The sequence below is a fragment of the Gouania willdenowi genome, chromosome 4 (genome assembly GCF_900634775.1).
Source record: "Gouania willdenowi chromosome 4, fGouWil2.1, whole genome shotgun sequence".
Classification (NCBI taxonomy): Eukaryota; Metazoa; Chordata; class Actinopteri; order Blenniiformes; family Gobiesocidae; genus Gouania; species Gouania willdenowi.
In genome coordinates this window covers 33863063-33933083 of record NC_041047.1, presented here as the reverse complement: position 1 = coordinate 33933083, position 70021 = coordinate 33863063, and the positions used below count along the sequence as shown (strand labels likewise).

The 70021-nt window shown below is 40.5% G+C and overlaps 1 protein-coding gene across 1 annotated transcript; it reads right to left on the bottom strand.

Moving 5' to 3' along the window:
* Nucleotides 1-24042: 24042 nt before the first annotated feature.
* Nucleotides 24043-47265, bottom strand: LOC114462528 (mediator of RNA polymerase II transcription subunit 8-like). Its single transcript, XM_028445432.1, is given in 7 exon segments — nt 24043-24227; nt 31934-32173; nt 32246-32333; nt 44181-44321; nt 44408-44552; nt 47006-47127; nt 47214-47265. Coding segments are annotated over 7 exon segments (807 nt in total). The 5' UTR covers nt 47220-47265; the 3' UTR covers nt 24043-24162.
* Between the last annotated feature and the right edge of the window lie 22756 nt (nt 47266-70021).

The following is a 70021-nucleotide window of genomic DNA, read 5'->3' as shown; positions in this document are numbered from 1 at the left end:
TGTTAGCTTTTTTAAAACGAGGACTTATTATGTATAAAATGTATCAAATCATCTTTTCTGTACTCATAGATCTAGGCTTTGAATCTCCACAATAAACCATTTCTGTTGTCTTTTTGACTTCTGCTTTTGTTTTGTGTTTTTATTATGATTTATTAAGTAAAACTCACTACAGAACATTACCACTAACCTCACATTTATAAACGTCATTCATTAAAGGTGCAGTTCGTAACTTTCAGAACCCTCCCTCTCTGCTGCTCTCTTGCCCTGCCTCCAAACTTTCCAAAGTCCCTCTCTCAGAGGAGCTAACAAGCTAACGTTAGCCAGACAGCAACATCACAGTAATATAAAATGCTCTGTTAAAAGCATATTACTGCAACACTTCTCTCTCTCTATGTGCACACACCTCAGTAGCAGCAGCAACAACGCAATGTTACTTACAACAGCCCACACAGAAGCTGCTGTGCACACATGGACAAACACATGCACCACAGAGTTCTAATGTAACAATTACAAATCAATCATTATGTAAATCAAACAGCAGTAATTATATTTCAAGCAGAAAAGTCAATAATTCCATCTTCTAATCTTCCAGACCATAAACTATAGACTGGACTCAATGAGCCGGTTTTTTTCACATAAACTATTAATTTAATGTTAAGCAAATAGAAAATATGACAAAAAGTCAATTTTATAAGAGTTACGGACTGCACCTTTAAGAAGTTGCTACAAAGTGTGATTTTTAATGATAAAGACCTTATTATGACGTCACATCATTTATACTTAAAGAAGATGACATTCAGGATATGTAGAAATAAAACGTATCTATTAATCCACTGTAGCAAAACAAACTGTACCATAAACTGGAAATGAATTCATATTAATATCCTACAATGGAAAAACGTATTATCAGACTAATAAACTAATAGACATTAATAGACTAATAAACACCACTCATAGACTTATATTTATAATTATATTATTTATATTTAGTTTTATTTATTTATGGTTTTTATCATTGTTTCCATGTATTTCTCTTTGTTTTTGTAATTATTATTGTTATTACTATTATTATTATTATTACTATAACCTCCCATCATCATCATCATCATCATCATCATCTAAACATGAAGTATATCATTTATTTTACTGACTTACCTTTTATTCCTGTCTCCTCCTCCTTTGATATTTAATTGTATCCTGATGGATGGATGGATGGATGGATGGATGGATGGATGGATGGATGGATGATCTATCCATCCATCCATCCATTTTCAGACCTGCTTAGTCAGCACACAAACATAAACGTCACAAACATTTCCACTCATTGTGTTTATGGGTCATTTTGAATCATTATTAATGACATTTCTGGGGTTTGTTTGAGGATTTCCTTTGAAAAATGCAGTTTTCTGTCCAATAGGCGTCCGAACGTTTTGCCTGCGTAACGTTGTTGTTGAGAAATAGAATGTGTGAAAGTGGAACGACCAAATTAAAATGCAACCAAGTCCACCAGAATCTGTGTCTTTCATTATGTAACAAAACGTGAAAAACTAAAAAAAAACATTCATTATTTGATATTTGTTTTTAAAACCAAAATGAAAAAAAACAGAAAACGCCTTGTTTTTCAAATTCAAGCTCTTTTGCTTCAGAACAGAAAACGAACACGTTTATTGGTTTTCTCGTCACTGATTGGATAAAGTATGTGACCTGGAAGTGAATGCTCATCTGATGCTAACGTTAAAGTTACTCCAGTTCAACCTGTAAATGTCATTAAAATAATATGTTAATAAAAATAATCATGACCTGGTCAGTGAATCTCATTAATTAATCTTTTCAAACGTCAGCAAAACAAAATTCATCAGCTTTGGAAATAAAAAAATAACAGAAAACATTAGACTGAAACTAGACATGGATATAATAGAACAAGTAAAAGAATATAGAGCACTAGGAGTGTGGATAGATGAGAAACTGACCTGGAAAAAACACATACAAGTAGTTAAAAACAAAGTTGCTAAAAGCAGCTTCATCCTATGGAAATGACAACAAATACTACAAACCACATCACTGAAGACAATCTATTCTTCCCTTGTTGGGTCACATTTAAATTACTGCTCAGAAATCTGGGGAAACACCTACAAAACGTATCTTAAACCTTTATTTAAACTTAAAAAAAAAGCAATTAGGATTTTATATAAAGCACCACACAACACACACACAAATGAACTATTTGAAAAGGCCAAAATACTTAAAACTGCAAGAAATAATACACTATAACACACACATTCTAGCATTTAGGGCCTCTCTTAAAACACTCCCATATCAAATACAAAAACGTTTCACATACAAACAAACTGCTTATGAACTAAGACATAATAATGTGTTTATACAAGAAAGGGTTAAATCTAACATTGGAAAACACAACACTGTAAATAGAGCTATTACCAGCTGGAATAACCTTGATGTAGAGACAAAACAAGCTGCAAACTTGACTAGATATAAAGAAAAAACTCGGAACACATTCTTACACGAATACGAGATCAACACATCAATGAGATGGAATTTATCAACTGGTCAATGAACACAATCGACTTAATCTTCACGAACAGAAGATCACAACAAGATGAACCAGCGTGTCCAAAAGAGACATTCCCGAGTGGTTACGTCATGGATGGAAAGGGAAAAACCCAAATGCTGTGCCTCTCAATCCTCTCAGTGGAAGATGAGGAGGACCTCTACCTGTTAGGGGTCATGATCAATGACCTGCTAATGATGGGGTATGTGACTTTCTAATCCTTCATATGCTAAGAAAACTTCCTGAAGATAACAAAGAAGTTCAAAAGAAGAATGAATCCTACATAAAAAAGGACAAAAAAAAAAAACGAAATGAAATTGTGCTCAGAACAACCTAAGAATGTTTGACCAGAGAGACAAGCTTTGATGTAAATATTCTGTGTTCAAAACAGGGGGCGGGACTTAGATAAGCAAACTGCTTCTCTCGTCTCCTTTTTCGACATGTACAAAAAAAAAAAAGGAAAAAAAATGACAAAACTTCTGTGAATGCAGCCATGTTGGAAATAAACTGAATAAATAAATAAAATAAATAAAGTCAGAACTCATATTGTCCTTTTCACACAGAAATATCACTAATAATACATTTCATTCATAAACGCTTTTCAAAAACACTTTACAGTTGTTAAAACAACTACACAAGTCAGAAAAAGAAAGAAACAACAATAAAGTAAATACATAATCTAAAGTTAAAAGCTTGTGTGTAAACAAAGTAGCTTTAATAAAGTGATCAGATATATTATTAATCCTTGGGTAGAATCCTAATCCTCCCTCTGCAGGGGACACCTGTGTGGAAGTGAGAAGACTGCCTTGCTTCACTGCTGCTTCACTGCTCCCATTGGTTTTTAAAAGTGCTGAGATGAGCCTGGCCCCTCCCCCAGTCTGAATATGTGTAATATTAATAATATAAACTATTAAAACAATAACCATCTCTGGAATAACTTTATATCAACAGAGTGAATGAGATATAATTATTAATAAGATCACTGCTTCTAACTGTGTGTGTGTGTGTGTGTGTGTGTGTGTGTGTGTGTGTGTGTGTGTGTGTGTGTGTGTGTTTAAAAAACACTGAGTAATGTCACATATTCAGACACACACACACACCTGTAAATACAGTAGCTACAGAATAACCTTAGATACTGTAAAACATTATGAGAACTTTGTAGAAAGAAGACGAAGAAGATGATTTTTGATTTTTACAAACACACTTTATTTACAATTACATCATTTTCATATATTCACGTTTACTGACCTCGACAAAGGAATAAATAAATATTGAAAAAATAAAGTAGAAAAATAAATAAAACTAAAACTACATTAGTGAGACATTTAGTGTAACAGAACATTAGAAAACTTCAGTTTGTCTCTGATTACAGTGCAGAGTATATCATCATAGCACCAAATGTTCTAAAAATCATCAAAACTGTTTGTAAACTTATAAAAAGTGAATTCTAGTCTCAGTCAGCACCTGATATTACAGTAGAGTACCATGACTGCTTCCTGAGCTGGTTCACCTTCCACTTTGTTTTTACGTGTTACATAAACCGCTAGTTTAGATTCACCAGAAACAAAGTTTAACAGCTTCCCTTTTTCATGATGACTTTTCCTATAAACGACACCATAAATGAAACTCTTTTCACTAAAAGTTTCTCCAAACAAACCAAAAATCTCTGTTAAGAGGGTGAAGAACACTGTAAGTCTCTTACACTCACTGAACACATGGACAGAAGAGACACAGGTTGGACACAGCAGGGTTAAGAACAGAAACAAAAGCACCAGTAGTAATTGAACCATGTAGAATTCTCCACTGAAGGTCGGCTGTTCTCTTCCTGAGGGGGAGTTTGTAGAACACCCTCCACTGTGGACCCTGTCCATCTCCTCCAAGTTTATCAGTCCATACAGTGAGTGCTCTGTCACACAGCCATTTTTTATTTATGGCCTTTACACAGAGAAAAGTCTTACCAGCAGTGTGTAGGTCAGTGTGTTTTAAAAGTCTTTTAAAAGGGGTTCGGTCAGCTCACCGAGACATGGACTGATTTCAGGGAAAGGATCTCTCAACCTTTGGATGAACTGTAATCTAAAGGTAGCTGTTCTACTGGCCAAGTGGACGAGGCCCTGTCCCCCCTCCTCTTTAGGTAAAAACAACACACCCTGCGGCACCCAATGTAAACCATCCCAGAAAAAATGTACGCGTTTCGTCTGGAGTTGAGCTAAAAGACCTGATGGAGGGTCCATACGGCCAAACGATGCCAGAGAAGTGAGGCTGCTAAAGTGTTCACAACTAAGGTTCTGCCTCTGTATGACATGTATGACAGCAACCGTTTCCATTTCAGAAGCTTCCCTACCACTTTTTCAGTGACGCCCTCCCAGTTCCTCCTCGTCATCGTCCCGTTACCAAGGAAGACACCAAGATACATGAGGCCATCAGTCCTCCACGATAGGCTCCCAGGAAGCACTAGGAGACCGCCACGCCATCTACCGACAGCACGGGCTTCACTTTTATCCCAATTCACACGTGCTGAAGACAGAGTGTTAAATAAATTAGTTAAGCTCAATAAAATGTTCACTTCTTTTTGATTTTTTATAAATACAATGACATCATCTGCATAAGGTGATAAAACAATGTTCCTCCTGGAGCCAAGTAAAACCAAACCGTCGATGTTCATACAAATTTGACAGAGGAGGGGTTTTATGGAGAGTGCATAGAGCATCCCAGACAGAACACAGCCCTGCCTAATACCCCTATGCATCCTGAAAGGTGCACAGACTGCCATTAAACTTCAGTATACTCTCAATGCCACAGTACAACGCCCTGATCTTGGCAATGAAAGCTGCGTTCAACACAGTCAAACGCCTTTTCCTGATCCAATGAAACAAGACCAGTATCTATACCAGATGAGCTGGACACCTCCAAAACATCTCGAATTAGGTAGACATTGTCCACCATGTACCTGCCGGGAACACAGTAGGACTGGTCCCTGTGGATGACCTGCTCCATAGCTTTCCTCAACCGGTTTGCCAATGCCTTGGACAAGATTTTATAATCCGCGCATAGGAGGGACACAGGGCGCCAGTTCTTTATTTCTTGGAGATGACCTTTTTTTGGCAGAAGGGTAACTACAGCTCTGCGACTGGAAAGTGGTAGTGAGCCTGAGGCCAGACTCTCATTAAACACAGCCAACATGTCGGGAGCTAATAAGACCCAGAAGGCCTTAAAAAACTCAACCGTCAGGCCGTCGATGCCAGGGGCCCCCCGTCCCTGCATACTCTGCAGTGCATCAGCGAGCTCCTCATTTGTAGAGGTCGGCTCAGCAGCGAGTTAGTCTCTGCAGAGACTTGAGGTAGCACACCACAGAACTCCTCAACTACTGGGTCACTCTCATTGCACTCACTGGTGTAAAGTGACGAGTAAAACTCCACAGCTCGCTTTCGTATGTGGGCAGGTTCTACCAGCTCCTCCCCTGTGTCTGAGAGCAAAGAATGAATTACTTTTCTCTGCCCATGCTTTTCTCCAAGCTAAAGAAGAAGCTAGAGGGAGCATCCATCTCAGTGATGTTCTGAACCCTGGACTGAACCAGTGCACCATGTGTCCTATTATCCAGCAGGTTGGCTAAAGCCATTTTTTTTTACATTTGAGGGTTTCAATGCCCTCTGATTTCCAGAGGAAGAACTAGTTTCTAACTCCACAATCTCAGTCTCCAGGTCCTTTATAGACCTACAGGGGTCACGTGTGGCATTGAGTGTTTGCTGCTGGCACAAGAGTTTAATCTGCGTTTTGCCATAGTCCCACCACTGCCTAAGACATTTAAACTCAGCTTTCCTACGTCTAAAGGTGTTCCAGAAAAAACTAAAAATCTCACTAAAACCTATATCAAAAGTCAAATGAGTTAAAATGCCAGTACACACTCCATGGTAGAATGTTTTTTATAGCAACGTGACACAAAACCAACCAATGATCAGTAAAACCAGCTGGCACTATGTCACAGCGCTTAAAAACATTAAAATGGTGTTTAAAACAGTAAAAACGATCAAGCCTGGCTGATGATATCCTGTTTTCTGTCAGGTGGGACCAAGTATATTGTCTACAGTCTGCGTGTACCCTCCTCCACACATCCACGAGGCCATGTGTGCTGATCAGCTGTCTCAGAACGCGCTGGGAAGCCGTGTGTGGCTCTGCATGATTACGATCTAAAAACTCAAATTCAGTACAGTTAAAATCCACCCAAGAATAAAAACTCCTCCAGGCCACAGCGATCCAACCTCGCTTTAACTATTTCTAAAAAGCTCTTCCTCTCTGAACCGTTTGTTGGAGCATAAATATTAACAAAGACCAGTGTGTGTGTGTGTGTGTCACATTGGGCTTTAACCAATAGACACCTGCCCTTTACCACATGTTCAACCTCTACATTTGTGGGAATAAAAGTCCTGGAGAAAATGAAACCTTGTGGGTCAGGATCACCTCCTCTTCCCTTTCTTTAACCCAGTCTCTCTCTTTACAGTCATCACTATGTGTTTCCTGCATAAACAATACATCAATGTTTTCCTCCATGTTGTGTCGAACACTAGTGCCCTTTTTTCTCCTGTCTCACCCTATTTATGTTTAATGACCCCACCCTAAAATAATTCATAAGAAAAGAGGAGGATAAAAGAATAAAACCTGAACCAAATAAAAAGGAGAGAAAAACAACAAAAATCCTCATCATAAACTATAAATTAAGCTGTTTTCTATTTTTAATCATCTGCTTTTTGAGTCTAAAAATGTCTTGTTCAGTCAGATCTGACGTAGCTCTACCTTTAATAATACATTTGGCTGAATTATAAAAACTTAGTTTGTCGGGAAAATGTTGTTCCAAAGTAAGTCCTTTCATGCCTTTGGTCTGATGCAGGAATACTTTAAACATTTTTTCAGAATAAAAAGCTGATGACGCACACGTTTGTAGAATCGTAGAAGGTCAGATGAACCATGTGCTGTGTCTGCAATGACCAAATAAAGATGACTATGTTAATTAAAGAAAGAGTTTATCTTGTATTCAAGACATTATGCATTAGAGATTAAACTATTCCAACCTGTGATGGTGGCAGTTACACATACAGTAGTTTCTGTCGTACATGTACCTGTAGTTTCAGCTGAACATGAATCACTTCACCTTAGACAATCAAGTGCTGCAGCTGGAATGAGAAAAATCATTTGAAGATGTTTCAATATTTATAACTTTAGGTTATGTACAGTATATAACCCTGGTTCTATGAGTAATATGAGTGAAAAGTCTCACTATGGGATGCAACCTCTGTCTGCATTCCTCAGAAGCATTTATCCGCTAGGGGGAGACCCACCTCCTATAAAAGGAGGACGCGGACAGGTGTGAACCATTCAAAATAAGCACCTCTTCTCCTCGTTTGAGCAAGAACGGTAGTCTGGAGAGACACCTCACTCATATTACTTATAGAACCAGGGTGATATACATAACCTAAAGTTTTATTTCATTATATTTTGTGAGACGTCTCACTATGGGATATGGAATCCCGTAGTGCAGACATGCTTATAAAGCGGTACCAGCCTCCAGGGCAGAAGTCTGATCAGGATGGTAAAACCGCCTGTGCCATGCACGGGGTGGAAACGTCCAGCATGTAAAAGCAGACAAACGTGAGGGGCGAGGTCTAACTCACCGCCGCACAGATGTCTTGGACAGACACTCCCCTGAACAAAGCCCAGGATGTGGCAAGACCCCGAGTTGAGTGTGCACGCAGACCAGTAGGCATCTGCAGACCCTGACACGAGTAAGTCAAAACAATAGCCTCCACCACCCTGTGTGACAGGCGTTGCTTAGTAACAGGCTTCCCCTTGAGGGAATTGGTCCAGAAAACAAACAGCTGATTGCTCAACCTGAGGCCCCTCATCATATCCATGCCGATCGCACAAACTGGACAAAACACATTTGGCCGCTGCTCACCCTGTGAGGCAGAAAAGGCCAAAAGGTCAATGGGAGAACACGAGCCCACAACCTTCGGCACAAAAGCCCGGTTGGGTTTGAGGTTGATCTACGCATCACCTGGGAAAAGCTGAGCGCACGACAGATGAACAGAGAGCGTATGGATGTCACTGACCCTCTTGGCCGAAGCCAGAGCTAGTAACAAGGCAGCCTTAAGAGAGGTGAACTTCAGACCCGCCTCCTCCAGTGGTTCGAAAGGAGGACGTTTAAGTCCCTCCAAAACCACCGCCAGATCCCACGGTGGCACCAGTGGTCTGGACATGGGGAGGAGTCTATGTGCTCTCTTCATAAACCGGCAGATCAGCGGGTGCTGACTGGCCGACTTATCCCCAAAGCCAACGTGACAGGCGGCGATCGCCGCCAAATACACTTTCACAATGCGTCTATGCCGAGGGGAGCCTCCGTGCTGCACAGGGAGAAGAACACTGCACTGCGCATTTTTTTCCCCTGCAAACAGGTCCACCTTGGCCCGACCGTAATAGGCCCACAGCTGCCGCACCATCTCTGGGTGCAGCATCCATTCAAAGCGGCGCGCCCCTGGATAACAGGTGAGTGCCCACGTTCATCATACCCGGGACGCGTGTCGCTCTCAGCGAGAGCAGACGCCCAACACTCCACAGGATCAGTCTGTTTGCCAGTGATAGTAACCAACGCCTGCCCTGACGGTTGATGTACGCCACCGCCGTGGTATTGTCCGCCCACACCAGGACATGAATTTATGTGAGTGCGCTGGAGGACCGCATTCCAGCGACCCCTCACAGCCTTGTAAGTCCCACCTTAGCCTGTCAGGCTGGCGTCCGTGGAAACCACCTTCCTGGATGTACCAATACCCATAGGCACCCCGTCCGTCAGGAAGCCCGGGGCACGCCAGTGGCGCAGAGCTGCGCAGCACTCTGGTGTAACCAAAACCCTCCGTGCGCCATGACGCACAGGATTGAGCCCATGTGAGGACACCCACAGTTGGAAATCTCTCATGTGAAGGCGATGAATGCAGATCACGAGGATTGCTGAAGCCATCAACCCGAGTAAACGAAGACACAGTCCGAACTGAACAGATGTGCTTGTCCAAAACAATCTGAGACATGCCTCAAACGTCTTCACTAGCTCCAGTGAAAGACGCGCGGTGAACAGTACTGAGCGCAGGCACAGACCAGGAAAATGATTTCCTGTGTAGGGGACAACACACTCTTTTCCGCATTCACCACAAATCTCAGATTTGACTGGCGAGCCAGTCTGAGGCACTTGTTCGGGGCCCGTAGGTCCAGGATGGGATGGATCCCGGACTCTTCTCGTTTGGGGACCAGAAAGTACCTGGAGTAAAACCCCTCCCAAGACCGAGTGGGAGGAACCACTGAGATCACTCCCCTGCGCAAGAGGGATGTAATCTCCTCCTGTAACACACGGGCCGACTCTCCGTGGGCCTGAGAGTGATTCACACCGGCAAAACGGGGAGGGACAGATGCAAACTGCAGCCTATAGCCCTTTGATATCGTCAGTAACGCCCAAGGCGGAGCCGCGAGCGCTCTCCATCTCTCTAACCTCAGGGAGAGAGATGGAGACCACTCTGGTGTACCTACTGAGAGAAGAACCATACATTCCCATCTCCATGTTTAATACATATTTACTCTGTTTTTCTTTATCAAAGCTGATCAGGAAACAATTACTCTGCTCATTGTTTCTATCCTTTTTTAAATCATATTTCAGCTCAACCAGAGGGAACTGTATATTTTATTTGTTTATTCTGTTTGGGACAAACTCAATAAGTCCAATGTAGCCATTTTGAACTCGTACAAATAGTAATAAACTCTGTTCTATTCTTTTATGGTGAAATCAGAAAACCAAAATATACTACGGGTCAAGAGTTTTAGAAAACTACACTTTTTCCAGTTTTTTACTGAAAATGATTCAGTTATTGTGTAATTTCTATGAAAGCATAGAACAAATAAGTAATTATAGTGTAAAAAGAAATAAACTGTTCAGCTGGTGCTCATGAGGGTCTGGGTTAGAACACCTGTAAGAATGAGTGTGTGTGTGTGTGTGTGGTGTGTGTGTGTGTGTGGGTGGGGGGGGTGTGTGTGTGTGTGGAGTGTGTGTGTGTGTGTGTGTGTGTGTGTGTCTGTGTGTGTGTGTGTGTGTGTATGTGTGTGTGTGTGTGTGTGGTGTGTGTGTGTGTGTGTGTGTGTGTGTGTGTGTGTGACTGAGTGAAGGTTTGGCTGCTGGTGTCAGACATGCACCTCCACCATACACCCCCCCATGGCTAATGTGCACCCCCTCAGAGCGTAACCATCCATACTTATCTCATATAGTCCACACTTATCTCTGTGCTGCAGATAAAACCAACGTCACGCTGCGTCCCAAGGCATTGGGGGGGGGTGTGTGTGTGTGTGTGTGTGGGGGGGGGGGGGGGGTGTTAGGCGTTAACTAGTGGATTAGTAGAACAGGTTCCCTGAAGCATGAGGGAATCAAAGCTATTCTGACACACACTGTGGAAGTGACATATATAAATATATAAACAGCATCATGTGTGATTACATGGAGGAGCCTCCCTGTTCCTGTAGCACTACACACACTATACACACTATACACACACTATACACACTATACACACACTATACACACACTATACACAATATACACACACTATACACACACTATACACACACTATACACACACTATACACACACTATACACACACTATACACAATATACACACACTATACACACACTATACACAATATACACACACTATACACAATATACACACACTATACACACACTACACACACACTATACACACACTATACACATATACACACACTATACACACACTATACACACACTATACACACACTATACACACACTACACACTACACACACACACTATACACACTATACACACACTATACACACACTATACACAATATACACACACTATACACACACTATACACACACTATACACACACTACACACACACTATACACACACTATACACACTATACACACTATACACACACTATACACACACTATACACACACTATACACACTATACACACACTATACACACAATATACACACACTATACACAATATGCACACACTATACACACACTATACACAATATGCACACACTATACACACTATACACACACTATACACACACTACACACACACTATACACACACTATACACACTATACACACACTATACACACACTATACACAATATACACACACTATACACACACTATACACACACTACACACACACTATACACACACTATACACACTATACACACTATACACACACTATACACACACTATACACACACTATACACACTATACACACACTATACACACACTATACACACAATATACACACACTATACACACACTATACACAATATGCACACACTATACACACACTATACACAATATGCACACACTATACACACTATACACACACTATACACACACTACACACACACTATACACACACTATACACACTATACACACACTATACACACACTATACACAATATACACACACTATACACACACTATACACACACTATACACACACTACACACACACTATACACACACTATACACACACTATACACACACTATACACATATACACACCATACACACCTATACAACACAATACACACACTATACACACACTATACACAATATGCACACACTATACACACACTATAACACACTATACACACACTATACACACACAACACACTATACACACCTATACACACAATATACACACACTATACACACACTATACACAATATGCACACACTATACACACACTATACACAATATGCACACACTATACACACTATACACACACTATACACACACTATACACACACTATACACACACTATACACACACTATACACACAATATACACACACTATACACAATATGCACACACTATACACACACTATACACAATGTTTAGGGCTAGTTTATTTACATCTAACCAAGTTTGAATTTTTAATAGTTCCTCATTTGTTGACTCTATTAGAGTTTTAATGTCTTTACCTGATCATAGGATGTTGTATCGTCTGCAAACAACGTTAGTTTGAGACAATTTGTAACTTTGAAAATGTCGTTTATGTATAGAATGAACAGTTTTGGCCCTAAAATTGAACCCTGAGGAACACCACATTGTATAGTTTGGCATTTTGATGTGTGTTCTTCAAAGTCAACATATTATCTCCTATTTGTCATATAGCTTTTAATCCATTTTAAGGCGTTGTACTTTATTCCGTAATTTTGAAGTTTTTCTTGTAGAATATCATGATTAATTGTGTCAAAGGCTTTTTTTAGGTCCAGAAAAATTCCAAATACAAATAGTTTTTTTCTAATGCTTCTCTTATATTCTCCGTGATGTCAATTATAGCCATTGCTGTTGAACGTCCTTTTCTAAATCCATATTGTCCTTCATGTAGTATATTATTGTCTTCTATAAATTTGTCAAGTCTGGTCATAAACAGTTTTTCCAGAATTTTTGATAATTGTGGTAATATTGATATAGGTCGATAATTAGTGAAGTTACATTTTTCTCCACCCTTGTAAATCGGTCTGATTTTTGCAATTTTCATCTTTTCTGAGAAAACCCCATTCTTAAATGATATATTACTTATATGTGTTAATGGCGGGGTTATTTCAGCTCATTGTCATAATGGTTCCATTTAAGTGTTGGGTGTTTATTTATCCCTTTCTCTGTGTCTTTTCCAGTATTTATGAAAAAACTGTTGAGTTCTTGTGCTATTATGTTTTTATTGTATTCTTTTACATTGTTTATTATAAAATGGTCTGCATTTTTTTCTTTGCATTTGCGCATGGTTATATTGTTTATAATTTCTTATTTTCCACTTTGAAGTCATTCTCTGTGTAGTAATGGCTGTTCGTGTATTGTTTCCAGTGTGAAAAGTTGTTTGGGTCCACTTCGTCTACTTGATTAATCTCCAGTTGTTGATGTTGATGATGTTGTGGATGATTTTTAGTGATTCTGTCCATATCCATGATTTTTATCAGTGTTCTTGATTTTTAGGCACCTCATTCGTATTTTTCCAGGTCTTCCATCCTTTGGACTAGAACGGGTTTTCCATTTTCTCCTCCTGGAGGTGTGATGTAGATCCTGCAGCCTCTGGTCCAAGTTTTCACAATTTTCCTCCTTTCTTCAGTTGTCGTTTCTTTCAGTTTCCATGCGATACTTGCTTCGTCAGGTTCTCGTTCATAAACACCATCGTTCCCACAAGTTTTTTTCCCTATACACACTACACACACTACACACACACTATACACACACTATACACACACTATACACACACACACACTACACACACACTATACACACTACACACACACTATACACACACACACACTATACACACGCACTACACACGCACTACACACGCACTACACACACACTACACACACACTACACACACACTACACACACACTACACACACTATACACACACTACACACACACTACACACACTACACACACACTACACACACACTACACACACACTATACACACACTACACACACTATACACACACTATACACACACTACGCACACACTACACACACACTATACACACACTACACACACACTATACACACACTATACACACTACACACTACACACACTATGCACACACTACACACACACTATGCACACACTACACACACACTATGCACACACCATACACACACTATACACACACTACACACACACTACACACACACTATACACACTACACACACTACACACACACTACACACACACTACACACACACTATACACACACTATACACACACTATATACACACTACATACACACACTACACACACTACACACACTACACACACAATATACACACTACACACTATACACACACACTATACACACACTACACACACTATATACACACTACACACTATACACACACTACACACTACACACACACTATATACACACTACACACACACTATACACACACTATACACACACTACACACTACACACACTACACACACTACACACACACTATACACACACTATATACACACTATACACACACCATATATACACTATACACACTACACACTACCCACTACACACTATACACACACTACACACTACACACACACTATACACACTACACACTACCCACTATACACACACTACACACTACACACACTATATACACACACTATATACACACTACACACACACTATACACACACTACACACACTATACACACACTACACACTACACACACTACACACACTACACACACACTATACACACACTACACACACACTATACACACACTATACACACACTACACACACACTATACACACTACACACACTACACACTACCCACTATACACACACTACACACTACACACTACACACACACACTATATGTTTGTGTTTCCTTCAACAAACCAAAGCTTTTGTCACATTTATTCACGTATTAAAAGCTGAAAAGGTTTAAATCCCATTGGCGCTAAAAGCTCAGCTTTCTTTACAAAGTCTGAGTCTAAAACCAATAATTTATTTAATCACAGCGTCACAAATTTTATTTAGATTTAAACTCATCATCACATTTACAACGTGAAAAAATGCAAATTAAACATTCCAGATCTTTAACTACTGTTTAATTTTTTCTAGTAGATTATTATTAATGAATGTTTACATTATGATTATTATACAGTTCACCAAAATCCAATTCCTCGTTTGTATAACATACATTACATGATCAATAAAGTTGATTCTGATTGATCTCTAGTGTTCCACAGATCTTATGTTGGGAAAATGAGTAATTTCAACATTATTGTTCCTATTCTACATTTCTATGTTTACATAAAATATTAAATATTTAAGAAACCAACAATATTCAATAAGTGACAGATTTCAGTCCCAACATGATGTTTGATTAATGAAAATATGATTTTTTCAGCCTTGAGTTGATATAAACCATACAAACAAACTCAAAAACACACATTATGTAATATTTCGAGGAAAGTTTGATCTCTTAAGCCCCACCCGCTTTTCACCAAAAATCCCAGATCCATAACAAACAAGGTTTTTCTAAGCTTTAACATAACCTACATGAAGTAGGAAGTAGTGGTGTCAGAAAAATGTAAATGTCTGATACTGAGTGACAATAAATCATGTTTTAAACACAGAAATGTGTATAGTCTGTGTGTGAACGTAGATCAACAGTAGGCTAGGGAGCTGAGCGTCGTGCTCCTTTTATTACAGAAGACGAGTGAAACTGAAGTTACAAATAAGATATACATTAGCATCTTGCTAGTGTAAATAAATGCAAAGAAAAAAGGCTTAGCTTCTGTTTCCAGGCAGTATTTGCGCAGCATTGACTTTAACGTCTGATGCCACCTTTCCAGAGCCTCTTTCTGGATGGTACGCACTTGAGGTAGCATGTTGAATTTTGCATCTCAAGACATGGAGGATTCATTACCTCTAGTGAGGGCATCACCTTTCCACCTGCAATATCGTTACCCATCAGGAAATCAACGCCATCCATGGGTAACTCAGGACACACAGCTACTGGAAAGACTGAGTAGCCTGAGAGAACCTGTACATTATGAACTGGCCTTTGCACATAACCCATCTTCACTCCCTGTAGGGCAACATTATACCCGGCGGCCGATTTCTCTGAAAAGGACAATGTGGACTCTTGTATTACCGATTGGGAGCAGGCAGTATCTCGTAGGATGCAAACTGGGCGTTTATCAGCAGTTCCACCTGGAATTGACACAAGACCATTAAAGGTAAACATTTGTCAACCGTCTTCATAACCTCTACCACGGAATGACGGTGAATTAACCCAACACCTTTAGTTTGTGAGGCCCCTCGAGGGACCTGTAGTTGCTCTTTATGCTTTAACTTTACACAATTTGCAATGAGGTTTCCTGGTTTGTGACAATAAAAACATTGTCTTTCTTCACCTTTGGGGGTGGTAACACAATTTTTACTACTGTGAAAATTCATACTACTCCGTGGTCTCTCACCAGCACCCGAACGGAAGGTTGACTTGTGCGTGAGCACATACTCATCTGCGAGCACAGCAGCCATTGCCAGAGATGGAACTTTTTGTTTGTTTATATGTACTACAATAGACTCATTTTTAAATTCTTCCAACAAAATTAACTCACGAAGGGACTCAAAGTTTGTAACCTTACAGGCATTGCTCCATTTATCAAACAATACGGTCTTTTCTCTGGCAAATTCAGAATGAGTTTGAACTGCCGCCTTCCGGTGATTTCTAAATCTTTGTCTGTACGCTTCAGGCACGAGTTCGTAAGTACGAAGGATAGCCGACTTAACTAAATCATATTGTAAACTGTCCTCTAATGACATAGCATCAATGGCCTCTTGGGTCTTACCAGAAACTTTGCATTGTAGTAATAATGGCCAAATATCACGAGGCCATTGTAAGGCTAAGGCAATACGCTCAAATGCAGAGAAGTAACAATCTACTTCAGCCTCATGAAATGTTGGAACTAATGCTATGTGCTTACTAACATCAAAGGTGTGGGGTGGAGTACCCAAGGGTACTAAGGGTGTACCTCTAGTTGCGGTGCCGGGCCCAAGGGACTCCAGTTCCAACTGACGAAGTCTGACCACCTTATCAGCCTCGATTTTCAGTTTCTCTTCTTCCAACTGATTACGTCAAACCTGGGCCTTTTCCTCGGCCTCCATCTGAAGTCGTGCTATTCGCACCTTCACTCGGCCATCACGGGAGCCACTTGTAGATGCAAGAGGATCCAAACGGGGGAGAGGGAACGGCATTTTAGGCTGCTCACCTCCGTCCTCCCCCGATCCCTCCTCTGGATGGAGTTCTGACCCACTCCTGGCCTCCACATGTGCGCCATCAGACTCAGGCTGCCCTGGTAACACCAGCAACTCAAACTCCACCATGTTACCCACAATCAGCTCTCTAAGTTCCCTTTTCAGAATTTGTTTGGGGTGTGTGATGCTGAAGGAGCTTGCAATCTCTTTTAGTTCATATTTATGACAATTTTCCATCTGACCCAGAGACGGGTTTGCCACAAATTGATTTCAATTAAAGTCAGACATTTCGTCCTATCAAAACGATTCAAATACACAAAAAATTTTATTCTAAATTGTCTGTTTTTTTTTTTTCCCCAGAACTTCCCTTAAGAGAAAGATCCCGGACAAGCCCCCACTTACGTTACGTCCTCTTTTGTCTAGGAAGGAAGAAGTAACATAACGCAGATATAAAAAGGTAAACCAAGACAATTTATTATAAAGTTTTAACAAAGGGAGCAATGACAAACTTAAAGAGTCACCTGCAAAGAGGGAGTGTAACAAAGGGAGCGATCTCAAAATGTACAGAAAACAATCAAAACAGAACCTAATTCACAACACAGATGAATCCTACTGAGCCTTCTAATCTAGTCTAATAATTGTCGAAAGAGGCAAGTCACCTGAACACTTGAAGTGGGGCAATCTGCTAGTCAGATTCCCCCTGAGCAAATGTTCCAGAGATCCTTTTAACTGTGGAGGCTGATGAGGAATGATTGTTGATTGGCTCCAAGTGCAGGTGGAGGAAGAAAAAGACCAATCCTGAAGAAGGAGCAGCACAGGAGAATTTGCATAGTAGAAGAGGAAGCCACCAATTGCAGACGAGTGCTGTCACAGTCCTTTATGCATTTCCTCCCAACACAGGGGCGGGGCCAACAGCAGGGTTGTAACACTGTAATATGTCAGTCAGACTGATCGTTAGTCTATTGTTTGACCACTAGGTGGTCCATGCTTTTACCTCCAGCAGACTGGACTATTGTAATGGTCTTCATCAAACATCTACAGCTGGTTCAGAACGCTGCAGCTCAGGTCTGAACCAGAACAAAGAGGTCAGAACACATTACACTGGCTCCCAGTCAGCCTCAGAGGAGACTGTAAAGTTCTGCTGCTGGTTATAAATGTGTGAATGGGTTTGGTCCAGAATACATCAGTGAGATGTTAGTCAGGTATGAACCCAGCAGGTCTCTGAGATCTATGGACACAGGTCAGATAGTGGAGCCCAGAGCTCACAGTAACCATGGTGATGCTGTGTTTAGTTGTTATGCTGCAAAGAAGTGGAACAAACTGCAGCAGAGCTGAAGTCAGCATCACATGTGAACATTTTTAAATCAAAGTTAAAGGAACTATTTTTATCTACTGCATATGATTGAGAGAGATTTATGGTCATGTTGATGATGTCATGTGTTTGTTGATGATTTTAATTGATTTTACTTTGTTGCCTACTTTAATGTTGTCACGGCAAATTTGCGGTTGACCTCATTTGGAGACATGATGATCTCTGGTTGAATGATGAAGTCCAGTCAAAGCATGATGATTTTATAAAAAAGAATTTATTATAAACTAAATGAAAAAGAGTACAAAAAAGCTTCCATTCTAGGGAGGAAAGGTGGCCAGCAACTCACTGGGAAAGTTCCACAGCTTAAGCTTTATACAGATAGAGAAGAAAGTTCCTGATGAGAGGAATAGGAGGGGGTCAGATGCTCCCAACAGTAGAGATTTTGGAGAATGATGAAGAGGTGGATGTATTGAGGAAGGCTGGCGCCACTGATACCTGTCTTGATAGTGTGTGTGCGTGTGTATCTGCATGTGAGTTTGAGTTTGGCCTTGAAGGTTCATTTGTAGCTTATCTGTGTGTGTATGTGAAAGAATGTGAGTTTTTGGTATGAGGCCTTCAGCAGAGACTGTTTGTTGCTGGCACTGTGGATACAATACAATCTGTCTGTACTGCTATTCTAACATGACTCAGCAAAGAAGGGTTGTTCAAAAGCACAACAATATAATGCAGTCATTGTGTATTAATATATGACAAATTGTACACATAAACTCACATTTGATGATACGATGATGAATATAATAATTGTCATAACAATGTTCTTATAGATTTTAAGCAGTTGAATATTTTCTGTTGCACATTTTGATCATGTAAAGCAGAGTGAGTTGCCTGATGTATGAAATGTGCTATACAAATACTTTTGCTTTGCCTTGTGTAGATGTTGCATATTTGCTTTTAATAAACACACATCCATTTTTATTCAGGTTTCTGCTGTGTCAAGTGTAATGTTATTTTTGGTTCCACTCTTTGATGCTGTTACAAATGTGTCTAGTTCAGCAATTCTTTGACCAATCAGAATGATTGACACATTGTTGTAAAGCTCAGAGCCTGTAGAAATTGGTGATATTAAACACTATGGGAGTGGCTTTAGCCCTGGCCAATCAGAGCTGGGTAAATGAGGGATCAGCCATTTTACACACGAGCGCTTAGTGCTCATTGGCCTGTCGTTTTACGTAGGCTCTTGTTTTAGAGCTCTGTGTTTATTTTGTGACTCACAGCAGAAGAAGGCTACGTCAGAATAGTCCCTCCTATCTCCTTTCCTATCTCCTTTCCTATCCACTGTTCCTTCACCCCTGGAAGTGTTTAAGTGGTGGCCACGATAAAGAAGGTCCAAGTTCTCTTTAAGCTCAGGAAAAGATTCTCAATGCTTCCTTTTTTAACCTCCTTTAGCCTAGGAAACACTGATACATCCTTTATCAAAAGAGACGAGATAATGCTGACCCACAATTCATTGCAACGACAACAAAGGGAAACACACACCCCAGCGCTTACGGAAACTCACGATAAGTAACAGAGATCATATAAGTTACTAATGCAATAATATGAACAACTTTAAATAAGTAATCTTAAACCCATATATTATGATATGTTGGACATATAATCAGATTATAACTGATATAAAACAGGCACCCTGTCTAGGGTGTACCCCCGCACAGCGCCCAATGAGAGCCAGACATTGGCACCGGCAGACCTCGCGACCCTGATAAACAGGAATAAGCGGGTCTGAAAATGGATGGATGGATGGATGGATGGATGGATGGATGGATGGATAATTCATATTAGTGAGTAGAAGGTGAGTGTGATCAATCATTCTCAATGTGATGTTCTTTTAGTTTATCTTTAGTTCCTCGTAGCCATGGTAACCTCTTTTCCTTTGATTTATGACATATCAATGGAAAGTGTTAATCAGCTTTTAGTTTATTTTAGGAAATGTGGAGTTTTTTCCCACGACAGACGTCACTGACCTTTGTGGTCGTCAGATTATTACGTCACCTAGTGGAAGTGTGTCTGATTGTATAAACAATGTGATGGCCTTTTCCTAACACCTTTCCTTAATCCTGTGACATCATCCACAGGGTTATGGAAAAGTGAATAGGAAAGGAGATAGGAAAGGAGATAGGAGGGACTATTAGGACGCAGCCACAGTTTGCTGAGTTGTCGACTTTTCCCTCTTTGAACATAATGTCCTGGTGTGTGTGTGTGCTGTGAATGTGGGTTAGCTACAGTTTTAGCTTCTATAGCTTCTTAGGATTACAGAGGTAGAGAATGTGTGATTTCATTCATTCTTTACATTTACACCTGTGAGAGTCACAGAGAGTGGAGCTGCCCCCACAGGTGGGTCCGTTGGGGCTGAAGAGGTGGGATTTTGTCAGAAGCGTTTTTTCAACAGTTTAACGTTAAACATGACTGTTATGTGATCAAAGCACCAGGAGAGATTGTTGAGTTTCATTTACACAATGATTCATGTTCTTTGACTTTCTGCTGCAGGATGAACTGGATGCACCAAAGGGATCAGAAAGTGATCAACCAATCAAACATATTGATGAGTGAGGAGAATCTCTATCTGAGCATGCTCAGTGAGACTTTCCACCAGCACAGTGTGTGTTCTACTTAGAATTGGCTCAGACTCACTTCCTCCCACAGATGTTTAATGAATTCTTCTGATCTCTAACTTATAAAGAAGACGTTGTGAGGCTGATTTCTCAGATCAACGTGTGACTCATCTCAGTTTTTCAGTGACTTCAGGCGTTTGCTTTGGTTTGTGCGAGAGTGGGAGTTGAACTGATTGTGTGCGTTTGCCTGAAGCTGCCGTAACGATATCAACCTTATCTTGTTCTTAATGAGAGAATGTTCCAGTGTTTGCCAGGAGACACGCTCAGGAAGAGAAAGTTATCTCTGCCAAACATGAACCACACACTGTCCACTCGCTTTGTGTGGGTTTTTCTCTGCGTTGGAGACGTTTGACACATTTGGTCAAAACACAACACGTGTCGCTTTTCAGAATAAAGCATCTGTGGAGACGATGCCAACATGGATTAATGTCCAGTTCCAACCGGTTCTGCATCTGTTTGTCATGTTAACTTTCTACAGAAGAGGATTAAGGCCACGCAGTGGAGGCGGGCCAATAGAGGACGCTAGGGCGCCGCCCCACCACTAACTACGTTAGATTGAGGAAGACGTAGAAAAAATAATAATGAATTAAAAATACAATGAATAAGTTGTATTTAAATAATCAGAATAAATATTATATAGATAATGATGAAAATGGTTGATTTGTGTCTGATTGGTGACATGTTTCCACTATATCTATACCAGTCATTCTGTTAAACATACGCAGTAACACACATTTGGGCCTGTCGGGTGGGGGCCGGGCCCCTCTGTTGATAGCTGGGCCGCCATGTGGGGATCGGGAGGGTGCGGTCGGGCGGGGCGGGGGGTCTCTGGGGGGCGTGGGGGTGTGTTGCTGGGGGCTCTCTTTGCGGGGTCTCTCCAGGCAGTGCCGGCCTGGTGTGGCGTGGGGGTGCCCCTTCCCTACAGGTGGGGCTTGGCGCTCGTCTCGTCTCCTGGTTGCCTTGGGGACGCGCCTCGCGGCGTGTGGGTCTGGGGTGGCCTTCCGCGCCGGTGTGGGCGCACAGGGGGTGCTGGCCTCTGCACCGGGGTTAGGGCGGGGTTGCTTGGCGCACCAGGATGGTGCTCTTTGCTGGGGGGCGGTTCTCGCTGTTTGAGGTCGGATTCGGCCACTTGGTGCTTGGTCGGTGTGCCTGGGGGCCGGCGGGTCAACTTGCAGCATCCCCTTGGTGCCCTCGGCGACTATGGACGTGGTCGCCGTCCCTGGGGGTGCTGCTCTTGGTGCTGCTTCCGTTCTGGGTCCTTCTGGCCTGGGGTCTGGTCCCTGCTGGCTCTGGGCCCGTTGGCGGGCCCCCGCTGGCTGCCCGTTTGGCGCGGCTCTGGCTGTCTGCTGGGCCTTGGCTCCACTGCTGGGGTCTCGGGCGGTGGGCTCTCTGGGCCCTCCCCTCGGGGGTTGGGTGCTTGGGTGTGGGTGGTTGGGGGGGTGGGATGCTGGTGGGGGGCCTTGCGGCTGGAAGTTGGTGGCGGGATGCGCTGGGTGCTCGGGGCTTCCTCGGATGTGTGTGTGGGGGGCGGTGGCTGCCTCTCAGCCTAGGATCTTGGGGGCGTCTGGGGGGTTGCTCGGCCGTGGGGGGGTGGCCTGGGGCTCCCTGGCCCCCACTCTTTCTGCTGGCCTGGCTGCATCTGCGAGCCCGGGGCAGTTCTTGGGTTTGCATTAGCGGTTTTTTTGCACATATACTGGTATACGATGCACTGGCACGTCTTGGGATGTGGGATAAAACTCATACTGGGCTTAACTTTAGACACGTTAATCCCAAATACCTGCTTTAGGTACTACCACTCACTCATTCCCCCTGTTCACAGCCACCACCATTATAGCTAAGCTTCACACTTGTCACCATACTGGCTGGATTACACAACATAATAAGCACAATATATTCTACAACCTCACATCTCACCCTCACTGTAAAACAATCTATTCTTCCCACCCTTTCTATTTAATGTGAGTCAATGGATGTCTGCGGCTGCTCAGTCAGCCCCTCCCACCATGGGAGGGGCTAACGTCACAGAAGAGCTTGACAATAGATTGTGATCTACTAAAGTATTTACCATTGTTGGTAACATATACCTTTGTATATATAATTGTGTGTTTAAACGTTAACTGTTTTGTGAAAGGAAGCAACCACTGATATGAATTATGATAATTACAGATATGGGAACGTATACGTTTATTTCCTCCCAGTCTTTTTTGAGTTTATGTATATATGAAAATATGTTTATTCAAAAAGAGTGTGTTTATATAATGTACAATGAACAATCAGATCCATTTTAGTAATTGTGAACGTAATTGTAATTGACTGAGGGCAAAAACTATCATTTTAATTGTAATCGAAAAAATACTGGTCACTGTAATCATAATGAGGTTGTAATTGAAGACGTAATTATAAATGTAATTGAGCCCAACCCTAAGCAAACACAGAACAAAGATGAAAACTTGTGTTGTCAGAGATTATTAAAATAATCATTTATAATAATAATCTAACATTGAACACATCACAAACACACACATGAAATAAAGCAAATACTTTTATTTATTATTTAAAACCTTTCAACATTTTCCAAAACCATCTACTGTGATTATTGGGTCAATACTGCCCTCTAGTGTGTGTATGTCTGTGTGTGTGTGTGTGTGTGTGTGTGTGTGTGTGTGTGTGTGTGTGCGTGTATGTCTGTGTGCGTGTGTGTGTGTGTGTGTGTGTGTGTGTGTGTGTGTGTATGTGTGTGTGTGTGTGTGTGTGTGTATCATCTGTTGTATGGATGCATAGATGCAGACTTGATGTTTGTCTTTATGCTGCTTGGGACTTTTCCTGAAGGTGAGAAAAAAATAAAGTTAAAGTATTTTTTACCAAATATTCATAAAAACTTCATCAAACATGATTAAAAGTTTAATGTGAGTCTAAAAAATATCAGTTTGATTAAACACCACAAAGTGTGAATCCTGTTTGCTATTTGGTCAATACTGTTATTGTTACCATGGCAACGTTATCAGCATGTGTGAAGTAGGGCTGGTTTATTATGGCAAAAATCTAACCCAGAATTAATCTAAACCAGGATTAATCTAACCCAGATTATCCCACTCTCCTCAGTTTATTGTGGAAATATTAAATATGAATATTGCTGATGAGATACAAACAGGAAGTTGTGATTCTTCCTTCAAAGTAAAGCAGAAGCTAGCTGCTAAAAATAAAACCAACAACGTAATGGTTTTAAACAGAAAGTGACAGACGTGGGAAAAATGGAACAGGATCATAACTCCGGAAAAAATAATTGTGAACTTTTCATTTTGGAACTTATCAAAAGGTATTAATATGGGTATTAATATCCTGAAGCTATATATTGAATTTAGTTATTGTTTCATAAACAGTTTCTGAGAAAAACTGTTCATTTTAACACAAACGGACAGAGTTCAAACCTATGTCCTCCTTCCACTGTGTGGCTATAATAATAATAATAATAACAACAACAATAATAACAATATGAATAATATAAATAATAATAATAATAACAACAACAATAACAATAATAGTAATAATAACAATAATAACAAAGTGTGGAAGAAACAATCAGCAATATTTATATCACCATATTTTACTACATCATTATCATATTGATCCAAACATTAGCATAGCAACGTAAACTCCCAGTCACTAAGTGTCAGTGAACGCATCATCAGACCTTAATAAACGACATCACTACTCTATGACTTTTATCTTGATTTTAATAAAACATACTGGACACTTTGATAGATATATGTGGTTAGTTTTTATTAAATAATTTAAGAACTTAACAGAATCAGAATCTGTTGCAGAAGAAAAAGTTAAACATTTTTGAAAAATATAATTTTACAGTTTAATAAACATTCCACTTGTTTTCTTTATATTTGTACTTAAATTACAGTTAGTGACATTTACTGGTTCTTCAAGTTTAAAAACAATGAAATAAACTATTTCATTCAATGTTGTACTTATAATTATTGATATATTATTGTATATCGTATTCTTTATTATGAAAATATATTGTATGGTATCATCAGATTCCTGACAGTGTACAGCCCTAATCATAGCCTTATATAGGCACATATATACAGTAAATATATAAAGTCTACACACCTCTGTTTTAATGCAAGGTTTTTGTGATAAAAAAATAACACCAAGATAAATAATTTCACAACTTTTTCCACCTTTAATGTGACCTAGAACCTGTACAATGATCAAACAAAGTGAAACCTTTAAAGGAGGTGAAGTAAAAATAAAAACTGACAGAATGATGTCACTAAAGTGTTCACATCCTCTTATAACTGGGGGCGGGGCTGTGTTCAGATTGAACCAATCACATTCTAACTCATGTTAAATGGAGTCAGCACACATCTGTCACCATGTAAAGTGTCTCTGATTAACCACAAATAAAGTTCTAGAAGCTTTTCCTCATATTTTTGTAGCTACATCTTCCAGAACAATCCATGGTCCTCAGAGAACTTCTAAAGCATCAGAGGATCTCATTGTTCACAGATATCAGTCAGGTGAAGGTACAAAAGACTTTCTAATGAATTAAATATAACATAGAACACAGTGAAGACAGTCATCATCAAGTGGAGAAAATATGACACAACAGTGACTTTACTAAGAACAGGACGTTCGTCCAACATTAATGACTAGACGAGAAGAAAAGAGGTCATGGAGGCTGACAAGTACTGTCTGTAGAACATGTGACAACAATCTTCTGTCTTCTTCATATGTCTAGGCTATGGGGTAGGGTGGCAATACAGAAGCTTTATCTTACCAAGAAAAACATCTAAGCCCAGCTTCATTTTGTAAAAACATTTAAAATCTCCCAAACACATGTGTGAAAATGTGTTATGGTCTGATGGAACCAAGGTGGAACTTTTTGGCCATAATTCCTAAACAACACTGTTCATCACCAAAAGAACACCATACCTACAGTGAAGCATGGTGGTGGCAGCATCATGCTTTGGGGCTGTTTTTCTTCAGCTAGAACTGGGGCCTTAGTCAGGGTGGAGGGAATTATGAACAGTTCTAAATATCAGACAGTGTTGGTACAAAACCTTCAGACTTCTGTTAGAAAGCTGAAGATGAAGAAGAACTTTATCTTTTAACACCACAATGATCCTAAGCACAGCATCAACTAAACTATGGCTTCACCACAATCAGATGGAGGTTCTGGAATGGACCAACCAGAGTCCAGACCTGAATCCTACTGAACATCTGTGTGGTGATCTGAAGAGGGCTGTACACAGGAGATGTCCTCACTATCTGTCACATTTAGATCAGTTTAGTAAAGAAGAGTGGGTAAATATGACCTCATCAAGATGTTCCACACTGATAGACTGATGACCCACAAACACTGAGTGTTGGAATAAAAACCAAAGGTTCTGTAACAAAGTATTAGTTTAATGGTGTGTTTATGTAACCAGGTTATTTTAAGTTTTTATTCTTATTTTAAAGGTTTCACTGTTTTTAATATCATTGTACAGGTTCTAGGTCAAGTTGTGAAATTATTTATCTTTGTGTTATTTTTACATCACAAAAACCTAAAACAGAGGTGTGTAGACTTCATTATATCCACAGTAGATGTAGATATATATATATATATATATATACATATATTAGGGCTGTCAAAATTGCTCAAAAATGACGTTCGAATATTCCCTCTTAACCCCGCCCCCAATATTCGAATATCTTTTTTTTTTTTTTAAATTGACAAAAAAATAAATATATATATCTGGTGGCAATGTTTTTTATTCAAGCTAAAACATTTGACAACCTTAAACGTATTATTTCCCACACCCTCATGCTCTCTGTACATAACCATATGTAGCAGGATTCACAAACATTTTTACAGTTTAGAAGTAAACGCTCCGAGCGAGCTGCAGTAAACATGGAACTTTTCTACCCACTTTATCAGAATCAGAATCAGAATCAGAATCAACTTTATTGGCCAGGGGTGAATGAATACACAAGAGGAATTTCTTTTGGTGACCTGTGCTCTCTCAGGTAGTATAACATTAAATAATAACAATCAACTAGAATAAAGAAAAATAAAGAAAATAAAGAAAAATAAATGAAAAAAGAAGTATAAACATAAATATAAGAGTAGTTAGACTAATATGTGCAAACTAAATAAAAAATAACAAGATAATAATAGTAATAATAATAATAATAATAATAATAATAATGAAATAAAATAAAAATACAATAATAATGATAAGATAATAGTGCAGTAGTGCATTGATGAGTAGTGCAAATAGGTGAACATTTAAATGAAAATATTATGTCCATGAACATTCACAGTGACAGGTTGTTCCAGGGTTGATGTTTAGTTCCAGGTTATTTCACAGTAACAGAAACAGGTCTGACTCTCTATGACTGTTTAGTGTTGATCACAGTGACAGCCTGAGGGAAGAAACTGTTTTTATGGAGGGTAGTTTTGGCGTACAGTGATCTGTAGCATCTGCCGGAGGGGAGGAGTTAAAACAGATTGTGTGCAGGGGGGGAGGAGTCTGCAGTGATGCTACCTGCCCGTTTCCTGACCCTGGACAGGTATAAGTCTTGGATGGAGGGCAGATCAACACCAATGATCTTTTCTACAGTCCTGATTATCCTTTGTAGTCTGTGTCTGTCTAGTTTGGTTGTAGGGGGGAGGGTTTCCTGTAGTTAGTGACCTCACGCAGGCCTGTCCACACTTCTGAAGGGACTTTGTTTGAGAAGCTTTGTTTTAGCTTCTCAGTGTAGCACCTCTTGGCTACTTTGATCTCCTTGGTTAGTGTGTACTTAGTCTGCTTAAACAGGACCCAGTCCCCACTCCTGTAGGCTTCCTCCTTAGCCTGACTCAGCATCCTGAGTTGAGGTGTGAACCAGGGTTTGTTGTTGTTGTATGTGCAGAAAGTCCTGGTCTGCACACACATGTCCTCACAGAAGCAGATGTAAGATGTCACAGTGTCAGTCAGTTCATCTAGGTCTGATGCAGCTTCAAAAACCCTCCAATCAGTGGAGTCAAAGCAGTCCTGTAACTCCTCCCCCTCTGTCCACCTCTTTACAGTCCTTACTACAGGTTTAGCAGATTTAAACTTATGCCTGTAGGTCAGGATGAGGTGAATCAGACAGTGATCAGAGAGCCCCAAAGCTGCACGGGGAACAGAGTGATATGAATCCTTTATTACAGTGTAGCAGTGGTCCAGTGTGTTAGCCCCCCTGGTGGGACATTTTATATGTTGTCTGTATTTAGGGAGTTCATGGGTTAGATTTGCTCTGTTAAAATCCTCTAGAATGATAAGCAAAGAGTCTGGATGTTGTTTCTCCACGTCTGTTATCTGGTCAGCCAGGTGCTGTAACGCCTCTGTTACACTAGCCTGAGGTGGGATGTAAACACCGACCATAACAAACGAGGAGAATAAAACGGTTTACAGTTTATAAAAAAACTCTCCAGATTAGGGCTACACGTCTGTTTCACCACTGTAACATCTGTACACCAACCTTGGTTAATGTAAAAGCATATTCCACCTCCCCTCGTCTTCCCACAGCTCTTTTACGTGGTCCGCTCTGAGGAGCTGAAAGTCTGGTAGATGTAGAGAGCTGTCCAGGATGAGTTCACTGAGCCAGGTTTCAGTAAAACACAGGGCGGTGGATCTGCAAAAGTCTGAGTTTCTAGTGTTTAGGAGCAGCAGTTCATCCATTTTATTTACCAGAGAGCCTGACATTCACCAGGTGAATGGATGGAAGAGCAGTGCGTAATCACCGCTGCCTCAGTTTGACGAGCGAGCCTGCTCGTTTACCCCGTCTGCGTCTGCGGCGTCTCCTGCAAATTCCATAGAGAGCTGCTGCTCCTCTGGTGAGAATCTCCGCATAACTTTCTGGTTCAATGAGAACCGGTGAAAAAAGACCAGCAGAGGACTGTCCTACGTTTATTAGTTCTTCTCTGGTGAAAGAGACCAGAGAAGGGGAGCAATAAACTACAAAAATAAAGAAAAACGCAACAACTACGAGAGAGCGCAGTACCGAGGCAACCATCCGCGGTGCCATCTTAGTGTAAATGAATATCTATTCACTCAAGTACAGTAGCCTACACTTTAGTAATATTTCTATTTAATGTGAAATAAAATATGACAACAAATAACATATCCTGAGGTTCATAAAAAATAAAGTGCTATTAAACTGAAAAAGGCTACTTACATTCTTGGTGCTTGTATAAAAAAGTAAACAAAGCTAACTGCGCTATCACTGGCGTAGGATCAGGCCTCCAGGCTATTTACCAAAAACACAAGACGGTCCACATTTGAAGGGGCCTGTGCTGATCTCTTTATTTACTATATTCCCAGTGGTGGAAAATACGCGTTCAGAGTGCACTGATGATCCGGGGATGGAACGATATTTCTTTGCCATCTGAGCGACGTGAGGGTATCTCACAGAGTTTTCCACCACATGAGAGGATTTTGTTGCCCAGGAATTGGAGATTGTTGTTCATACATCGACATCTCTTTTTGAAGCAGTAGGCTGATGTCCTCCTGGTCTGGGCTGTTCGTGCAATACGTGTCTCTGAAGACACACCCCATAGCAGATAACGCAGTTTTCTCAGCGGGTTGCGTTTGCTGATCACAGGGTTGTTCGCTAGCGGCCTCACTGCCTGTGCCTTTGGCCACATTCACTGGTTTCATCTCCTCCAGAATAACCACCTGCTCCTCTTTCAAATGAACGAGGCAATGAAAGCGTGGATCCAGGTAAGTCGCTTTGTTAAGCAGCATAAATGCACCTTTTTCCTCACAATAACGCTTCTCCAGATCTGTGGCGATCTTTGTCTTCATCTCTGACAATGTCGGTGGTTCTGGTCCGTCTGGCGTTGCTTTTATATTATATTAAAGGCAGCACAGCCGACGCTGTTGGATATTTGTCAGTTGAAAGTGCTTCACTTTAAAGGGTTTAAGCGCCTCTTGCTCCTGCAATAAATAAGTAAATATAATGTGTTGATATTATAGGACAGGTTTGCATTTGTCCAGCTTATTAACATGTACACACTGTAAATTAGGGCCATCATTCTCCCTATTTAAAAATATATCTTAGGACAGCATTTTTCCAGCCTATTACTGTACATTTCATACATTATGCTTAACTTTTCCATTAGGGACCATTCGCTTGTGATCAACTCCATTCTTGACAGTTTTTTCTCAAAGATGACAGCAGACATCACTGCTTGCTGCTGTGATTCACGGCAGATCATTTCATAAGTGCTGTTCCATCACGTCAGACAGTCATTAATCAGCTTCTCATTTTTTAATCCCAAAAGTTGTTGTTTTTGCTGGAGGAGGAAGATTTGTTGAAATGTGAGGCCACCACTTCATCCTACTAACCAGGATTTCAATGGCTCTGACCCCGAGCCCTTTACCCACAGCCAAGTTTATTGTGTGCGCCACACATGGTATATTCACTGTTTGAAGATGTCTCTCCACTGCATTGACGTAATTAGTGGTATTGTCCGTTGTGATGAAATTACAGATGCCCTTTCTCTGCCAAAAAAGTCCAAGATCTCGTGAATGCATTCACCTACATTCACAGTGTGGTTTAGCTAAAGCTCTTTTGTTTTTAGCACATTGTGAAGCATTTCCCAGTCATCATTAATCCAATGGGCCGTTGCTGTAACAGGATGCTGTCGCTAGGGATGTCCACCCGTCCGTGGTAAGAGTTCCTTTATCTTGTCTGAGGTGCTGTTATACACTTCTACGACTCTATTGGTGACTGTTCCACGGCTCAGGATGCGGTACCTCGGTTCCATTTCTTGACAAAACTCCGTGAAGCCTGCTCCATCCACGACACTGATCGGTCTCATGTCCTTACAAATGAACGATGTTAATTTCCGCCTGATGGCTTCTTGTCGTGTCGCAGACAATGCTCTTGTTGTGGGCGGTGCAAAATAAGTGTCAAGACGTGGCTGTTTAGATGTAGTTCCACACATCATGCCAAGCTCCTTTGGATGCTCATTTTCGAGATGTAACGTCATGTTGCTAGTGGTTGAATGGTATGCTAACTGCATCTTACATAGCTTGCATACTACTTTATCTCGCGGCTCCACAAAATGTACCTTCTACCGACCAAAATCCAAAGTACTTCCAGACATGGCTTTTTAGACGTGTTGGGGTTAAAATCACTTTCACTGCTGCGGTTGAGTTGGGCTCTGAACTTTCTGTCACCTTCCATATGCACTGTCGGGACCTGACGTGACTCCTGCGACCTGTCTCTGACTCCTCAAGCAGCGCTAGCACAGCAGACAGCTGCGCCTGCTACCCATTGAACTATATAAAAACCTACCGCGGGCGTATTTTTCCCATAATATATATATATATATATAATGTTTTTAGTAATATTCGAATATTAATTTTCACGTTCGAATTTTAATATTTTTTTACTATTCGAATATATATTCGAATTTAGAATATTCGTTGACAGCCCTAATATATCTATATATATATATCTATAGAGATAGTGCTGTACCATGTGTGTGTTCTTACCTGGCTGTCCCTGCTGCTGAGGGGCCACTGGTCCACCCAGACCCCCCTGCTGGGCTGAAGCCCCGCCCAGAGTCACCTGCTGTAGGGTTGGACAGCTGCCCATCTGGGGCCCCTGTCCTGGATGTCCAGGGGCCCCAGGGCCAGGGGGTCTACACTTAGACAGACCCTTACCAAACGCTACAGCTCCAACCAACGCACTGGTATCAGCGGGGTTAAAGGACGGCTTGTTCTGACGCATCGCTGGGTCACAAACACATGATTATTATGATATTATGATTAATATTATTATTATTAATAAGTGGGAAGACCTACATGAACTCTCTCCATCTCTGTCTTCTCGGGGGCTGTTCAGCTTCTCCAACAGGTTGAAACACAGCTTGTTTAAGGCCTGGATCTGTTTCTGTTGGTCACATCATCATCATCACCACCACCACCACCATCATCATCACCACCACCACCATCATAAAGAACATTTTGAGTTGAATGGGTATGATTTTATAAACGTAGACAGTATATGTTTGTTTATTAAAAGTGTAGGCAATCAAATCCTCTAAGTTGAACTCTGACCTAAGACATTAGTTTCACCAGTCAATGGAGTCAGAAGGTCTGTCTCACACTGTGAAATGCAAACGTACCCCACAGAGGGACCTTCTCCCACTTCCTGTCTGAACAAAGGAACAGGAGAATCCAAGAAGATTTTGTTCCCGTTATTACCTCTGTTATATTACGATCAAAAGGAAACAATCAGTCAATGTTTACATGCTCTGACCGAACCCTAACCCTTCATGTAATTCAATAACCAACAGAATGTTATTTTTAAAATGTTAATCATTTAAAAGGTGCTTGAAATACTAGAAAACATCACAAAGCTTAGTTTAAGGTATTTACAGTTAACCATATGATAAAGAAAAAGCCTAACATGAATTTAGACATTCAGGTTTATAAAGTACTAACTATGCTATTTTTCAGCTGTGTCTGGTATCTAACTGTTTCATAATAGATGATATATTAAGATATGATGTTGAAAAGATGTTTTGAAATATGTTGAATTAATTATTAGGAATTTTTCTATGTTTAGGAACTCCCTCTGTTGTCTATGTCATTCCACTACACGCCCACACTTGAGACACACCCACAAGCTGAAAGCAGAGACATTGACCAATCATCGATATGATCTCAGAATGATCAACCAAGACTCCTCCTCTAAAAGGCGTCTTCAGATTCTTTTTAAAAAAAAACTTTAGTTTTGGACGCAGGCGTTCAAGCTCACACGTGTTCCCTCATGTTTCCAGTCTTTCATTTCATTTTTCTTTTATTTGTAGTTGCATCAGTTAGACTTTTTAAGAACCTTGCTCGCAGTGAACGTGCCTGAAAGCCGACCTTCCAACATCTGAATCGTGGACCAAACCGTGGTCCCTCTTAGTCTGAAACCAGCTGCGATCAACCCAGAAGAGGTTGTGGATCGGCCAATAGAAACCCTGCTATTTAAGGAAACAGAAGTCAACCCAGCGCTGCTATACTGCTACATGGACGTTGTTCCTGCAAACCCAGAACGTCTCCAGGTCCAACCTAGACCACATCTCAAGGTATGGACCAGTGAACAATGGACCAGCAGAACTGACTCAGCACTGTAAACTACAATATTACACTCCAGTTACATATGCTTCTCTCACAATCCACCACATACTGTATATGTTTGTCTTTCCCTCTGTTTTATGAGCTCGCTTTATGATTTTATTCTTTGATTTTACAATAGTTAGTCTAGATTAGTTTATAATAGTGATTCACTTTACTACATGTAATCCTCACTTTTATTAGCTTAGAAATGCATTTCATCATTGTTCTGGTTTCTAATTGAATTATGTAAATAAAAGGTTAAACTGTAATCATTGATTCCTCTGATTTATTAAAACTGTGTATTTTAGGTGTAGATGTACTGTACAAATCCACTTCCCTGATTTAATACTTTGTTTAGTCTAAAGAAAAACAGACATATTTCCTCTTTTTAAGAGGCGGCACCCAGGTATCTGTTATTATAATATTAATAATCATAATTAATGTTCTCATTCATATAACCATTATTAACTACCCTGATCCTCCTACAGTTGAATTGGTATGATTTTATACACATAGGCAGTATATGTTCATGTTTTTCAGAAGCGTTTGACTCTCACTAAATTATTATATATTTATCTTTATAACCAGACTCATGTGTTAAACATTTAGTGAATATATGGAGGAAATATTTATTACAAAATCAAGTAAAACAAATATTGTTTGTACAGACTTTAACTAGAGGTTGATTAATATATATAATATCTAAAGGCTGATGCAGATTTTTTTTATTTAAACATTTAAAGTTCAGAAGAATCTTTAAATGTCTTTCTGAATGATTTATTTGCACAAAAGTGGGACAATGTAAATGAAAAGAGCAATGTGCATAATGTCTATGATGAGTTTATAGAATATTTCTAAAATTATATTATAAAAATTGACCATTAAATCCCTGGATTACAAAGGAGTTTAAAATGTAAAAAGAAGAATTTGTTTTATGATAAACTAGTACAGTGCCCGTCAGAAGTATGTATTCATATAGTGGGAGGAGCTTAAGTAGAGTTATCTATTATGACCCAATGAGTATGTGTTATAAGGTTGTATGTACATAGAGGTGTACATACTGTACTCTGTAGTGTTATAAAGGGTTTATTTATGGTGTAAAATAAAATAGTGTGTGATTTATCTGGTTTAATTCTATGAGACATGAACATTATAAATGTTTTTGTTTTTTAAAAATTTTTTATATTTTTTGTTTGATGTATTTTTCTGTAATGTATGTTTTTGGAGTCATTATGTTTATTTTTGTATCTTTCTGTTGTGTTTTTGTGCATTTTTTGTATAATTGTTGTTTTTTGTTGCCATTTTAGTGATTCTGGAGTCATTTTGTGTATTTTTGTATCTTTTTTGGTGTAGTTTTGTGCATTGTATTTAGTTTTGTGTATTTTCATATTTTTGTTGTTGTTTGCTGTATTTTTCTGTAATGTATGTTTTTTGGAGTAATTTTGTGTGTTTTTGGAGCCTTTTTGTAAATTTTTATGCATTTCTGTCATTTTGTGTACTTTCTGTATAAATATTGTTCAGTTTTTAGTTTTATTTTACTCATTTATTATATTTTTATTATAAATACTGTGTGTGTGTGTGTGTGTGTGTGTGTGTGTGTGTGTGTGTCAGCCATCTCCTCCGTGCGTTATCTATCACACATGCGCGCGCTTCTTGCACATCAACCATCGCAGGTTGTTAAGAGAGACACGGTAACTACGGTAACCAGTTAAGTCAACTATTCATCAGCATACATGTCTATGCTGTACAACCCCTCGACAAACAGAGAAAGTTTGTCCCACCAGTGCCACCACTGGATAGGTTTGTGTAGAGCCCTGATTATAATAAATATGTTGATATAATATTAATAGTGAAAGTAGTAATAGTAATAAAAGTAATGTTGTAATGATATTAATGGTAATAATTGCAATAACAAAATAATAATGCACTGAAAACAATATAAATAATAAACAATATTAAATAATTATAAGGTAATATATAGAATCGCAATAACTTTAATACAATAGTAAAATTATACAATAACAATAACAATCCAGTAACTATAATACAATAAAAACAATAACAACATAAAATAATAAGGTAATAGCAATAATAATAATACAATGAGAACACCAGTAACTATAAGATAAAAGAATAATACAAAAAAAGAATAACATAAGAATAGCAATAACAATTAAAGCCGCGAGCGGCGTCATAGGGTCCGATGAAGCGGCCGGGGGCGGTAACCCACGGTCACGTATACCACTGTTGGGGATTTGGGAATTGGCCTGGAGTTGTAAGCGTTTTCGTATAACGGCGTAGTTATGGCGAAGAATTTTCCTGTGTGATTATAGGCCCCTCCCACTGACCTTGATGGGTAATTTGGTCATCGAGCATTGTTTATTGATGGACAATCATCGTGTGTATCAAATATGAAGCAGTTTGGACTTTGCAATCTAGAGTTATAAGCGTTTTCGTATAACGGCGTAGTTATGGCGAGGGATTTTCTTGTGTCATTATAGGCCCCTCCCACTGGCCATGATGGGTAATTTGGTCATCGAGCATTGTTTATTGATGGACAATCATCGTGTGTATCAAATATGAAGCAGTTTGAACTTTGCATTGAAGCGTTATAAGCATTTTCCTATTATAGCGTGCTGATGGCGAAGGATTCTCCCGTGTCATTATAGGCCCCTCCCACTGATCACAGCCTGTTTTTTCTTCCATAGCAATTTGCTCCCCTCTGTGTAGGTTCATCCTACAGTGTTTTGAAGTCAATACGACATATCGTCTGTCCGCTACAGCTGCTCGTGTAGGACGACCACAGAAGCGGCGCCCTCTGAGAACGCAAGGCATTGTGGGTAAATTGGTTATCGTTTGTTGTTTAGCTCTGGACAGTGATCATGTGTATCAAATATGAAGCAGTTTGAACTTTGCACTCTAGAGTTATAAGCGTTTTCGTATAACGGCGTAGTTATGGCGAGGGATTTTCTTGTGTCATTATAGGCCCCTCCCACTGGCCATGATGGGTAATTTGGTCATCGAGCGTTGTTCATGGATGGACAATCATCGTGTGTATCAAATATGAAGCAGTTTGAATTTAGCATTCTGGAGTTGCAAGCTTTTTCCTATTACAGCGTGCTGATGGCGAAGGATTCTCCTGTGTCATGATAGGCCCCTCCCACTTTTCACAGCCTGCTCTATTTTCCATCGCAATGTGCTTCCATTAAATAAGATTCATCCTATAGTGTTTTGAAGTCAACACGACATGTCGTCTTTCCGCCAGAGCTGCTGGCGTAGGACGGCCCAAGAAGCGGCGCCCTCTGAGAGCGCAAGGCATTGTGGGTGTTTTTGGTTATCGTTTGTTGTTTGGGGCTGTACGGTCATCATGTTGTATCAAAATGAAGCAGTTTGAACTTTGCACTCTAGAGTTATAAGCGTTTTCGTATAACGGCGTAGTTATGGCGAGGGATTTTCCTGTGTAATTATAGGCCCCTCCCACTGGCCATGATGGGTAATTTGGTCATCGAGCGTTGTTTATGGATGGACAATCATCGTGTGTATCAAATATGAAGCAGTTTGAACTTTGCATTGAAGCGTTATAAGCATTTTCCTATTATAGCGTGCTGATGGCGAAGGATTCTCCCGTGTAATTATAGGCCCCTCCCACTGATCACAGCCTGTTTTTTCTTCCATAGCAATTTGCTCCCCTCTGTGTAGGTTCATCCTACAGTGTTTTGAAGTCAACACGACATATCGTCTGTCCGCTACAGCTGCTCGTGTTGGACGACCACAGAAGTGGCGCCCTCTGAGAACGCAAGGCATTATGGGTAAATTGGTTCTCGAGTTTTGTTAATGGCTGTACGGTCATCATGTGTATCAAATATGAAGCAGTTTGAACTTTGCATTCTAGAGTTATAAGCTTTTTCCTAGAACGGCGTCCTGTAAATGCTAACCGTGTACGTGACCTTAAATGACACCGGTCGAAAACACAAGGCATGATGGGAAATGTTTCAAAGCAGTCATGACCAAGCTTGGGCACATGTCCTTTGTGTGAAATTTGAAGCTGATGGAAGTTTGTGTGTCAGAGTTATGGAGATTTGGACATTTCTGCGTGTAAACGAAAATTAGCATTGCATTTTTGTGGCGGCGCCACGACCAAACCGTGACAGATACAAAAATTCTTTCGATAACTTTTCATCTTCAATGGGTCCTATGTGGTGTTGCCAAGTTTTAAGCGAATCGGATGAATCCCCTCAGACTAGATAGTGCAGATGCGTTTCGAGGGCGAAACGCCATTTTTGACCTTTGACCCAAGATGGCTGACTTCCTGTTTGGTTTTGGGCGGGGTCACAATGTAACTTTTTGCTCATTCTGGGGCGAAGACTACATGTGGCGATTTTCGTGCAAATCGGTCAGACCTGGCGGTCGTGTGGTTCCATCGTTTGTTTTGGCGGCTAAAACGCACGCTACGCGTTGCGTTTCTGTCCGTTTTTTTTCACGCCACCTAATTATCAAATTTTTCGCCAGGCCTGAGGTTGCGTGCAAATTTCGGTGAGTTTTCGGACATTTTAGGGGGTCGAATTAGCGATCAAAGGCGGGCGGGGATATAATAATAGGAAATAAAAGCGAAACAATAGGTTCCTCTGTCCCATTCTGGGACAGAGGAACCCTAATATAGGGTAGTAGTAAGATTTAGATAGAGATAATATAATACTGTGTGTCTCTATCTCCTCCGTGCGTTATCTCTCTCACACGTGTGCGTGTCATGCACATAATCCATCAGGTTGTTGAGAATTTAAAAAGAGGAGAGAGAGAGAGAGAGAGAGAGAGCGAGAGAGAGAGGCGAGAGGAGAGAGAGAGAGAGAGCAGACAGAGGCGGCGAGCACTGGGAAGGAGAGACCAGAGCGACTGAGAGAGAGGGCCGATGAGAGAGAGAGAGAGAGAGAGAGAGAGGAGAGAGATCCCGCAAGTACCACAAAAAATAAACGTTTTTTCAACACCAAAGTCACCGATCTCTCTCAACGGCTCTGTGTGTGTTCACCATGTACATCCCGATGTAGTGCACGCACACACATCAGCCGTTGTGTGTGTTGTGTTTGTTTACATTGTAGCTGCTAGCATCTTTCTTAGCACATAGAATAAATAGGAAGAAACACTCACTGTTGCACAGAACAAACAATAATCATAGTGAACCATCCGCTCACAATAACGTTACATTCCTCTGTTTGAAGAATCAGAATGTTTGTGATATAATCGACTAAAGACCGTCAGCACAGGCACCGCCCACCGTCATGGAGACGAAGGAGGAAATGACGTCCGTGACCCGAGAATTAAAGGAAGTTTGGAATCACAGGAATAATATTAAATAACCATGAAATATTAACTTAAATTACTTCTAGAGGGACAAAAACCTTTTTTTTAACCCAAAGAAACTGCGACACGGTGACGTCATGAACCCGGAACCGGAAGTAGCGCGCTCAATACCGAGAGAGTCGTAATTATAAAATGTATGTTTTGACCGTTTTGCTACACCAAGTACCTCCAAAATAACAGATGCACACACTCAGGGTATTTGGAACACGTTGACTAAGTTTCAGGTTGAACTCACATCACGTCGGAGAGATATTTGCCACACACACACACACACACACACACACACACACACACACACACGCTTTTATAGATAAATGTTTTAAACAAAGAACTACAGAGGAGGAAAATAAGTACAAGAAATACAAAAACAAAGTGACTAATATCTTAAGAAAGAATACTACAATAAATTCATAGAAAATAATAAATGTGATGTGAGGGAAATTTAGAAAATACTGAATATGTAATAAACATCTCTTCTGGCCAGTTAAGCTATCCTGAATATTTATGGTGGAAGGTAAAGATCATTATAATATGACAGAGGTGGAAAATACCTTCAATACATCATTGTCAATATTGGCAAATATTCCTGACCCCGTAAATAATAAATATAGTTATAGCTTTTAAAGAAATACATTTTTAAACGACCTTGGCTACAGCTGGCTACAGCTGAACAGCCTGAACAGCCTGAAAAACTGGGCCCAAGACGGAAGGAAATGGTGAAAAAACCGCAGGAGGCCCTTCAGAACCCAATTCGGGTTTGGAAGAGGTCAAGGAGATGATACGCGAGGGTCTACCAAACCTATCTGCCGAGATAAAGTCGTTGGAAAAGACGCTGGAAAATTCACTGGAAAGACTACAAGCGAAACAAAGGTACTGAAAGAAAAGAATGAAGAAATGCTGAAGAGATAAAATTGTTGAACGCGAGGGTTGAACAGCTGGAACAAAGAAGAGGAAAGAGAGAAAGATGTCATCATCACAGGCCTAAGATAAAACCCAGGAGTTACGAAGAAACAAAATCGATTGAACAACAGGTCATTGACTTCCTGAAGTCGAAGGACATTGTCCTGAACCCTGACAACATCAACTCCTGCCATCTCCTGCCAAAGAGAAATGATACCAGAGCTGTAAAATAACCTTCACGAATATAAAATTCAAAGGAGAAATACTCAAGCAAGGAAATAAACTCAAGGGAACAAAGGTGTACATCAATGAAAACCTGACGAAACAAAATGCAAGCATTGCATGGAAAGCACGCCAAATAAAAAAAAGAAGGAAAGATTATGAAGACTTGGTCAAAAAACTGCAGGATTTACATCCTGGAAGAAGAGGACGGAAAACCAGTTCTCATCAAAACGATGGACAATTTGGGAAAATACGAAGGATCCACCTAAACAACAACACTACTGATGGTAATCATGGATATGGACCCAGATCTATATAAACACTGGAAACAAAACTCAGACTGTGATTATTTTACGGAGACCGAATTAAATGTGGAAACCAAGAGTAAAAAAGGTCTGTCATTTATTCATTTCATTGCTAGGTGGTGGGTGATTAAGGATTACATTAAATTTAAATTCAAGTGTTTATTGTCATATGTGCAGTAGAAACACGTTTTTTTTTTTTATACAATGAAATTACTACCTTGCTTATGAACTAAGATATAATAATGTGTTTATACAAGTTAAATCTAACAGTGGGAAAATACAACACTGCCAATAAAACTAACAACAGCAGTTAGAAACACGCTTATGAACTAAGATATATTACATTAAAATACTACTTTGCTTGTGAACTGGGATGTAGTGATGTGTTTATACAAGTTGGATCTGATCCCATCATCAGACAGTGGAAAATACAACACTGCCAATAGAACTAACAACAGCTGGATTACCCCTTGATGTAGAGACAAAACAAGGTGACATTGTGGATGAAAGGGAAAAACCTTCCAAACACCTTCGAAAGAGGAACTATTCTTGAACTGGAGGAATGCTAACAACGTCTGGCAGGGAACAAGGCAACACAAACAAAGATAGAGAGGACAACACTGACTACAGATGGACGTTCAGAAGAAATCAAGAATGTTTGACCAGAGAGACATGTAAACCCATGTAAATCTGCAATGGTAAAACAGGGGACGGGACCCGGATAAGCAAACTGCTTCTCTCGTCTCCTTTTTGGCATGTACAAAAATGTAAAAAAAAAAAAAAAAAAAAAAAAAAAGTGAATGTAACCATGTCGGAAATAAACTGAATAAATAAATAAAAAAATAAATAAATTCAATGTTCCTTTCTACGGTGGAGGAAAGAGAGATCATTCAAATACTTTCAAAATGTAAGAATAAAACTTTAAATGACTGAAACTATTTGATTTTAAAATGTTCTAAAGAACAAACACTGATCATTTTCTCTGTATCCACAATTCTCAGAAATTCTAGAAAAACTTTTTATCACTTAATGAATGCCAGTAAAAAGGGAAACATCAATTACATTCATTGACTGAATATTGGTTCAGTAAATAACAAAATGCATATTATTGGAATATTAATTCCTTCGATAACATTAATCATAATATTGTACTAGGAAATTAGAGCAATATGAGCTCAGAGGAAATAACTGGATAAAAAGTTATTTTACTGAGTGAAAGCACTTTTTATCCAGTTATTTCCTCTGTTGATTCCTTACATTAATGATTTATTTAAGTGTATAAGTGAATATTGAAATTAGTGTTGTTTGCTGATGACACCAATGTGTTTGTTCAGGTAGTGATCTTCAGTTATTAGTGCAGGAAATAAAGAGTTAGAGAAAATGAAATTATGGTTTTATACAAACAAATTATCACAAAATAATAAAAATAATTATGTTTGGTAATGGTCAAAATATTTTGCAAATTGAAATTAAGCTGGATGGAGGGAATATACATATATAAAGTGAACTGGAAATCTGATATTATATATATATAAATCAATAATTAGAACAGAGCTACGTATGCTCTATTGTTCACTAGTCTGGCCTTATTTGACTTATTGTGCAGAAATGTGGGAAACAACTACACAACAGTCATCCATAGGGAGGTTATAGGGAACATACAAATATATATTTTGTCATGTCCAAATGATTAAATATTAAAGATCTGGTGGATTTCCATATAGGGCAACGTGCAATGATTGAGCTCAAAATGTATAAAAGTTATTTAGTCAGAAGGAATATGTTAAACTATACTACGCTTACATCAGCAGCTCAAGGAATGTTCAAATATGAAACTATTTAAGAAAAAAAATTATTTTTCACCGTTATAAAAATGAAGGAAAATTAGGTGGTTTACCTGGAATTTCAATTGTTATGTATAGAGATAAACTGTATGTGCTTGTGTTATTTCATCACAACCTTTTTACAGCAACCGTGATTTTTCTGTGTTTGACTGTCAATGTTTTCTGGATGATTGTCTTATGTTGTACATACTGTACACTTTTACATTGTGTGCCTGAAATAAAACTAAACATCATCATCGGTTAAAGGGACATTATTAGGAATAATTCACTTTCTAAGTCATCTTCAAACAGAACAGTTATGATTAGGAATGTAACGATTAATCGTAAGGCAGTTAAAAATCGATTCATAGGTATCACGGTTGATATCGATTTTTTGAAAATTGAATCGCAGTACTTTTTTTAACCAGCAGAGGGCAAGTGTACAAGTGTAGGCATGGGGCGGAGTCTGCTAATACTTTCTTTTGAATAGTTTATCATCGATTCTTTTGACAATGAAATATAAAAGGAAAATAATACAGAATTTTCAAGTTTTTTCCCAAAAAAAAAAAATTGTCTACAGTCCCATTTTGTAAAATAAATCGTGAGAGAATCGTATCGTGAACCCAGTATCGTGAATCGAATCCTATCGGGAGTTGAGTGAATCGTTACATCCTTAGTTATGATCATCAGAGAGGGCAAAAATACTAGTATTCAAGTACAGATATTTGAATAAAAAATGACTGTTAAAAGTTAAAGTATTAAAGTTTTTCCCTTCAGTAAAAGTGAACATGTTAATAAATGTACTTCAGTAAAAAGTAAAACAAATGTACTTTCAATAATAAGACAAGGTTTTTAAAACAGCAAATTCAACATCTTGTTTTTTTTAAACTTGTAGAAAATAAATTAAATCTGTTACCTTTGAACGCCTGGAGAATTTAGGACTCATTATAAATAACATTTATAAATAAAATGTTTTAAGAAAAACATGTAAATGTTGAAATTAAACCCAGAGCAGCTTTGACTTTTAACATGTTTAAAAACTAAAAGACGTGTTTCACAGAAAAAAGATCAAACAACCGACACTTTTAAAATGTATGGAGTAAAAGTAGATGTTTGTTTAAAAAAGTTAAAAAGTCACTAAAAAAATAAATACTTAAGTTAAACAAAGATACCAGAAAAAACTACTTAAGTACAGTAACATATGTTACATATGCTACATGTCACCTCTGGTTATGACTCATAAGGAGGTAAAGACTCCTCCTCCTGACAAAGCTGGCTCCTCCTACTCTACATCAGAATGTAGCTCCTCCCTCTACAACAGGTGAAACAAACGCGGTTAAGACTGGGCATTAACACTAAAGTTAATCAGTGAAATATATTCTATATTTTATGGATGGTTTGATCTTTGCTGCTCATGAACCAGTCAAAATAAAACAAATAAAATGGGTCCTCAGGAGCCTAATGCACCTTTTATGGAGCCAAACGTGGAATGAGAGGAAAAGTGTGGATATGTGCATCATAAAAGTGTTCATTTGGTCAAACAACACAGGTTCTATTCCTCTGAGTCTGGATATGTGCTCTGGTTTTTGTCTAGTCTGAATTGCGCCTCCTGGAGGTCATCACTCAGAGACCCATGAATGGAACCAGGGGCGTCTTTGGGGCCCCTGTGGCCAGGCAAGAGGCCCCGTCCCTGGTTAGAAGAGTGCTCAGATAAAACCCAACGAGTTGTCAGCAGAAAGGTCTGGATCATTCACAGGTAGAGTCTGAACGAAGCAGGAGGCTCTAATAACAAGTCTATGTTTCCCTTTACTAGGGGTTAAATAGGCCAATACAGACACGCCCACTCACCCATGACACGCCCACTCATGAATATGCATGAAGGCCCCAAAACAGCCAGTGATTAGGAACTCTGGTTTGGAAAAATAATGCTCAAATACTATAAATACTATCTACTGTAGATGGGTTCTTAGAACAAATGGAGATGGGTGAAAAATACCATAATACTGGACCTTTAGCCACGCCCACCTGAGCCACCTCTGGACCAATCCGAGTAGCCTCTGCACTCAGCTGCTTCTCCTGCTCCTCAACCTCTGGGTCAGGTTTGGTTCGGAGGTAGTCAGGAACGATCTCGTGGCTGAACACGGAGACGCGCTGTTCTGTTAGTTTCTGAGAAAAAGAAGAAGAAGTGAGCACTGATACGAAGAGTCTAAATAAACATATTTAGATCAGATTTAATCAAATGCTAGGCTCACCGCTAGCTCGTCGTCTCTATCCGGGGACAGCAGCAGAGGGATGATCACCTGGTTCCGGAACGATGGAGTTTTTCTCGTTCCTCAGCAACTTGTGATGGTGTTCAGCTGTCCAGACAGGAGAGCAAAGTTGTCCAGAACAGAAGGCCTACAAAATAAAAACACTTTGAATTACTTTAATACAAACATCAAAGCTAAACTAATTCTAAAGGACAGTAAAGGTTCTATAAACTCTTCATTCTATCCATCTGTAACATTTGTTGACTTTATATTTTAGATGATAGAAAAAAAAATTACACTATTGCCTAAAACAACATTATTTTAATTTCAACATTTTTATTGATTAGCCTCAGCACAGCTAACCAACAGGCTAACCAACGGGCTAACCAACGGGCTAACCAACAGGCTAACCAACGGGCTAACCAACGGGCTAACCAACGGGCTAACCAACGGGCTAACAAACGGGCTAACAAACAGGCTAACAAACAGGCTAACAAACAGGCTAACAAACAGGCTAACAAACAGGCTTTTCTTCTTTAGTTTTGCAGGTTTTTGTTTAATGTCACAAACATTTATTGTGATATAAATGTGTTTACTGTTTTATGATTTTAATCAGCCATGTTGAGTTGTTTTTGTTCTTATTACATTATTATTTTCATGTTCTATCTAATAATGACAGTAATAATAATAATAATAATAATAATAATAATAATAATAATAATAATAATAATAATAATATGACCTCTGAGATACGCTTTCACAGTTAACATCTGCTGTGTTTATATCATAAACTATATCTATTTGATCACAGATGAATTGCATAAAGTCTGAGTCAGCAAACAGGAGTTGTGTTCATACACACTGGAACATGTTCAGAGATCATAATCACATTATGTTCACAACTATTGATGATGCTCAATAATCAGGGATCAATCAGAAAAAATGATTTATGTACATTAGAATAACAGTACTCCTGTTGTCCTCTTTTTAAATGTTAAAAAATGAAAGTTTTTTCTTCTGCTCCTTATTTCAAATAGGTTAAAAAACTGATCAATAATTATTGATATTAACTGATATGAAACACGTATATCATTATACACCCAGCTGTTTAACTGTTTCCTGTCAGAATAGACTTTAAAGTTGTGCTGCTAGTGTATATTATTATTATAAATGTATGTCAGGTATGAACCAGTGGAGGCCAATAGAGGGCGCTAGGGCCACAATGGTTTGATTAAGACATAAAACTAAAAAATGACAAATGGAGAAAGAGAAATCTAAACCATAAAGACAACATGTATGTACATATATACATATATGTACATACATGTTGCTTTATGTAGTTTTGTTGGTGTTTTATTAAGTACATGTTATACAGATATATATTAGTGTTGGGCAGTATGAACATTTTGATACCATCAAACCTCCCTATTATGACCACGTATACGGTATAACTGTGACTAATTTAAATAATGCTCAGACATAAACTGTAGATTTGTGACCTTGTCACCAGTGGTTCAGAAACACCAAACATCTGGTTTTTATTTTCACATGACTATTTAAATGTAACGTGTATCAGACTATCTCTACTTTATGACACACATGCACATGAACGTGTGTCAGTAAACCCAACCCTATATATATATATGACATATACATATATATACATATACATATATACGTATATATATATATATATGTATATACTATATATATATATGTATATATACATATATACACATATAGACGATATATACACATATATACGTATATACACATATACATATACACATACACATATACATATACACATATATACATATCACATATATACATATACTATATACATATACATATATACATATATATGTACATATATATGTATATGTATATATAAATATGTATGCTTGCTTTTTGCAGGGTCTTAAATTTGATGATTTCAAATCTGTGAAGTCTTGAATTATGTTTGTTCATTTTAATTATTTTAATTCAAATTAATCACTTGTTTAACTAAAAAAAAAAAAACAATGTGAAAAAACTAAATTTTAATAAAAACTAATTAAACTAAAGCATAGCGCACACACACACGCACGCACGCACGCACACACGCGCGCACACACACACACACACACACACACACACACACACACTTGCTTATGGTTGGTTATTATTTTGGAGAAGCAATAGCCGTGGCCTTTATTAAAGGCTCAGTATTTGTTATTAATGTAATTGAACTATAATTATTGAGAATGTAATTGTAATTGACTTTCAGGAGATGAATAATAATAGTAATTTTAATTGTAATTGGGGAAAATGATGGTCAGCATAATCGTAACTGGGTTGTAATTGAACATGAATATCCTAACACGTAATTGTAATTGAAAAATGTAATTGAGCCCAACAGTGTCGTTGTTCTCTGATCATCATCTGTGATTCACATGAATCAGAATTATTGATTTATATCAGATGAAGCAGGTGTGTGTGTGTGGATGGTTACACACACACATATAAAGTGTATAATGACATTATGATCATTTATAATGATATATAATGATAATATGATAATATGATGATATATAATGAGATATAACATGTTAAACTCACCATGTCAGCCGTTCACACTCGTTTTCCAGTTTGTAGATAAAACTGTGCAGCGCGTTTTTAACGTGAGCGACCCGAGAAATGAGCGACTCCGCCGAGGCTTCTAACTGCTTCTCCTCCCGCTGCTGTCAACATACAATATATATTATATATTATATATTATATAACGCCTTACAGTCATAAAAACATTCACAAACATTTCATTCTTTACCTGCATTATTCAACCACGAGCTTCACTTCCGCTTCTTTTTCTTCTTCTTTGCTTTTTTTGCAAATGAAAAACAACCATTGGTTCGTTACCGCCCCCCGCTGGACCGGAAGTTAAAAACTATGACTTTATATGTGTATATATATATATATATATATATACACATATATATATATATATATATAGATACCAATGAGGACATTCTTACAGGAATAGAACATTTTTATTTTACAATTACAACCACTGATTCTCTAAGTAATATTTGCACTGTAAACATTAAAATGTGATGTAATTATCTATATCTTGTTAAATGGTTGTGAATTGAGATTTTTTCTGTATTGTTATGAAATAATAACCAGTTTAAGGAAAGTTAATTTTTAAAATGCTGCTACTTTTTCAGCTACAGTATTTCTTGTAAAAGCTGCTCCAAAATCAGGCGTTTTAGGTCTTCAATGATCACAGAAATGTGATGTGAAATCCTAGAGGGACTGACACTACTGTATAATCATAATTTAGTTTTTGATATTATTTCTAGATTATACAAGTGAAGGTAATGTATCACATTATGAATGATTGCATTTGTTTTTTCATCCATCAGGTCCAACATATCTGCTCTTCAGTTGACTCACATTTAGGATTTATCTGGATAGATATAAGTCCAGTTTTATCCATAAACACTGTACAACTACAGACTAGAGCTGGATTTACTAGTTTTAGCAACATTTCAAATGATGAGCTTGGAGTTATTACTGACCCTGGTTCAGGAGAGACATATGTTACTGGTCGTCTGAGAACAAGGGAGATTAGAGTTCAGCGATGGAGAGTGTGAGCACGTTTGAGAATAGTTGATCAGGTGGGAGGAGCCTTAAGAGGACAAAGGTCCATTCAACAGAGGATCTATGATGTCACTGTCCCAAATCAAGTCTGGTATGTTTAAAACGTTGATACAATCGTTTCTCCATAGATTACACGTTAAATGTGACATAACAACCCATGTATAGATTTTGTATATTGCTGTTTATATATATATATATATATTATTTTATTTTTTTAAACATGAAAATTTGACGTTAAGTTGAATAATAAAATATGATTGATTATAATTGCTTTAAACATTTAGCAATTCTTCTGTTAATACTGACCTATAGCTGTTATCACCACATGGCTTCACATGAATAAATAGGACAAGATTAATAATATAAATACATTTTACTCACATCTTTTGCTTTAATATATTTCTTCTTTTTTTCACAGGCATATTAACACTAACCACACACTGAATCCATGGGGATTTGTAATGTATCGATGTCTATCAACCTGAGATGCTGCACCAACGACCTTTCAGCTGTTGCTATTGTGTGAGTGATGGAGAATATTGATGTTCCAAGGTTTATGATTGAGAATCAAATAGAGGAAGTTTTATTGTTGGATGTAGTGTTCATAACCAAAGGGAAGTAAACCAGGTGCTTTTCCTCTTTATGGAAAATGTGGCCATTTTAGAAAGTACTGACCCAGTTCACATAAGGGCACTTCATCATGTGTACTTACCAACAATAATAATAATAATAATTAATATATCTGTGGGCCAATGGAACCACCACAGCTTAAGAACAATGGAAAGTCATTCATGGACAGCAGATGATGCTTCCAGAAGATCAGAGACGACTTAATCATGTGCATCTACCACAACAACCACCTTATGATCCTCACCACGATGACGCAGACTGAGGTCACATGACTCACTGGCAACATGTGACCTGCTTCAAATGAGTGATTAGTCTGTTCTTTATCGTCTTGAGACTATCTCTCCAGCCAGATACATATTTCATATGTATGGGGAATGACCCCCCTGCTCATCAGGGTACATGGATAATTCTTTAAGACACTCCGGCTTGCCCGGCCACGCCCCACAGGTTACCTATAAAACACCTGTGCAGGCGTGGGTTCAGTGATTGTTTGATCTCCACTCAGTCAGAGTGCAGTGTGTCAATCCGTTGTAGAAACTTCTGTGTGTAGGTTACAGCATATATCCGCTTACCTGTTGTGGTTTGGGCGTCTGTCTGCGGGCAGCCTCCCTGGATTGCTGTTTCCTTATCTGTTAGTGGTGATTTTTGTGGCTGTGATCCCCGATACCGGCGTATTGCTGTGGTGCAGCTGACGCGCTTGGTGGGGCCCCGTGTTGAGCGCAGACTCTCGAGTCGGCTAACAGTGGGTCGAAGCTCCAGCCCAGTTAAATCGGCATCTCCCAAGGTTCTTACCGGCGTATTGCTGTGGTGCAGTTGACGCGCCCGGTTGAACTGCAACCGGGCGTGTCGATGGTGGTGTCCAGAAAACGAGGTGGGCTTCATTGATAATTGGAGATCCTTCTGGGGAAAACCGAACCTGATAGGAAGAGATGGAATCCATCCTACTTTGGAGGGAGCATCTCTACTATCAGAAAACATGGCACAGTCACTGTTATGACATCTCATGAATGAGACCATGTTACAGAGGGGGAGTCCTCCACGCCCCTCTGCGCTTGCCTTAGGACAGTTTCCCTCCCATTGCTATTATGATAGCTGTGTTCATCGCCATGACAACTGTTGTGATGGTGATGAATATTATTTTATGGAGACGGTGTCAGTCCCCCGACCCATATTTCACAATGATTTTAACATAAAATCAAATAAAAGAGCTATCAATTATAAAAATCTGAAAAAAATTAAAATCTCAAATCTAGAAACACCAAAACATAAAACCATTAGATGTGCTCTATTAAATATTAGATCACTGAGATCCAAATCTCTACTAGTAAATGACCTTATCTCAGAAAATAACTTTGATTTATTCTGTTTAACTGAAACATGGCTGTATCAAGATGAATATGTTAGTTTAAATGAAGCCACTCCTCCCAGTCATTTAAATACTCATATGCCACGAGACATAGGCCGTGGAGGTGGTGTAGCAGCTATTTATCATTCCTCTCTCCTAATCTATCCTAAACCAAAGGCCAATTACACTTCCTTTGAAAGCCTGGTTCTAAATTTATCTCATACTGAATCAAAAACCTGCCAGCCAGTCTTATTTGTGATAATTTACCGTCCTCCAGGCCCTTATTCTGAATTTCTATCAGAATTCTCTGAGTTTATATCAAACTTAGTCCTCAGTTCTGATAAAATACTGATAGTAGGAGATTTTAATATCCATGTGGACAAAGATAGTGATAGCCTGAGCTCAGCCTTTATGACCCTAATAGACTCAGTTGGCTTTTTTCAAACTATTAATGAAGCTACTCATCGTTTAAATCATACTCTTGATCTTGTTCTAACATATGGCCTTGATATTAATGAACTAAAAGTCTACCCTGAAAATCCTCTGCTATCAGATCACTTTTTAATATCTTTTAACATTATCCTAGAGGATCTCGCACTGTGCAATAAAATAGTTAGGAGTAGAAATCTGTCCAACAGTGCTGTGGCTAAATTTAAAGAGGCCATTCCTGCTGCCTTACACTCAGTGCACCATCCAATAAATAACTATGATATTAATTATAACCCCTCTCAACTGGATCTGCTTGTCGATAGCTCTGCTAGTCTACTAAAATCCACCTTGGACTCAATTGCCCCATTGAGGGAAAAAACTATTAAACGTCAGAGGAAAGCTCCGTGGTTTAGCTCTGAAACTCACACACTCAAACAAACAACCCGTAAATTAGAGAGAATGTGGCGCTCCAATAAAACAGAGGAGTCACGAATACTTTGGCAAGAAAGCCATAGTAAATACATGACAGCCTTACGACATAGTCCATCTACATACTATTCCTCACTAATTGAAGAAAATAAAAATAATCCGAGGTACCTTTTCAGCACTGTAGCCAGGCTAACACAAAGTCAGAGCTCTATTGAGCCCATGTTTCCTCTAGCCCTCAGCTGTGAGGACTTTATGACATTTTTTAACCATAAAATTCATAAGATTAGAGATAAAATTAGCCACTCCCTGCCTTCACCTGGGCCTGCTGTACCATTAAATGTAAATAGGCCTAACCTAAACTGTTTCACACATATAGGACTTCAGGAACTTAACTCTATTATTTCATCCTCCAAACCATCGACCTGCCTTTCAGATCCGATCCCAACTAAGCTGTTTAAAGAAGTTGTTCCCCTGGTCTGCCCATCTTTGTTGGAGACAATAAATATATCCCTATCAATAGGCTACGTGCCACAGTCCTTTAAAGTAGCTGTAATCAAACCCCTTCTCAAAAAACCTACTCTTGATTCCAGCACTTTAGCAAACTACAGGCCTATATCTAATCTTCCTTTTATTTCAAAGATTCTTGAGAAAGTTGTGGCAGCTCAGCTCTGTGAATTTCTTCAAAACAACAGCCTGTTTGAGGACTTCCAGTCAGGCTTTAGAGCTCAACACAGCACAGAGACTGCTTTAGTTAAAGTAACTAATGATCTACTCTGGGCTTCAGATGAAGGACGACTCTCAGTGCTGGTTTTATTATTTTTTTTTTTTTTTTTTTTTTTTTTTTTTTTTTTTCTTGTCTGCACATTCTGTCGAAGGTTAACACTACAAGAAGTGCAATCTTTTAACAGCAATGCATATTTTGTTATTGCAATTAAATAAATTTATTTATTTCATTGCATAATTGTGACCATCACCAGCCCTCCCTAGGGAAGGGTAAGAAATACTTTATTAAAGGGAGGATGTAAAAAAAGAGAGGGCAGTGTTACACCAAGGTGAGGGGTTAAAGAGGGGTGGGGAAGTTAACAGGGAAGAGGAATACAAGATAGGAAATGGAATGGGTGGGGAGTAGTCGATAGATTTCAAGTGATGCGATGTGAAATTGTGGTTGTGTATATTGTGCTTATTGTTGAGTTATCAAGCCAGTTTGGTGACCAGTGTGCGGCTTAGGAATAATGGTGGTGGCTGTGAGCAGAGGAAGAAGTGAGTGGAAATTCCATAAAACAGGTATTTGGGAACAACGTGTCTGTGGTTGAGCCCAGTATGAGTGTTATCCCACAGCCCAAGGCCAGTGCATCCATGACAAATGTATTTCCAAGAACCGCCACTGCAAAACCCACGAGCCGCCCCCGGGCCCCGGAAGCAGCCAGGCCAGCAGCAAGAGCGGGCAACCCGGGGGCCCCCGGCGACCACCACACGGCCAAGCAGCCCCCCGAACGCCCCCAAGATCCCAAACCGAGAGGCAACCATCGCCTCCCCCAAACACACCCGAGAAAGCCCCAAGGAGCCAAGGACCCAGCGCACCATGCCACCAATCCAACCCCCAACCCCCAGACCCCCCACCCCATCCCCCCCCACCCCCCCACACCCCCGCGCCCAACCCCCCGAGGGGAGGGCCCAGAGAGCTCCCCGCCCGAGACCCCAGCGGAGGAGCCGAAGCCCATGCCCAGCAGACGACCAGAGCCACGCCGAACGGGCAGCCGGCGGGCACCCGCCGCCGGGCCCAGAGCCAGCAGGGACCCGACCCCAGGCCAGAGGGACCCGGAATGAACGCAGCACCAGGAGCAGCCCGCCCAGGGAGGACGACCACACCCCAAGCCGCATAAGGCACCAGGGGGCCGCCGGGAGTCTCCCCGTCGGCCCCCAGGCACCCCAACCTAGCCCCCCATGGCGCCCCAAATCACCTATTGTTGACGTCGCCCGCGCCACGGGCTTTAGTTTTTTTATTTATTTTTTTTTTTTTTTTAAAAGCCAGGGCCCCCTCCAAGGGCCAAGCCAGACCGCCTTGTGCATCCCCAGCACCCTGCCTCATGGGGCACTGCCCAAGCAGGGGCCGTACCATTAGGTATGCAAGGGCGCGGCACGCGGCACCCGCCCCGAAAGACCCCCGCCAGGACCGGTCCGGCCAGCCAGCCAATCACCCCGGGCCCCAGGAGCACCCCCCGGGACCAGGGCCCCCCAAGGGCAAGTCCCCGGGCCAAGCCCCCCGGGACGCACCCCCCACCCCCGCCCAGGACCCGGCCACAGCCCAGCAGGACCGCACAGCCCCGGACAGCCCAAGGCCAGCAGCCCAGGGCCCGCCGCCCCCCGGGTAGCGCCAGCCACGGAGCAGCGCCACCCACCGGCCCGCGAGCAACCGGCGATCCCCACCGCGGGGACGGAGGCACCCCAAAGGCACACATCAAGTGCGGAACCGCAGCCCCGAGCCAAAGATGCCCCGGACCCACCCACCAGTCCGCAGATGGCAGGACAGACCCACCAGGCGGCCGACAGCAACCTCCACCACCGGAACAGCTAGCGCCGCCCCCCAGTAAACAGCATCGCTCCGAGGCACCTAGCAACCCCGCCCCAACCCCGGTGAGGACACCAGCACACCCCCAGCACACCCACCCCCCAAACCGGCGAGGCAGGCCGCCCCAGGCCCGCACACCGCGGGGCCCGCCCCCAAGGCCACCAGCCGACGAAACAAGCACCAAGCCTCACCCAAGGGGAGGAAGCGCCCCCGCGCTCCACCAGGCCGACACCGCCCGGAAAGACCCCGCAAGGAGAGACCCCAGCAAAGCCCCCCCGAGACCCACCGCCACGCCCGACCACACCATCCTGATGTATTTTCACTCTATGTAGTGGCCCAGCCACCAACAGAGGGGCCAGGCCCCCACCGGAGAGGCCCAAATATGTGAGCCAACCCACCACCCTGTTATGGTGCCTCTCCATTCCCCAATGGAGAGGCACTTCCCTATCCCCTGTGTGAGTGTGTGTGTTCAGTGAATGTATGGGGTGTAATTAAAAGAAGGGGGATGGAGGGGAGCGGTGCTCCCCATCCTACCTCTGTGGATATACGTGTATGTGGTGTAATAGGCCGGAGGGTGTAAGTGAGGGTACACCCTCCGGGGGGTGGCATGTTGAGGTGTGATTAAAATTGGAGGGATTAGTAGGGTAACTAGAGGTGGGAGTGCCGCCCCCAGTGCTGGTTTTATTAGATCTTAGTGCAGCTTTTGACACTATAGATCACTATATTCTACTAGAGAGATTAGAGGAATTACTTGGAATCACAGGGACTGCCCTAAACTGGTTTAAGTCCTACCTATCTGATAGGTACCAGTTTGTACACGTGAATAATAAGTCTTCTGTGTACACTAAAGTAAGCTACGGGGTTCCTCAGGGCTCTGTGCTAGGTCCAATCCTCTTCTGAGTCTATATGATCCCCCTTGGTAATGTTATGAGAAAATACTCTGTTAACTTTCACTGCTATGCTGATGATACCCAACTGTATGTATCAATGAAGCCAGGTGAGACAAATCAGCTATCTAAACTTGAGGCCTGTCTAAAGGACATTAGGGCCTGGATGGACCAAAATTTTCTTCTTCTCAACTCAGACAAGACTGAGGTCATTGTACTGGGCCCGCGACACCTTAGAGAAACCTATGCTAGCCTAACTGCCCTAGATGGCATTACTCTGGCACAAAGCACAACTGTTAGAAACCTTGGGGTTCTATTTGATCAGGACTTATCCTTCAACTCTCACATAAAACAAACTTCAAGAACTGCCTTCTTTCATCTCCGTAACATTGCTAAAATCAGATCTATCCTGTCTCAGGGCGACGCCGAAAAACTAGTCCATGCTTTTGTTACCTCTAGACTGGATTATTGTAATTCTCTTTTAGCAGGCTGCCCGAGCAAGTCGCTTAAGACACTTCAGCTGGTTCAAAATGCTGCAGCACGTGTACTGACTAAAACTAGGAGAAGAGATCACATTACTCCTGTATTAGCCTCTCTGCATTGGCTTCCCATAAAATATAGAATAGAATTCAAGATTCTTCTTCTCACTTATAAAGCCCTAAATGGACAGGCACCAGTCTATCTCAAGGAGCTTGTAGTGCCATACAATCCCCCCAGAACACTACGCTCTCAAAATGCTGGACTACTCGTTGTTCCATTCATCTCTAAAAGTAGTATAGGAGGAAGAGCTTTCAGTTATCAGGCCCCACTTCTCTGGAACCATCTACCAACCACGGTTCGGGGGGCAGACACCCTCTCTACCTTTAAGGTTAGGGTCAAAACATTCCTCTTTGATAAAGCTTTTAGTTAGGAACCAGCTCATAGCTCATAATTAAGATGCAATAGGCATAGACTGCCGGGGGGGGGGGGGGGGGGGGGGGGGGGGTCTGGCATGCTCGGTTGGAGAGAGGTTGGAGAGGGCGTTAAGAGAGAGGTCATTTAGGCTAGAGAGGGACCGGAGAGGGTCCCATTCCTCTCTCAAACACTCCCTCTATGTCTGCTTCTTCCCTTGTGTGTTTGCTCCTGTACTCCTTCTGGCTTTTGTCTTGCAGGTCCGTGGGATCCTCAGTGTGGAGTTACAGAGTCTCAACAACTCTGTCTCCACCCTTTCCTCTGCACACACCCAACACAGCATAACGTGGATGGCTGTTCATCATAGGAATGGGATCCACACAAGGTTCCTGCTGCTTAACAGAAGGTTTTCCTTGCCGCCATGATGAATTCATGTTGGGTGTGGGATACATATGTATGTGTATATACGTATATATGCATATGTGTGTATCCATAAAATGAAGAGTCCGTCCTTAAGACTGCTCTACTGTAAAGTGTCTTGAGATACCATTGGTTATGATTTGGCGCTATACAAATAAAGATTGATTGATTGATTGATTGATTGAACTGCCGCTGAGCTCCGCTGCTCCGGCCGTATCGGCGCTGCCGGCGACTCTGAAGCGTATTGCTGCGGTGCAGCTGACGCGCTCAGAAGTCGATTGCAAACCACTCTCCTCTCTCTCACAATCCAAATCCCAATCTGTCGCTCTGTGTTTGGGCAACGTGCTGCTACTAGCATAAGCTAACCGGGTCCACTGCCGTTTGTAAACAAGAAAGTGTGTCGCTGCGCGTCACGCTTGGGCCCCGCCCCCTGAAAGAAAGCAGCACTGTAATGGCGGCTATGGCCGGCCACCAGGGACATCTTTGTGTGGGTTGTGGCATTTCTATGCCTTTGGAGGATGGCCATGAGGATGGTAATCATGGATATGGACCCAGATCTATATAAACACTGGAAACAAAACTCAGACTGTGATTATTTTACGGAGACTGAATTAAATGTGGAAACCAAGAGTAAAAAAGGTCTGTCATTTATTCATTTTAATTGCTAGGTGGTGGGGTGATTAAGGATTACATTAAATTTAAATTCAAAGTGTTTATTGTCATATGTGCAGTTAGAAACACGTTTTCCTGTACAATGAAATTACTACCTTGCTTATGAACTAAGATATAATAATGTGTTTATACAAGTTAAATCTAACAGTTGGAAAAACAACACTGCCATTAGAACTAACAACAGCAGTTAGAAACACGCTTATGAACTAAGATATAATACATTAAAATACTACCTTGCTTGTGAACTAGGATATAATAATGTGTTTATACAAGTTGGATCTGACAGTGGAGAATACAACACTGCCAATAGAACTAACAACAGCTGAATTAACCTTGATGTAGAGACAAAACAAGCTGCAAACTTGTGTGTCCAAAAGAGACATTCCCGAGTGGCGACATTATGGATGAAATGGGAAAAAAACCTTCCAAACACCTTCGAAAGAGGAACTATTCTTGAACTGGAGGAATGCTAACAACGTCTGGCAGGGAACAAGGCCAACACGAACAATGATAGAGAGGAGGAGGACAACACAGATGAGAATACACAAAAAAGGACTGTTCAACTCAAGAATGTTTGACCAGAGAGACATGTAAACCCATGTAAATTTGCAATGGTAAAACAGGGGACGGGACCCGGATAAGCAAACTGCTTCTCTCGTCTCCTTTTTCGGCATGTACAAAAAAAAGTAAAAAAAAAAAATGAAAAAAAAAAAAAAAGTGAATGTAACCATGTCGGAAATAAACTGAATAAATAAAAAAATAAATAAATAAATATGTGTGTGTTGTGTTTAGGTCACCAACATGCAATATTATCAAAGGAGAGTCCACAGTCCTGTATGGACTGCTTTATCATGCCTGCACGCACAAGAGAGGCTCGTTGTCGGTTTTTTGCACTGAAACGGGCAGGCTCCCCTCTTCATGCAGTTTCCAGTGGGAAGATTAGAAGGAGGGCGGAGCCTGTGCAGGGTAGGGGGGAGTGTTCAGAGTCATGGCAGGATATCCTTCCTTCCCCTGTTACTGAGCCTCTGTCAGTCCATCCTCAGACCAGCCCGCTCTCTCCCCCGACTCCGGAGTTGATGGAGGAGGAGGAAGAAGGGGAGGACGTGGATGTGGAGACTGTCTTCTCTTCTGAGGAATGTGACCCTGTTGATGGGCAGGACATGGCAGGCACCACCTCTAAAGGTGGGGGAGCCCACCGCTTTGAGGAGGTTATTGGCAGGGCAGCCAGAGCTCTGGGCGTTGCCCTCCCTGAAAACCTTGGGGTGCCCTCCTCCCGGTTCGAGGAGGTTGGAGAGGCCCCCGCTACACCAATGCAAGTGCCTCTTCTGTCTGATTTTAAGGCAAGGCAAAATTTATTTATATAGCGCATTTCATACTCAAGGCAACTCAATGTGCTTTACATGATAAAACATTCAATTGTTTAAAATCAATAAGAACATTTAAAATCATCAGTAAAATCAATTAAAATCATCAGTAAAATCATCATTACATCAACAACATGACAAAAAATCTCTCTCAATCATATACAGTAGAGAAAAAAAGTTCCTTTAACTTTGATTTAAAAATGTTCACATGTGATGCTGACTTCAGCTCTGCTGCAGTTTGTTCCACTTCTTTGCAGCATAACAACTAAAAGCAGCATCACCATGGTTACTGTGAGCTCTGGGCTCCACTATCTGACCTGTGTCCATAGATCTGAGAGACCTGCTGGGTTCATACCTGACTAACATCTCACTGACGTATTCTGGACCAAACCCATTCACACATTTATAACCAGCAGCAGAACTTTACAGTCTCCTCTGAGGCTGACTGGGAGCCAGTGTAATGTGTTCTGACCTCTTTGTTCTGGTTCAGACCTGAGCTGCAGCGTTCTGAACCAGCTGTAGATGTTTGATGAAGACCATTACAATAGTCCAGTCTGCTGGAGATAAAAGCATGGACCAGTTTCTCCTGATCTTTCTGAGTCATTAAACCTTTCACTCTGGAGATGTTCTTTAGGTGGTAGAAGATGTTTTTGTGATAGATTTGATCTGATGCTGAATGTCAGATCTGAGTCAATCAGAACACCAAGGTTTTTGACTTGGTCTTTATCTTTTAAAGATCCAGACTCAGATACTTGCTGACAGCAGTCCTCTTTTCATTGTTACCAAAGACAATCACCTCCGTCTTGTCATGGTTTAGTTGAAGGAAGTTTTCACTCATCCATCAGTTTACTTTTTCTAAACAGTCACACAACACCTCAATGGGACCATAGTCATCTGGGTTCAGTGATAGATATAGTTGTGTGTCATCTGCGTAGCTCTGATAATCAACCTTACAGTTGTGTAAAATGTGTCCTAAAGGAAGCATGTAAAGGCTAAACAGAAGAGGTCCAAGAACAGATCCCTGAGGAACCCCACAGGACATTGGTAATCTGTCAGATTCAAAGTTTCCAATGCTTACAAAATAGCTTCGCTCCTTCAAGTATGACTTAAACCATTGCATTACTTTAACATTTAGTCCAACCCATGTTTACAATCTGTGCAACAAAATTGTATGATCTACAGTGTCAAATGCAGACTTAGATCCAATAGAATGAGAACAGATACTTTTCCTGAATCAGTGTTCAACCTTATGTCATTGATCACTTTGATCAGATCAGTTTCTGTGATGTGATGAGAACCAAAACCTGACTGAAATTTATCAAATATTTTGTTGAATGTTAAGAATTGACTCAGTTGGTTGAAGACCATCTTCTCAATGATCTTGGCCATGAATGGAAGGTTGCTGATTGGTCTATAGTTAGCCAGTATAGAGACATCCAGTGTTCTCTTTTTAACAGAGGTTTAACAGCAGCTACTTTCAGGGATTTTGTTACGGTGCCTGATTGGAATGATCAGTTAATTATCTGATACTAATCAGTGATAAATGACTTTACAACAGTTTTAAAGAAGTTTGAGGGTTTTGTGTCAAGGCAACACGTTGATGGATTCAGCTGCTGAACAGTTTCCTCTATTGTTTTTGGGTTCACTGTAATAAACTCTAACATTGTAGTTGACTCCTCCCTCAGTGGTTGAAGTTGTTCAAGCTTTTTGTGATTTTGCTGGTTTGTTCTGATGTTTGATCTTATTGATTGTATTTTTTCATTGAAATATACAGAAAATTCATTGCATTTTCCAGCTGACAGTAATTCAGGGGCTATCTGATCTGGGGGGGTTGTGAGCTTTTCAATTACAGAAAACAACGTGCGAGAGTTGTTGAGTTAGTGTGCAACCAATTCGGTGCACCGGTTACACACAGGTGGTCTGCATCATGTCGGATATTGTCCAACATGCAGGACAGCGTGCAAATTGCCTGTGGGCCGCTCCCCCCTGTGGACCCGGCTCTCACGCCACTGGTCTCTCCCTCCAGCTCTGTCCTAGGTAGGGCTACCTGCCCTAGCAAGAATTGCAGGATTATGGACGGTCTGCTAGCAAAGATGCACAGGGCTATGGCTACACAAACCAGACTGGCTAATACTGGAGCCATTATGTCCCTTTACCTTCGTCAACTGTCTCTGCAGGTACAGGATGGTTCCATTGTGGATGAGCTCCAGGCCGCTTCTGCATGCCTTTCTTCTATTATGAAGGCGCAGGCAGTAGCTTCAGGCAGAGCCCTGGCTTCATTCTGGGTCGCCAGACGCCACCTATGGCTGTCTCAGTCTCAGCTCCCGCAAGGAGATCGGGACTGCTTTCTTAAGCTGCCAGTGGATCCTTCGGCTGTATTCGGAGCAGAGGCAGCTAAAATGTTGCTGCAAGCTCAAGAAAGTCGCCGCTGTGCGCAAGCAGTCTCTGGCGACTTACGTAGGAGGGCTAGAGGTTCAAGGCCAACAAGAGCCTCAATGCCTCGCCCGACACCGCATGTCCCACAATGGGGACCAGGGGACCTCAGGCCTCATCTGGAAGCCTCTCGCCGCCGTGGCACTCCCCGCCGGGGAAGAGGGGGACAACCCACTTCCCGTGGTCAGGGGTCCTCAAGGCGCCCCCCTCCTTCCTGACGGTTCAGGAAGGCTAGCCAGCCGCTCTCTGTTAGCCCATCGCAGAGCGGCATGGCTAGCCCTGGGGGCGGACCCATGGGTGGTGAGAACTATGTCCCATGGCTACCGCCTGCAGTTTCTCCACAAACCGCTCGGTAACAAAGGCAGCTACCTTCACCTCAGTCCACGACCCTCAGCACGCTTGTATACTGCGGGAAGAGCTGTTAACCCTCCTAGGGAAAAAGGCCGTAAGGGAGGTGAGGCACGAGGACCACCAGGCTGGGTTCTTCTCCCACTACTTCCTGGTCCCAAAGCGGGATGGGGGCCTTCGCCCTGTTCTGGACCTCAGGGGGCTCAACAAATATCTCCGTCCCCTGAGGTACATGATGCTGACAATTCCCAGGGTCAGGCAAGCCATCTCTACGGGAGATTGGTTTGCGACTATCGACCTCAAGGATGCTTACTTCCAGATACCAATCTGGCAGGGCCACTGGCGGTTCCTGCGGTTCGGCTTCGAGAGCAGGATATTTGAATTTCAGGTGCTGCCTTTCGGTGTATCCCTGGCTCCCCGTACATTTACCCGGTGTATGGATGCAGTCCTTGAACCCATGAGACACCAAACTCAGGATCCTGAACTATCTGGACGACTGGCTGATATGCACGAGCTCAGAGGAACAATGCTGCCATCATGTGGCTCTCCTCTTGGAGCACATTCACAAGCTGGGCCTGCAGCTGAACGGCAAAAAGAGCAGGCTTCGACCTTCACAGGTGACAGTATTTCTGGGCATGGTCCTGGATTCCAGGAGGGGGACCATTGTGCTGAGTCCAGAAAGGCGGCAGACCTTCATGGCTTGCCTAAGCCACTTCCGGCTACACTCTCTAGTCAATTGGGGTCTTTGCCTTCGCCTCATGGGTCTGATGGCTGCCATGGTGCAAGTAGTCCCTCTCGCTCTCCTGCATATGCGGCCTGTTCAAAGGTGCCTGTCGAGAACAGGCCTTTGTCCACAGACGTACCACCGGACCCCAGTGAGGGTCTCTCAGGGACTCCACAAGGCCCTTCGTTGGTGGAGGGACTCGGCCAACATAGCAAGGGGGAGCACTCTGGGAGTTGTGATCTATCGCCAGCTCGTATTCACCGACGCGTCCCTAGTAGGCTGGGGCGCTGTCCACGAAGGCTGCGGGATCAAAGGGCGCTGGACTGGCCGCTGGGTAACCCAACACATAAATGTGCTGGAAATGAGGGCTGTCGTCCTCGCACTTCGGCAGCTCCTGCCAAGGTTGAGAGGCTACCACGTCATCGTCAGGACAGACAGTTCTGTGACCGCAGCATACATCAACAGGCAGGGGGGCCTAGGTTCCCCTGCCCTTTGCAAATTGGCAACCCAACTGTGGCGGTGGGCTCACCCCCTCTTTTGCTCACTCAGGGCTGTACATGTACCAGGTCTGTTAAACACAGCGGCGGACATCATGTCGAGAGGGGGTCCCCATCCGGGGGAGTGGCGACTTCATCCTCAGGTAGTCAAGGAGATTTGGCGTCACTTTGGCAGGGCAGTGGTCGACCTGTTTGCCTCGAGGGAGTCGACACATTGCCGACTCTTCTTCTCTCTCAGGAACGACGATCCACCTCTGGGATGGGATGCTCTGGCACACCAGTGGCCCAAGGATCTGCTCTACGCCTTCCCCCCCTTTGGTCTTCTCCCACCCCTTCTCCAAAGGATCCAGGTGGAGGGGGTAAAGTTGCTCCTAGTGGCCCCCCTTTGGCCCCACATGCCATGGTTCTCAGTGATTCCACCTCTTCTGGATGGAACACCATGGGAGCTCCCGCTTCGGAGGGACCTGCTGTCTCAGGCCAGCGGGACCCTGTTCCACCCCTTCCCTGCGGGACTCAGGTTGGTGGTCTGGCCCCTGAGAGGGACAGGCTCCTTACCTTAGGCTTATCTGAGCCGGTAGTCCGGACAATGCAGGAAGCACGGGCACCATCCACCAGGGCTGCTTATTTGTACCGATGGGGGGCCTTCACTGCTTGGTGCGGAGCACACAAGGTGGATCCCTACCTAGCAACAGCCAAGGAAATCTTGCCATTTTTGCAGTCCCGGCTTGAGGAAGGAAGGTCTCCCGGTACCTTGCGAGGTATGGTGGCAGCGATCAAGGCTGTTCGCATCGGTGAGTGCATACTCACCGAGGATAGTTGCTCATTAATTTCGCGTTTCCTCAGAGGTGCCCAGAGACTTACAGCCCAGAGAAAAAGGCCCTTGGTTCCTCCATGGGACTTAAGTATGGTGCTTAATGCACTTCAGCATCCCCCCTTTGAACCTCTTGGGGTGGCAGAGTTGAAGTGGCTTTCCCTCAAAACTGCATTTTTGTTGGCGATAACATCCGCTAAGAGAGTAAGTGAGCTCCACGCACTGTCAGTTCACAGCGACTGTTGCAGGTTCTTGCCGGGGGGGTCGGGCGTAATTCTCCGTCCCAACCCAGCTTTTCTGCCTAAGGTTTTATCCGAGTTCCACCTGTCCCAGTCAATTGAGCTGCGCTCTCTTACCGCCTCGGAGGGAGGCCAGGAGGACCTGCGCCTGGCAACGCTATGCCCGGTTAGGGTTTTGGCGGAGTACGTCCAGCAAACACGGCCCTATAGGAAGACAGATCAACTTTTTGTCTCCTTTGACAAGAGCAAAATGGGCATGCCCCTGTCAAAATCTAGGCTATCCCACTGGGTTGTGGAAACGATTCAGCAGGCGTATGTACGCTCGGGGGTGCCTGTCCCATCCGGGGTTCGGGCACACTCGACTCGTGGCATGGCTACCTCCTGGGCCTTATGGCGAGGGGCCTCCCTGGCTGCCATTTGTACAGCTGCCACATGGTCTTCTGAATCCACCTTTGCTAAATTCTACCGCCTAAATGTAGCCGCCAGTCCCTCCTTTGCGGAGCAGGTGCTGGGTGTCGCTCGTCGGTAGATGACTGGACAAGGAGCAGGCCTCTGCCTATGTGGGAGGTCTCCTTTGTGACCAACTTGTCGACCTAAGTCTCCCTGACGGTGTTAGCCTCACGTCTTGCGAAGCTTAATCGGAGCCCCTTGGGTCTTTCTGGCGTCTTGCGAACCGACCTAAGCAGTTCCGCTGCCTTTCAGGCTTGGCCCTTGCGTCTTGCAGGGCCTCACCTGATTGACATGTATATTTGTAAATAGTTCGTCTATCGTATTGGTGTATTGACTTATGGGCTGCACCGTCTCCTCACGGGGTGTCTTAAAGAGTTACCCCATACATATGAAATATGTATCTGGCTGGAGAGATAGTCTCAAGACGATAGAGAACGTGTGGTTACGATGTAACCGTGGTTCTCTGAGTGAAGAGACTCTCCAGCTCTTTTGGCCGCTCGGAGACTCGTGTCGATCAAAACTATCACTGAACCCACGCCTGCACAAGTGTTTTATAGGTAACCTGTGGGGCGTGGCCGGGCAAGCCGGAGTGTCTTAAAGAATTATCCATGTACCCTGACGAGCAGGGGGGTCATTCCCCATACATATGAAATATGTATCTGGCTGGAGAAATAGTCTCTTCACTCAGAGAACCACGGTTACATCGTAACCACACGTTCAGTAATGTTAGAGTTCATGGTAACACTTAGTACAGGTGCTAATTTGATGGGTAATGAATGCACATTTATTGCTTTATATGTATCTTCTGTTTATTTCATGTAGTAAAATGATTTTACTCCTGTTTCTCAGCTAATGATGAAATCATGTTTATTTGATGGGTTGTTGTTTTCTAGAGCTATAAAGTTAAGAACATTCTTTCACTTTTACTTTATAGATATGGACCCCAGAAGATGGAGAAATCCATTTTTTATTTTTTTAACCAAAGGTTTGCTCAGCTTTTCTGCTTAAATTTAAAAGATTATATTTATAAATGACTTTCCACCATTTATTTTACATCATGTAAAACATTGAGAACATGACCTTTAAATTTTAACTTTTAATAATAATGATTAATAAATAATTGATTGGTCATTACTTAACTTTATGACTATTTTTCCACTTATTAAACATTTTTCCTGAATATTTTCCAAGTATTTCTATTATATTATTTATGAAAGGGGTAAAAATGTGTTTATTTAAATACTTAATGTTCATACAAACATATGGTTACAGTGTCTATTTGCTGTGGTTTGTACCATTTGTTGTATAAGTTTTACTGAAAGAAGCTGAAAGTGAAAATGTTACATCATATATTGATTACTACTCATAAAGTCAGGGGACTGTATTACCATTATAACATTATATATCACATTTTGTGCCTTAATGTAAATGACTCCTGAGTAACTCAGAAGTTAAACAGAAAGCTTTCATAATGCAAAAATAACATAACTGAGTGTTATTGTATTGGAAGTTAAATGTTTAATCTTTCACCAGTGAATTTTGATGACTAACTGTAGGTCTCACTGTACAGAAGATTTTTATTTGCTAAGCACTTCTTTAATAAGAAATCATTGTAGTTAATACTGTACAGAATGTTAGGTGTGTTCTTCTTATTATTATATGTTATTATATAATGCTTATTACTGTGGAGGAAAATAAAACTTTTTGATATTCTCAAAAGATCTTTTTTTTTTCAAGTTTGTCAACAGCAAATGTGACACATGATCATAAACGCATGTATTTACACTAACAAGACATAAACAACACACAGAATAGGAAACATGGAACAATGTATTGTTTAGAAACCTGTGCCACGACTCATAAAGAAACAACACATTGGTATTACATCAATCATTTCAATAACTACGTTACATAACAAATTTACCATTTAAAACTGAATAAAAAATAAAATAAATGTAAACGAGCATCAGACCATGATTCCAGGCATGTTGAAAGGTGTACAAAAAAAAAATCAAAGCATTTTTTTGAGAGAAGTGTAAATGTTAAACACTTTAGAAAAAGTTTACATTTTCAGAACAATGTATAGAAATAAATAAAACCTGTAACCAAAACCTAAATAAAACTTGAAAATTCCTAAAAGTGGCTATAAATCAATCAGTTTTAAAGCCTTAAAACCTATAAATCAATCAGTTTAAAGCATTACAACCTATAAATCAATCAGTTTAAAGCCTTAAAACCTATAAATCAATCAGCTTAAAGCCTTAAAACCTATAAATCAATCAGTTTAAAGCCTTAAAACCTATAAATCAATCAGTTTAAAGCCTTAAAACCTATAAATCAATCAGTTTAAAGCCTTAAAACTATAATCAATCAGTTAGCCTTAAACTACAGCCTTAAAGCCTAAACCTATAAATCAATCAGCTTAAAGCCTTTAAAACCCTATAAATCAATCAGCTTAAAGCCTTAAAACCTATAAATCATCAGTTAAAGCCTTAAAACCTATAAATCAATCAGTTTAAAGCCTTTAAAACCTATAAATCAATCAGCTTAAAGCCTTAAAACCTATAAATCAATCAGTTTAAAGCCTTTAAAACCTATAAATCAATCAGCTTAAAGCCTTAATAAACCTATAAATCAATCAGCTAAAGCCTTAAAACCTATAAATCAATCAGTTTTAAAGCCTTAAAACCTATAAATCAATCAGTTTAAAGCCTTAAAACCTATAAATCAATCAGCTTAAAGCCTTAAAACCTATAAATCAATCAGCTTAAAGCCTTAAAACCTATAAATCAATCAGTTTAAAGCCTTAAAACCTATAAATCAATCAGTTTAAAGCCTTAAAACCTATAAATCAATCAGCTTAAAGCCTTAAAACCTATAAATCAATCAGCTTAAAGCCTTAAAACCTATAAATCAATCAGCTTAAAGCCTTAAAACCTATAAATCAATCAGCTTAAAGCCTTAAAACCTATAAATCAATCAGTTTAAAGCCTTAAAACCTATAAATCAATCAGCTTAAAGCCTTAAAACCTATAAATCAATCAGTTTAAAGCCTTAAAATCTATAAATCAATCAGCTTTGCTTAAAACCTATAAATCAATCAGCTTAAAGCCTTAAAACCTATAAATCAATCAGTGACATTCCTGTACCTCTCACGCTCATATCACGTATGAAAGCGGCGTAAACTGTATGTGAAGAATATTGTCACATGTATTGACGACAGTTCATCTGTAATAGTGAGACAAAGCCAGGCTGTGATTCCGTCACATCCAGTAAAGAAAGAAGAAGATCCTCCACACAGACGACCCTTTCAACTGTAAAATAAAAATTAATAAACTAAATGATCATGGTTGAGATCAATACATCATTGTAGGTGAAAATACAACAATACTGAAAGAAATGTACCTGATATTGACTAATAATAGTTAATGACCCTAAAATGAAATGGGAAGGTCTCACGCCCACATTCTATTGAGGTCTACTGTAGATCTTTATGTACAGTAGTTTAACTGACAGATGCAGGTCAATGTGTAGAAACGTCTCAGTGAAGAGTTGGAAATTGTCACTGTTTTCTGCTGAACACATGTATTTAGTATCAAGTAGTGTTTAACATTTTAGTCAAAGTATTTTATTGTAAAATGTGACGTCATTCATTATGTGTGTGTGTGTGTGTGTGTGTGTGTTTAAACACTATGTCCAGCACATAGCTTACATTCAGCATCCTGAAGGTCATCTTAGCCAGAAGGTCGTCCACTCTTCTTAGAACGCATCACTTCCTCTTTCAGAGACAATGATCTGTTAAAGCTTCTCATCATTGACAAAAAGGCCTTTGATCTGTGAAGGAGAACATCTCAGATACCTAGAGATGTTAGTTCATCTCAGATACCTAGAGATGTTAGAACATCTCAGATACCTAGAGATGTTAGGACATCTCAGATACCTAGAGATGTTAGTTCATCTCAGATACCTAGAGATGTTAGGACATCTCAGATACCTAGAGATGTTAGAACATCTCAGATACCTAGAGATGTTAGTTCATCTCAGATACCTAGAGATGTTAGGACATCTCAGATACCTAGAGATGTTAGTTCATCTCAGATACCTAGAGATGTTAGTTCATCTCAGATACCTAGAGATGTTAGGACATCTCAGATACCTAGAGATGTTAGAACATCTCAGATACCTAGAGATGTTAGGCCATCTCTGAACCTGATGAGAAGAAAAAGTATATTTAGGATTATATTTGTATTTACTGAACTTAAAACTTGATCATTTGTCTGGTTTATTTAGTAAAATCTAACAGTTCCAGAAAAAAAAGCTTCCTTTGCTGAGCTGCTCTATTAAAGAAATCTATATTTTCACAAGTTGTAATTTCCTCAGTTATATTTGCAGAACATATTAATACATAAACATACCTTTCAAACAGTGCTCAGTGATCCAAGTCTCTTCTTTGTTTCCCATTGTTATTCTGACTAGTCCAGTGCCCATTGGAAGTATGTATTCCTGTGGGAGCATAAGGGGTATATTTGCGGGTGTAAAATGTGGGTGCAATTATCCTGGTTTAATGTCATCATTGTGTTTTTTTAATCTTTCAGTTGTCTTTTTGTGTATTTTTTCTGTATAATTGTTTTTTGTATATTTTTATTATAAATACTGTATGTGTGTGTGTGTGTCTCCATCCATCTCCTCCGTGTGTTATCTCTCTCGCGTGCGTCTTACACATAATTCGTCGCAGGTTGTTAAGAGAGACACAGAAGTACCACGAAAAATAAACGTTTTGCAACAACAACTCTCTAAATGGCTCTGTGTGAGTTCAGTAGTTTCATCCCGGTGTAGTGCACGAACGTGCATCAGCCGTGTGTGTGTTTACATTGTAGCTGTTAGCATCTTTCTTAGCACATAGAGTAATATAAGAAAAACTCACCCTTGCACAGAACAAACAATCATAGTGGAGCCGTGTTGTGGACCCATTATTATTATTATTATTATTATTATTATTATTATTACTTCAGCCACTGCTTGTTATAATAATAATAATAGTAATAATAATAATAATAATAATAATAATAATAATAATAATAATAATAATAGTAGTAATAATAATAATAATAATAATAATAATAATAATAATAGCAATAACAAAGCAATATAATAAGAATCTAGTAACAATAATATGATAAAAAAAACAATAATAAAAAATATTAAATAATGACATGGTAATATGTTGATAATAATACAATGATAATAAAAATTATGATAATATAGCAATGCTAATAATACAATGAGAATACCAGTAACTATAATATAAAATAATAATTAAAAAGGAGTTTAAAAATATAATGGTCATTATAATAATGCCAATAACATTAATACAGTAGTAGTACAACTATATAATAATAATAATAATAATAATAATAATAATGGCAATAACAAAATAACAAAGAGAATCCAGTAACTGTAATACAATAATAAAAACAATAATAAACATAAAATAATAAGGTAATAGCAATATTAATAATAATACAATGAGAATATTAGTAACTATAAGATAAAATAATAAAAAAGAATAATTTAAGAGTAACAATAACAATACAGTAATAATACAATTAGATAGAGATATAATATTAATAGTGAAAGTAGTAATAGTAGTAATAGCAATGGTTATAAAAAATAATAAATAGAATATAAGAATAGCAATAACAATAATAAAGTAGTAGTACAATTAGATAGGGATATAATATTAATAGTAGAAGTAGTAATAGTTATAATAATAATAGCAATAAAATATAATGAGAATCCAGTAACTATAATACAATAATAAATAATAAATAAGGTAATAGCAATGATAATATTACATGATAATACCAGTAACTATAATATAAAACAATAATAAGAAAGACTAATATGTAGTCACATCATTCATCTCTCCTTCTTTGGATGCAGCGTCTAGGTTTATTACCTCGACCACCATGTGATTAGCTTTAGCTTAGCTTAGCTTAGCTTTCTTAACTACCGACATTAGAACTATGTGCATGTTAACATGGACTTTACAGGTTTTTCTGCTATAAATGACTTCTCCAGCGTGTGATGCTCTGCTACAGAGTAAAAGCCTCACGTGCTTTTGTTTTATTCACGTGGTGAAAATATGAGCGTTTATAACGCTGTGTTCAAGGATAAACATGCATGTTTATTTACCAGAATAGTACGTTCACAAACAATAATCATAGTGGAGCCGTGTTGTGGATCCTTCCACTCACAAAAACGTGACATTCCTCTGAATGTTTGTCAGCACAGGCCCCGCCCACAGTCATGGAGACGAAGGAGGAAGTGAGTTTGTGACCCGAGATTTAAAAGAAGTTTGGAATCACGGGAATAATATTAAATAACCATGAAATATTAACTTAAATGACTTTTAGCGGTACAAAAACATTTTTTAATATTGACCTTTTTTTTTTTTTTTTTAGCCCAAACTGCGACACGGTGACGTCATGAACACGGAACTGGAAGTAGTGCATTCTTACCAAGGGAGCCGTAATTATAAAATTAAAGTTTTGACCGTTTTGCTTCACCAAATTACTCCAAAATAACAGATGCACACACTCAGGGTATTTGGAACAGTTGATCACTGTTCACCTGTTTCGCCTTCAAAAAGTGGTCTCAACTGTGATCAAGATGGATGCCAGAAGTCGTTTCTCAACAGATGGTGCGCTAGCGCCCCCTCACACCCTGAGGTCAAAAGATGAATAGGTTTCATTTCGGGGCCGTCCAGAAGTGAAATAAAATTAAAATAAACATTTTGAAATGACAAAATTACTCCAAAATAACAGATACACACAC